Raw genomic sequence first — 72,089 nt, forward strand, 5'->3', positions numbered from 1 at the left:
ACCTGTGTTCTACCTACCATTCCGTCCTCTCAGAAAGGAATCCCATTGCCTTCTGGACTTTGTCTCTTATAGCAGTGAGCCCCCTGGCTTCCTACACCTCTGATAACATAGTCATTTCAGTGAGCCAAATCCCAGTGGAGTAACCCAGACTATGATCCCCCCAAAAATTATGGGCTACTTAAGCCAGAGAGACCAAGCCAGTGTCCGAGACACCACTCTCAAGCCAGCAAAGTCTGAAGAAAAGACTGTACGGCCCCACTATAAATGTGCCTTTCCCCTTAATTAAAAATCTATTAGCAAATTTCCTGATAGGCTGATGGTATTTACAAATATAAACTAATAGCTGTTTATTTGGGTGTTTATACTAAGGCTCAAAACGAGTTTTTCCTTGTAGTGTGATAATTGTTCAGATGGCTTCCTGCTGATTTAATTACTTCAATTAATGAGGATTCCGCAAGAGTTTCTCTTGGCCTTGGTTCTTCTGTGCTGTTATCACTGGGGTCTCATTGATTGTAGCTTGAGGGCCAAGCTGTATCAGTACCGCTCACTCTCAAACACCAGCACTGGGAGAGAGCAGTCAATGGAGAGAGAAGAACACAGAAACCAAGCTGTAAAGTATATCCACCAGTTCTGCAGCTTGCCTCCCTTCAAGATAGCATCAAATTGTTCTCTCTCCCTCCCTCTCCCTGAGCCGTATGTGTGGTGTGTGTGTGTGTGTGTGTGTGTGTGTGTGTGTGTATTGTATGTGTGTTGTATGTGTGCATGTGTGTGTGTGTGTATTGTGTGTGTGTGTTGTGTGTGTGTATGTGTGTATTGTGTGTGTGTATGTGTGTGTATTGTGTGTGTGTTGTGTGTGTATTGTGTGTGTATGTGTGTGTATTATGTGTGTTGTGTGTGTATGTGTGTGTGTATCGTGTGTGTATTGTGTGTGTATGTGTGTGTGTATTGTGTGTATGTGTGTGTATATGTGTGTATTATATGTGTGTTGTGTGTGTGTTGTGTGTGTTGTGTGTGTGTGTTGTATGTGTGTTACATGAACTTAGCTTCAATGTTGTGAGAAGCTCTATAGCCAAGCCCATGTGACGAAGAACCAAGGGCTCCTCCTTCTTACCTTAGAGGTAAGCCCTTTGGATGCCATCTTCCAGGTCTAGTCAAACTCTCCAATGGTAGAGGCAGGTCAGAACTTTTACTGCAGCCCCACGAGAAAGCCAAAAAGTGAACTACTCTCTTTCCATCAGCAAACCATAGCTAAGCTCTGGACACGCCCTAGAGTCATCATCTGTCCCGGGGGCCTTACAGTAACAACTCTCCCTTCACAGTAGAAGCATCGTCATACCAGAGATCAAGAAACAATGAAACCAAAGGAACCGTTTCAGAGAGTGCTAGCAATGTATGAAATTAAAAAAAAATCACACGAGGCAATAGGAGAAATTATACCAGGAGAACAGCAGAAGCTTCCTTGAGATGGAACATTCGAACTGAGATTTAAAGATACATGATACCTGGCAAAGAGAACTCTGGCTAGAGAGAAAAGCAAGAGCCAACTGTACAAGTTAGGAAATGGCCTGGTAGTTTTATATGCTGAGCAAGGAGATGCCACTGTGTAAAGTATGAGAAGGTGTTAGAGAGACTGAGGCATGCAAGGCCTCAAAGCCACCAGCTCTTATGAGGGGGGGGTGGTGGGGGTAAGGGGGGATTTCTGTAGGGGTGGCCATCTGTTGAATATCTCTAAACTGTTCAGTCAGGAGCTGCCACAGGTGAGCACCACAGGGGGAGCAAGAGGGAACCCCTGCAGTGGGCCTCGGCCAGCTGAGGGTAGGAGTAGGGAGAGCCTCCCTCAAGCTAAATTTGGAGTGTAAAATGGATAGTATCACTGAGGGATTACATGGAGGCAAAGAAAACAAGGAACCAAGGAGTGCTCTGATCCAGGTAATAAACAACCAGGAAGATGGTAGGGCTTGCAGCTTGAGGTATTAAAGATTGTGTCAGAGCAAGTGTGAGTCCTACCTGTGAGACTCGGGCCTTAGCAGGAGAAAGTGTCAGAGCAAACAAAACCAGGCTTAGTAGCATCCCCATGGACCAAAGACAACTGATTCGTCCTATATAAGATAGGCTGTGTGATTTGCACAGAGTGACTGAACGTATGTCACTTCTTTGAAACCCACAACAATTTGGGGTTAATCTGGAGAAGGTGTGTGTCTTCCTTTTACAGATAAGGAAAGCTGAGGCTCAGAGAAAAGCTATGGTCTGTGTGTCACCAGCCAGGAAGAAGCCACTCGGGTGCGTGGACACAAAGGGCATTCCCTAATGCCACACATACACAGGATGGTCATTTGTGTTGAGTTATTCCCTGCATGTTCAGCATCCTTCAGCCTTGCCCATCAACGCACTCCAGCGCTGTGACAGCCAGATGATTTCCAACCCCACCCCCCGACCATGTGAGTCAGCTTCCCATCGCTGTAATGAAATGTCCAAGATTGTTAACATAAGAGAAAAGCTTTGTCCTGGCTCAGGTTTGAAGGCAGCTCGTGATCCATTGGCCCTGTTGCTACTGGCTTGCAGTAAAGCAGCACGACCTGGCAGAAGCCCATAAGAGAGCAAAACTGATGACCTCATCAACCAGAGACCAAACGGAAAGAGGGAGAGGCTGTGGTTCCACAGTTCATTCATGAACAAACCCCAGGGACCTAAAGGCATATCCCTAAGGCCCATCTCCTATGTCCCAGTAACGCCACCCTATGGGTCAAGCCATTAACACATGAGCCTTTAGGGGACATCATATATCCTGACTACAGTATCCTTGGAGGGACACACACATTACACACACACTATACCACAAACACTACCCCATATCATGCCACAGACATGCATCACACACACCACACTCATACACAGCCCATCCCACACCATACACACACCACACACACTCACACCCATACACAGCCCATCCCACACCATACACACACCACACACACTCACACACATACCACTCCACACCATACCACACACAGACACACAAGCACACCCACTACACACACACATATCCCACCCCATAGCATGCCACATATATGCAAAACACACACACACGAGTTCATGTGTTTATGGAGTATTTCTTTCCATCAAACACTTACTGGAGGCTGAAGAAATGGAAAAGGATCAGACCTAGTATCTAATCTTGAAGACTTCTCAATAGGTAAGACAACTGATCACTACAACAGCCAGAAAGATTTCGTAGAAAGGCTCTTAGCTCGGGTACAGGAAATCCCACTGACAAGAAACAAACAGGGGTCTGATCCACAAACAGACCGTGCAGAAGAGGATTGTGGAACTTCGGGCAAGATATTAAAATATTCTCATGGGCTGGCCAAATTCTAAGCATTAGAGTTGATGAATGGCTTTATTGAATTTTGTGAATAAATATTTAAAGCTTTCCAGGGTCTGTGTAAAGCACACCTAGTAGATGCACTTGCTGACAGTGCCATCTCCTGGTAACTTCTAGTGTTGTTCTAGTGTTGTACAGAGAAATTAAAAGGCCTGGTAGATAGAGGCAGGGCATTGCAGGATGGTCCCAGAACATGAAACCTGATGCAGACTGACATGAAGGCACCAATAATCAGAAGCTTCAGGGCATCTGAGAGGGAAAAAAAACTCTAAAACAGCATAAGGTGAATGAGCAGAGGAAGGAGGTTGTAAAGAAGATGTAACAATTTCTTCTCAGAATAAATTTGGAAACATGGCATCCTCCAGAGGCCGAACAACACTCCCCTTGCTCCAGAAGGAATTCCCATGGGCCAGGATGCTGGTAAGAACGTTCATAATCTCACAGTCTCAGGATGCATTGTTCCACTGGTTGGAACACCTGAACCATGACACTTGGCACATAAAGGGCACTGCATGGCTCTTTAAAAATTATGTTGGGGGCAAATATCCTGTGGTATCTGTTTTATATGGTCCCTGGTCTCGAACTGTTAAATGTGTGTACCTGGTTTGGGAGTGAATGGGGAAGACAGACAAAGGGGAGAAGGTAGAGGGGGGAGGGAGGGACAGAGTAACTGTTTAAGGGAGACAAGTATAAAAAATTATAGAACTAAACAGAAGGCAGAATCCTACCAGGGAAAGGGGCAACAGAGACAAGGAGCAGGGAGATAAGGGAGGAGAGAATTAGGGGAGAAAGTTGACCAAAATGAAATATATATGAAATCCCATACGGAACCTGTTGTTTGTAAGTTAATTTATATGATACAAATATAAAAATAAAATGTTTTTAGAAGGAAGGAAAATGTGCCAACTCTCTACCCAAAAGAATTATATAGGAGAAGGATATTTAAAGGCATAAAAAGGGTTCAGATTTTACATTGTAAAATTTCAAAGCAAAGTGTGTGATGGGGGGCCTGGGGGAAAGAACAGACATTACGATATCTGCAGTGGAGAGAATATTTGACTATTTCTGTAGTTCTGCTTCTAGATGTTTCCAAGTTCTCACTAATGAGTATAAACCACTTTTACTGAGAAGAAAAAAGATACTACTCCAAGAGTGAACACCTCTGTCCTTCTACCAGCTGTCTGGCAGGTCACTTCCTGGGGTTGTACTGTCAAAGCAGAGAAGACATGGTCACACTCACAACAATGGCTACAGCAGCAGTTCACAGGAGATCCCTTTCCGCTGAACATAGTGTAGGTAAAGTCCCCAATCCTGTGTCTGGCACACAGTAAAAGTTGAGTTCATATGAACTATTATTATTCATAATATTATTACTACTATGGTTAACCTTTCCCAACATACACAGAACACTGCCTCACAGCCCAAGTAAAAAAGACAGAAACAATAAATAGAAAATATCTAATCGCACTGGGGAGTTAGTGGTAAAGTCAGACAGAAGTGATACCCCGCAGGCTCCAATGCCAAGCTTCTCTGGCTACAAAGGAAAGAGATCCATCCACTCGCTCTAACTCAACCAAGGGATGTCCTCAGAGGGGTTTCACGGAGCCTAGAGATAAGAACAAAAGACATGAGGGTTCCCCAGAAATCTGAACAAGGTAACCAGGAAGAATCAAGAGTCCTCTTCTTCTCTGCCCCACAATCCCTCTCTTCTCCCTCTTTCAATACATCTACCACAGCTTCTTACATGGACTGATGAGTGACATTCTCACACTGACTTCCCTGTGCATGGCAGCTGGCCAGCTCAGCTCCAATCTCCCCAGTCCAGGCTCCCAAGTGGAGAATGAGATCTAACTCCTCATGTTTCCATACCAGATCACCTATCCCTTGGCCTCCCATGAGGTTGATTACCTTGGAGCAGACCCTCTGGTACAACTGAGCTGGCAAAAGGACCTGGGTCATGTTGTATAAAACATGCCACCTCCGGCATTCACACAGGACTATGGTTAGGTATATGCACAGAAGAAGACATTGACCTTTTAGGATGTAACTTTCTAGAACAGAACTTACTGCTTTCTGTTTGCCTTGCAAGGTTTCTTATTCTTCCTCATAGACCTACCCTGTGCTTTATTAGTGTTTGGTGCTTGACTGTGCCGGAGGAAAGTCTTTTTTTCCCATAGGTTTGGTTTCTCAGGAAGCAGATTAACATCCTTAATTGTTCATCTGTTCTAGTGAAGATCCCACATCTGGTGTAGTAGCGGCTGCGTGGTTAAGATTAGAGAACTTCATTGTCATCTGCCAGAATCCATCTGAGTTTGCAGAGGCCTGAGTTCTACATTCATCAAAAATGAGCCACCAGCTCAGCATACTTTGCTTCTGCCAACTGGCACTCTCTTCCATTTCCTTAGCTGACTCTATACCACGATGAAGATGTGGGAGGCAGTAGTGGGGGAGGGGCTGCTTTCACCCGCATTTCCCCACTGTGACAATTCCGACACACAAGACAAGTAACACGCCAAGCTAGCCACGAAGACTGTCCACCCCATTACACACTTAAGAACATCAGACATGCCAGCCATGGTAAAGCATTTATTCTTAGCCAGCCTGATCTACATAGTGATCAGGTGAGGTCCGGGACAGTCCAAGCTACATAATGAGATCCTGTCTCAGAAGAAAACAGAAGAAGGAAGGAAGAAAGGAAGGAAGGAAAGAAGGAAGGAAAGAAGGAAGAAAGGAAGGAAGGAAGGAAGGAAGGAAGGAAGGAAGGAAGGAGAGGAGAGAGGAAGAAAGATGACAGAAGGGGGGAAAGGAAGGAAGGAAAGAAGGAAGGAAGGAAGGAAAGAAGGAAGGAAGGAAGGGCATCAGATATGACTACTGGATGGGTCCACACATCATGAAACCACTATAAGTTCTACTGTAATACGGTAGCCAGGACTTCTTACCTGGCTCCCTCCCATTACCAGAGGGTCATAAAGATCCTTTGTCCACCAGTCACTGGACTACTGGGGTACTCTCTCACCACTCAGCTCAGATCTACTCCTGGAGCTGGCTGTGTCTCCTTGAGATTTGCAAATGAAGCCTGGAGGAATCACTACTGGTGTGTTTGTTTTGATGCTACAAAGACATTCCTTCCCTAGAACTACATAAAACCATCTCTCACTTTCTATTTGAAAATTTGCTCACCTCTGGGAGAAAAAAAGTGGGCAAGGAATTGTCCCTGTCTGTGGTAGTCTGTGTGTAGTGGTAGACTGATGGCCATCAATCTCCCGATCATCTTATCTCCTTTAACATCTCTTGATTTCAAGACTGGGCAGTCTGCTAGTTGTCTTCTGCTTGGAAATTGTCGTTTTCATAGTCACTTCGACAATTCTCTTAGGTAAGCCTGTTCTGTCATGATGCCACCTGAACTTGGCCCTGGCCTGGCAAGAAGCCACACTGACCATACTTAGAGTGATACCCCCGTCTCTCTCACCAGCAAATACTCTTCCTTACTCCTCCCACATCTTGGCACAAAGTCACCTAATGCTGATTCTGGCCTCACTCTGAGTCTTTTTATCCTCTTCCCACCATTTCCACATAAGTTCCACCATTACCACCATTTGTAGGAGGAGCTAAGGTGGGAGGAGTAAGGAGAGGAAGAGGAAGAGCTATGGGAGAGAGCATGAGAGAGAGGGGGGAACATGGAAGCAGACATGTGCATGTCTCTAGCAGTCAAAGGTAGTTGATTTATCTAGGTTGGGTATTGGGTTACACCTCTGATTGTGTGGGCATCTTGTTATTGAGCATTACCAAATATATAAAAGCCGTTGGATAATCTAAGCATTAGAGTCTCATTCCTACCAGGCCCATGTGGATGATGGGATGTTCTGGGCTCAGCCAAGCATTGCGGAGACATCATGGTAGATTGGCAGAGCCATCTCCCATGCCAGCGTCTCATGGGTGGCAGGGCTGGTGTCTCTGACCACCTGAGCGGACAGCCCGAGCTGAGCAGCCGCTCCTGGCTGCAGGCCTAGGCTAGTAGGGCACATGGCGGCTGATTAAGAAAAGCCAGATTGAATGGCGCCATTTTAAATATCTCCTGCAACAACCATTTACTATGGGATTTCTTTTTCTATGCTTCTAAAAAGTCACTGTAGCAACTGGACCACACCGTCTCCTGGGTCACTCCGTCTTCATGTCTTCATCCTCCTCTCTTCCTCACCTCTTCCTCACCTCTTAGCTTCTCAACACCACTATCATCTGTGTAGCTTTTTTTTTTTTTTTTTTTTTTTTTGCATTAAAATTCCTTCATTTTAAACAGAGGTGTTTCTGTTTTCCTGGTTAGTTTTAAATGATTCTCCATTCAAATCTCCAGATTAAACCTCCCTGAGGGAGGGAGCCATCTGTTCTCCATCTTTGAGGCGTATAACTAAGCACCTGACATTTAACAAATGCTCAGTAGAAGTTTGATTAATTTACCGGACAATGTTTACATAGAGGATAATTTCTCTCCTTCCACATGTCTGCCATGTGTTTCATGAAAGGCAGCTCTTAACACAAACATAGTGACATACCATCCTATGAGAAAAGAACTAGGAATCTCCCTATCTGCAGGAGAGAGCCTCTAAATGACTCTTGAAGACATCGAGCTGGCCAATCTTCTTCCATTAGAACTGTGTTTGGAAGTCAGCTTTGGTCATTAGTGATTCTTAGACCGCTTCCCAGACCAAACCCCTGTCCAAAGTCAAGCCACACTCTCCACAGCTCCCTCTTTCTCTTCATCCCTGTGGCTGGTTTATGATGCTTCCTTTCTGTCATTTAATCTTGAGCTGCAGAAGATGCAAACCATTTCCTAACCTAAGAGGGGAAAACAGAAAGAATGCAAAGATGTCATTTGCCCCAAATCACAAAGTAGGTAATGGTGAAGCCGGGACAGAAAATTCGCTTTCTTGATTTCTCCCTGGTCTTCTTTTCTTCTGCCCTCCTTTCTGGAGTCACCCAAAAGCAACTGCAGGTCTTTCTCTTCTACACGTAAGGAAATGGAAGCTTTGAGAAATAGCTTCGGTCTGGGCAATATATACTTATTGAGCACTTAGTAATCAGACCTTCTTCTGGTCTCTGGATGCAGGGTGATTAACAGGAAAGGGAGAGAATGGAACTTATAAAGCAGAGGTAGGTTGGGTAGGGCTGAGGAATACAGGAGGGAAAGGAAGGAAAAGAGGAAATGCACAGCCTCTGCTCTCCTACACTTCCAAATTAGAGCTGTGTCTTCCAAAGTATTTTGAAAGTTCTATACATAAAATATAACAAAAAATAAAAAACTAAAAATAAAAATAAATGAAATAAAACATAACACTAGGGCCAGAAAAAAAGAAATCAGTTTAATTCAGGGCACAACAGTATATGACCCATGGACTAGTTCTAACTCTCACCCTGTAAGAAGAGAGAGAGAGAGAGAGAGAGAGAGAGAGAGAGAGTCCTGTATCTATTAGACGCTTCAGAAAGCCTGAGAGAAAATAACATAGACCCATGTGGCCTCCAAAGTCTGGAAATGCTTGCTCTTGTCCATAACAGAAAAGCATGCTGGGAGTAAAAGTTATTCTCTTTAATGCTACAACCAAAGTACCTGAGAGATCAGCTTAAGGGAAGGAGGACTGTGGTGCTCACAGTTTCAGGGGGTTCAGTGAGCATCATCACAGAGGTGAAGAGTATGTGCTGGAGGCTGGCCTTTAATTCTGGGCAGACAGGAAGTATAGAGTAAGACAGTGAAGAGACAGAGAGAAAGTATTTCCAAGCATCCCCACTGAGACCCATCCTATACTTCCAGATCCCTTCAAATAGCATTTTGCCAGCCGGGGACCAAACATCCACTGTGTTAGCCTTTTGGGGAGCCCTTCATTTCCATAGTATAACAGTGATTTCTAGTCTAACCTTGAAGAATCTGTGACTGGGTGGTGGTCTACACTTACAGTCTCAGTGTTTGGAAAGCTAAGGCAAGAAAAGTGAAGTTTAAGCCAGTCTAAGCTACAGTGTCACTCCAGGCTAGCATGGACAACCTGGTGAGACCCTATCTCAAAGAAAAAAAATGTGACAAAATAATTTATGAGTATTTGAAGACTGCATTCCCTGGATGCTTTTCCCTCCCATAGGCTCAGAAACATCTTTTGTGTGGAGCTGGCCTCTAACAAAAAAAAACCTGAATTGTACTTACATTCATCCCACTTCATCCCTTCAGGAATGGTTCAGAGCATGATTTGATCTGGCCACTGTGCTTTAGGAATCTGCAGAACGAGGGATGCTCTTCCTCTTTGGAGCTGGGATGTAAGGATGTAAGCCCAACAGCACCGGGCTCCATGATAAGAAAACGCATGCTAAAGAGAAAAGCAGACTTAGGTAACATGGTCTTCATTCCCAGACTCCCAGCCTAAAGCATCCCTACAAGCCAGATGAGAGCACTGTCAGGGTTAATCATGTAAATGATCTGAAAGAAATATTCAGGACAGCTACCTAAACCATATGTTGTTCTGGAAACTGCTAAATAAGCCACAGGCTAATACTACTAGAGTCATTCATGTCTAACTAAAATCCTGCACTGTTTGGTCAACAGCTCCCCAGCCATCCTTCCTACAGAGACTCCTGTACCCACCATCTTACACTCAGTTCCTATGACTACATTAGACTCCATACATAAGTACAACCATGTGCTCCTCTGTCTGTGACTAGCTGACCACTTAGAATGTCCTCCACGCTCATCCACCATATTGAACGGGCTTTTAATGGCTGAGTACTGTTTTATCCTATATATCTCGCACTTTCTTTAGCCATTAATGTGCCAGTGACCATATAAGTTGCTGTCCTGTGGTCATTATGACAAATGCTATAGGTGAAAGTGTGGCTCTCTTCCCCCACACTCTGATTTGGGTTCCTTTAAAAATGTACTTGGCAGTGCAATTACTGGCTCATATAATAATTATGCTTTTAATTTTAAGAACCTATTAGATTGTGCATACAGATAGAAGTTAACAAAATACAAAACATACACAAGTAGAGAAAACAAAGACAGAAACTGATTCTAGGAGAAACTATATTATTATTATTATTATTATTATTATTATTATTATTATCAATTTGCAAGATGAAGCTCCAAGAAAAGGCATAAATAATGTCAGAAATTTTAAATGAGTCATTACTACAGATCCTACATTGAAAAAATCATAAAAGGTCATTATGAATAATTTTATGCCAATAAATTTAAAATAAATTCAATTAAAATGAACAAATTCAAACAAAATCTAACATCTGAAGAGATATGATAGAAGGCTGGATAGTCTTAAGCATTTATTTCCAGGTGATCTACAGATGGAGCCTTTAGCTCAAACTGTAAAGTGAAGGTGAATGAGTAGATTCTGAGTAATTGCTGATACAGATGTTTTTTAATGTATTTATTTTATGCATATGAGTATACTGTAGCTGTCTTCCAACACACTAGACAAAGGCATTGGGTCCCATTAATAAATATGACCACTAAAAATATTTGTTCTAGGGCTGGAGAGATGGCTCAGTGGTTAAGAACACTGGCTACTCTTTCAGAGATCCTGAGTTCAATTCCCAGCAACCATGTGTTGAACTCAGGATCTCTGGAAGAGCAGTCAGTGTTCTTAACCACTGAGCCATCTCTCCAGCCCTGGTACACATATTTTTAGTGGTCATATTTATTAATCCCAAATGCCTTTATCTGAACATATATCCCATTATTTACCACATACCTACTGGTTCACTATTTAAATTCCCTTTACAGACCCTTAATGTATTTGTGTTTATAACCCATAAACAAATTAAAAAGCATTCAGAATGTCCTAATTCAAAGGGTAGCACTAAAAAGTGGTATATATATCTAATGCTATTTTTCTAAACATATCAAATTGGATCACTCTATAAGTACCTCCAAGGGAAATGTTTCGTCTTGGAGTTTTAAGGTCTGCTGTCGCTGCAGTGCATAATCAGACACATCTGCTTGTCTATAGGCCCCTCTCAGTTACAGTGCAAAAGTAGCCAAATTGCTCTGACTTGAAATAATAGACCTGCAGAATTTCCTTCACTTCTGACATCAGCTACAAATTTGTGGAGATTCTCAACTCTACTCATTTCAATAATTCTCCCAAAGGACATGCAGCAGTCACTGAAAATATTATTATGGCCTTGATTACAGAAGAAGAAGGCGGAGGGGGAGGAGGAGGAGGAGGAAGAGGAGGAGGAGAAGATGAAGACGAAGACGAAGAAGAAGAAGAAGAAGAAGAAGAAGAAGAAGAAGAAGAAGAAGAAGAAGAAGAAGAAGAAGAAGAAGAAGAAGAAGCAACAACTCAGCCTAAAGGAAGAGATGCATAGAGCAAAGACTCCAAGAGTACAAAGTTTCCATTGTACCCTGCTCTGGAATCAAAAGGATTGCTACCCCAGCCTCAGAGTTTTCATTGCGGCCTTATTACATAAGCATGACAGATTGACTGACTGGTTGCCCAAGTGGTTAAACTCAGCCTCGTGTCAACTGATACCACATGACCCAAACTTAGGCTATAAAATCAATCATGGGTGACCTTTCTGATGTGTCTATTGAGTATTCGTGACCCCAGTCTAAGATTCAACATGGCCGGCATCCACTTAAAACAAAGACACTTCTATCTGGGTTAACACAAATTACCTTCCAGAAAGAAAGCAAAGACAGGCATCTCTTTGGTCAAGGTCAAATTCTTTACTACCACCCAGTACTGACATGTGAACCGTCATCACATATTTCAGGTTCTCTGGCATTGGTTCTGTTTGTCCGTTTATATGTAGAAAAGAACATACGCCAAGGGACTTAATTCAACAAGGGACTGTAAAAACCAGCAACCAAAAACACAGCAATGCCATCCCCGTGTTCTACAGACTTGGTCAAGACTGTACCCCTGGACAGGCTCACTTGAAACCTCGGCTCAATTGCTGATGTAATTTCAGGGAAATAAAAAGGTTAAGGCACACAGAGTGCTCACCCTGCCTCTCCCTATTAAATACAGCCCTGCACCGCTTTCTTTACCCCAGCAATCTATGCTGAGACCTGAAGAAATTTTTTGGCTGTGCAATAAGCAGCCTGATGCCTTTGTTTTGTAGCTCACACTTTTCAGAGGGGAAAAAAAAAAACCAATAATTTCACATGTCTCTTCTATTTAAGTTGCTTGACAACCAGACCGTCCAACCACAAAGAGATCGTGGGTGTCATAGAAACAAGCCTTAGGATTTTCATAGTATGAGCCACACAATATTCTTCAGTAAAGTGACCATTCACCTTATAAACGGCCAACTTAAAAAAAAAAAATCCATAATTGTCAATGGTTACATATGCTCTGAAAATGCTATTATAAGACTCTTTGAACAGCAAACTCACTTTGTGGATTTAAAATATAATTTATTTGTAGGGCTTCTGGAGCATAGCACAATACAGAGAAAGATACACTTTGCTGATTCCCTTAACAGGTAGATTTAGTTTTCCTTTTTTTTTATATAAATGAAACAATAGTAACAATAGTAATCCAGACTGCTTTGGAGTTACCACAGACTGGGGTTAATTGTATCCAGGTTTGCCAGAGAATCTTATATACAGAGGAGGCTAGATAAATAATTGTTTATTGAATCGGATTTGTGCATGCTTCCCTATACATCATGTTTAGGCTCTGAGAACTGTAGATAAGAGACTAATGTGCATGAGGAGCTTAAAATGAGTTCAGCTGTTCAATATCTAGGAATCTACATGCAAGAATACGGATCCCTGCCATGTGCTCTGTTGAGGGGAAGCACATTTGATCAGCACCGATAACACAATGGAACGAGTCGCAGAGTCCCTGTCACTTTTTTTCCAAATCCATGGTTACATATATATTCATCTTGTCAGATGGCTGTATAAATAGATGAGGTAAAACAACATGGCATTTGTTGTACTTCAATTACTTTCTTGTATAATGTCAAGAAGTAAAAGCTAACAAACCATAACTTTCCTTGACATTTCCTCCCTCAAGTGACCAATGATGGATTTGCCTTTAAAAAGCATTCATCATTTTAAAGAAAGCTAGAGACAGTAGATTTCTTTGTGTTATTTTTTTTCTCATTTTTTTTTAAAGCCAGTGGTTAAATTGAAAAGCCCAGCTCTCCTGCAGATAGAAAGCAAACCTGGTTGATAAGATTACATGTTTCTAATCCTGGGGGAATGTTTGAAGTCATCCAAGTAGAGAGGGCATTTGCTGTCATAAATGGTCCAGAGATGGAACTGAATTCCCAAAGAGGCGAGAGGCCACCCTCACCATCATGCCTACCCCCACTTCCCCTGTCTCCAACCTCCATTCCCATTAAACAGCATACACTTTGCTTAGCAAATCTTTTTATGTGGCCAGATCTGACATCCCTGCACAACCGTTAACCGAGTTGGCGTCTGCGTCTGAGGGGCATCGTTTCAAATATCATCTCGGCCGTTTATCAGCTCTGTGACCTTGCTCAAATTACTTAAGTTCTGTAAATCTGTTACTTTGTCTGTAAAATAGTAACAATAAAATCTAATCCTTGGCATTGCTGCAAATGATAAAATTAAACAGCTTGGTAACAGGGCTCAGTGTGGAAACTGCTAGAAAAATAATGATCATGTTATCAAGTATAGTGGAAGCCCGTAAAGACCAGGTCACCGCCAGACATTGTCACTACTTGAAGTCTTCAAACCAAGCATAGAATTTGCCCTCTAGACTTCCACTATTTGGAGAATGAATTAGTGTACAAATACTGTTAATCTAACTTAATTATCGTCTGTCTTAGATACTAGGGATCGGTGTATTAAAATAACAATTTTTGACACCACTTATTGAGCTAAGTTATAAGTGACAAGGATGAAGCACCTCCAGTCCCCTAATCATCTACAAGTACTCTAGGATAGGCTTGTTGTCATCGTCATTTCATAAATGAAGAAACTGAGGCATAGAGAGCTTAACATGTCACAGCTTACACAGAGTAGGGCGTTACAGTGTATTGCCCAAGAAAGAAATTATCCAAATAATAACAATAAGGCATTCATATTATATAATTAATCAAGACATTTATAAAGATGCTCTTTACAATGGTTTTCCTTTATCTGGCAGCTGCAACAGCCCTAAGAGAAACACAGTCACCCCCACTTTCCAGAGAGAATTCGAAGCATGAGTAAGTTAAAACAAATTCTCCAACGTGTACATTGTTAGAAAGTGGTCAGCTAGGATTCAAACTCTGGATTCAAACTGCCTGACTCTAAAGTTATGTGTTTGTTTCCATTTGGATTTTTGAGACGGGGTTTCTCTGTGTAGCTCTGGCTACACTGGAACTCATCTGTAGTCCAGGCTGGCCTTGAAACAGAGATCTGCCTGTCTCTGACTCCCAAGTGCTAGAATTAAAGACATGTGCTGCCACACCCAGCAAAAGTCCTGGTTTTTAAGCTCTATGTGTTCTAACATAGTAGGATCGTTTGAGGATAGAATTTGCATTTGCCCACGTTTATTGTTCTCAGTGTGGTAGGGTTGACACATGTACACCAATGCGCTACCCTTCACCCTGGGCACTCCATCAAGGCCACATCTCCCATAGAAGCTGACTACCATCTCAGGATTGAGTTCCAGCCAATGCTTAGAAAACAAAATGTTTTTGCTTCCAGTTCTAGCCCATAGACATTGTCCACAGCCATCTCTTCATGTTCCGTTTATTTCTCGGAATAAGAAGAGCATGATCAGTCTTTAAGACACGTAGATCACACACCAGGGACTAAATCCAGCCTCCGCTTCTCTTTGTAAATAATGCTTTATTTGAACATAGCCACGCTTATGATCAACAGGGCTTTGCTGTTTTCACAGTGTAATGCCAACATCAAGTACATGTGACAGTCAATATAATTCACAAAAAAAAAAAAATTATTGATTATCAACTATAACTCTACTCCCAATTATAATCCTTGCTCTAGGGAATGTTGAGAGCCACAAGATTGAAGGAGCCTGGGTTCCTGGAAGAATCGGTTATGGACAGCTTCCCTGTCAATATGAACACCCGCCCTAGGTAATTACTGAACAAAAAAAAATAAAAATAAAAAATAAAACCCCAATGTTGTGCTATTATGTTCCATGGTACATTTGTTAAAGCTGCTAACCTGGTATAACTTATTCATAAGACCCTCAGGGAAAAATTCTTCCACGCCCACTAAAAATTACCTCTTTTTGCATCCCAGAATTAATTCTGGTTTCACCTCATTGCTTCTCCGTATCACACAGCCTTAGGTCTTACCTCCAGTCTTTAAGAAGAAGCTACTTCCTCCCTTCCTTGAGAACACGGTGTCCTTGGTGCTGGATCTTCCCTGAGATCCCTAATTATTAGCAGTGTTTTGAAGGTTTTGTTAAGTTTGAGGTTTCAAAACAAAACAAAAACAAAAACAAAAAAAAAAAAAAAGAATTACAGTACTTATCCAATAATTCTGACTGTGCTGAGAAGTAAGATTTTGCCAAGCACAAGGGGGAAAATGTATTTTGATTCGTACGTCCATATCTGGAATGCAATAAAGCACAGACCTTTCAGAAGGGAAGAAAAAAAATCCTTAGTAAAGGGAAAGAAGAGCCAAGAGCAGATTACTAACTGCTGCAGGGTTCAGTGTTGTAAAGCCCTTTTTTTCTTTCCCTATGCCACATTTTTAATGTCTCCGTGAGCTCAGTGTGCTGTGACTATCAATCACAAAATAAAAAAAAAAAAAAAAAAAAAACCACTGACATTGTAAAACTGCTTTTTAAGATATACAGAGTTTTCAAAGCCAAAGTTGTCTGAAGAATAAAAATCTTCAAAGATTGTATATTTTCAAAAGTATCTATTTGATACACCAAGCTGAGTGATGGCCAACTGTCCCTGTTCTGTAACTGCTTGACAGAATACATGAATGCCATTCCATGGAAGACATTAAATACAGGAAACAAAAGCATTTTATGAGAATTGCCCGCTTTGCTGTGCTGTGACCTCAATGACTGTGTGCTCTAAAAACTCATGTGCTGAAGTCTTAATACCCAGTATGATAGATAGATAGATAGATAGATAGATAGATAGATAGATAGATAGATGATAGATAGATAGATAGATAGATAGATAGATTAAGAGGAGGAGCTTTTAGGGAGTGCAGAGTACACATGACTACAACACCTGCCCACATGAGAGAACCTCCCTCCCAACCCCCCCAAAAAATACACTTGCCACATGGAGACATAGACAAAAGTTAGGCACGTGTGATCCAGAAGATTCGAGCATGCCAACACCCTGACTGCAAAATTCCAGCCTCTGAAAACATAGAAATAGATTTCTCTTACTTAAAAGTCTCTTCGTCTATAGTAATTTGCTATAGTATTACAAATGGATCAAGACAGACTCATTTGTGGGAAGGAAAGTTCATGTTATTGCTGAGGTGCTAAGAGTGGAAAGATTAGAATCAGATTGGTTTAAGAGTAGATGGTCCTTCAAGCTGCCTAGCAGTCAGGAAAAGTTGATGTTTAAAGACACATTTGTGTGTGTGTGTGTGTGTGTGTGTGTGTGTGTGTGTGTGTGTGTGTGTTATACGACTTCACATATAGTTATATGAATGTGAAGCCAATTCTGCTGGTATGATCTAGAACTTTTGGGAATTTGCAACGCCTTCTAAGTGGTTGAAGAAAACCACCACAAAGACTGACATCTCTAACAATCATTTGGTGACCACCAAAGACTGACATCTCTAACAATCATTCTTTGTAGCAATGGGAGAAGACAGGCTCCCTCACAGAGATCCACCTGCCTCTGCCTTCCTGAGTGCTGGAGTTTAAAGAGTGTGCACCACATCTTGCCTCAGACAATCATTCCAATATTCAACAAATATGGACTTAGTATATGTCAGGGTAATCACCATCCTGTACACTGAGAACACACGAGAGACATAAACAAAGTGATATCTTTATAAGGATCACATTCTGATAAAAAAAAAAAAAAAACATAGACAATAAGCAAACCAATGCATTACAGACATTGACACAGTGATAGTACACAGATCACAGTCTTGTGACAACATAATAAAACTAGAATCCAACCCAAGTAAGGTGGCAAACAGCTAAAATCCTAGCACTCAGGGACCAAGGCAGGAGAATCACAAGTTCAAAGCCAGCCTGGGCTACATAGCTAGACCTGTTTCAAAAAACAATAAAATTCAATAAGGAGCTACATGGAAATCCTGGGAGATATAGTAGCTAGAAAGAGAACTCGGTCAGTAAAATGCTTCCATGCAAATATGAGGGCTGGCATTCAGTCCCTAGAACCTACATAAGAATGCCAGACACCATGGTACATCCTTGCAATCTCAGTAGCAAGGGGTGTAAGTTAGTGGATCCCTGGGGCTTGCAAGCCAGCCTGACCCTGTGTCAAAAAAAACAAGGTCTGTGTAGTTCAGTGGAAATATGATTGCCTAGAAGGGCAGATTTCAAGGCTGGAGATATAACATTGAAATGTATATATAGAGAGACAGAGATAATTATAGATGTATAGATATAGATGATAGATAGATAGATAGATAGATAGATACATACATACATACATACATACATACATACATCTAGATGGATGTGTGTCTGTGTGTCTGTGTGTCTGTGTGTCTGTGTGTCTGTGTGCCTGTGTCTCTGTGTACGTGTGTATATGTACAAGTGTATGTATCTGTATATATTCTAGAATGACACTCAGCCTCCAGAGATGCCCACCCTCTCTTTAAAACACTTGCAGGAAGCTGAAGAAGAGCAGCCAGCGCTAAGACAGAGAGCTTGCTGAGTGGTGTGGGCACTGGCCTAATCGCTCCCCTTGTTTTGCCTGTTTTAATCCTCAGAAGACTTCTGTGTGGTTGGTATCCCATTTTCCAAATTTAGAAGCTGTCTGCAGCACTGCAATAATCATCAAGAACAGCGAAAGAAGAGAGCTCTCGGCTCACTTCCTAGGATTAGTGTAGTTGATACGAGCAGCAAAACACGGCAAACAAGGGGCTACACGCCAGGGCCACTTACAAGGATCCTAAACCGGGTATTAGTAACCCAAATCCAGGAATAAACAAAATAGTTAGTGCTATACCAAATAAGGCTTATCCCAGGAATGCAAGGTTACTTTGTTGAAAACCTACCAGCATAATTCACTGTATTAACAAACCCAACTGAATGAGCATGTTGCTAAATGCAGGGGAGAAAGAACTCTTAATAACTTGGAATAGAAAGAAAGTTCCCTGTCAAAAGTCTATAATAAACATCACATATAGGGCAAAGATATTACCTACATATGAAGGAGTTTCATACATGCAAAGCCATTACATATACGTGAAGGCATTGCACATAAGGATGATATCACATAGGTGTGAAGGCCTTATGTACATGTGGCATTACATACATGTGAAGGTGTCACATGCATGTGAAGGCATCACATACATATTAAGGCATTACATACATATGAAGGTGTTACATATATATGAAGACATTACATGCATATGCCAATGTTAAGGGGGAAAGATGTCTGTCACTCATTCTTCACACGTCACTGCAAGCTCTGCTAGTACAGTATGAAAGCAAAACTTTAATATATCATACAGGAAAGATTTAGAAGCAAGCCACAAAGTGGGAGAAAATATTTATAAAATATGTATCTGCCGCTGAAGTACTAACCAGGCCTATCCATGTTTAGCTTCTGAGACCAGACAAGTTTGGGAGTACAGTGTGACCATAGCCAGTGAGATAGATGATAAAAGGCTATTCTCCAAAGAAAAGGGAGAAGGGGAAGAGGTTACTTCGGTTATTATATGACACTAGAGCACCAAAAACTAAACAATGAGATACTACTGCACACTTCTTAAAATGTTCCAACTCCAAAATACTATCACCACCAAACACTGGCAAAGTGGTATAAGAGAAGTGCTCCATCATTACTGATTATAATGAAAACTGCCTCATCCGCTTTAGAGGAAGAACTTGGTCACTTCTTAAACAAACAAACAAACAAACAAACCAAAACAAATATTCCTACCATATGATCCAGCTATCAATGGACTGTCAACTTACTTCCACACTGAGACCTGCACATGCAGGTTTGTCGTGCCTGTGTTTTTTACTGCTCAAACGCAGAAGCAACCAGCATGGACCTCAGTGGATGGATGTCCAGACTGATGGATAAGCTGTAGTGCTTCTAGACAAAGGAACACTGTCAGGACTGAAAAGAAATGGGCTACTAAACCACAAAAAGGCATAGAGGAGCCATGGATGCATGCCAGCAAGAGAGAACGAGGCCAATCTGAAGACTAGTCAGTGTATAATCTCAGCCAGGCCACACTCAGCAAAAGATAGAACTGGAAACAGTAGAAAGATCTATGCTGAGGGTGCAGAAGGGGGGTAGGCAAAGCACAGAGGACTTTGAGGACAGTAAATCTACTCTGTAAGGCTCTACTTGGTGTTACATGTCACTACAGATTTGGCCAAACCAAAGGAACATACAAAGTGCACCATAATACAAGTATAGACTTTGTGTGGTAAAATATCAACGTGTCAGAAGCTATGCATGCAATGTAGAAGCAGGAGGTATGCAAACTCAATTATTGTAATGAATAAAATCAACTTGAACATAGCTATGACAAAACAGACTTAATCATGATATGATTATCAATGTAGGAAATCCAAGATAATTCACAACTTATTTTTGAAAACTATTAAGAAAATTTAATGATGATACTTAATACAGGGCCAATGAGATGGCTCAGTGGGTAATGGCACTTGCCACCAAGACTGACCATCAGAACTTGACTTGAATGGACTCAAGTGGTAGAAGGAGAAAACCAGTCCTATAAGTCATCCTCTGACCACCACACAGGCACTATAGCAACACACACACACACACACACACACACACACACACACATACACACACACACTAAATGTAATTTTGAAATTTTAGACAGAGATACTAAAAGCAATAGTTCTCTTAAGACTTCATGAACACACCAAAATGAAACGCAGTCATTTTCATGCTAATTTTGTTTGAACAGAAATCTTTTTGTGATTAATATCATGAACATGTCTCAATGGTGATAAATCATTCAGAAGAAACTCGATTGGAAAATAGCCAAAATGTGTGGGTAGGCAGATCAGAAAGAAATGAAAGTGAACAGGTCTCATTAATAATCAGACAAATTAATATCAAAGCAAAAACTGAATATTTCCATATTTTGGATGCTCAGCATCCAAACTGAAAAAGTCAAGTCCTGGCAGGATGTAGAGTAGGGAATGGAAAATAAATCAGCATATTTTTGTAGAGTAACAACAAATTAAGATCAGAAGAAATTCCACATCTAGCTGTTTATCTTAAAGAAACTCTTATGCAAATTGGAGTTCTGTGCAAGAGTCTTCGCTCTGCTGACATGAAGGCTACCTGTCACAACAGGGTCATGCTCAAGAGGTCATCAGAACTCATCCTGCCTCCCAGGATAGGAGGCCCTGTGTCCCCAACTGTGATTAGTGACATTCTCTTAGAAGATCAAGCAAGTCTGTAAAGCATATCCAGATTCTCCTGTGTCCCCTCCTCCAACGGCCTGCTCTCCTTCACAGTGGGATTAGTCTCGGAATTATCTAAAACAAAGAACCAACATTGTGATGTTACTAGAAAGGGTTTTTTGTTTTTTTTTTTTTTTTTCAGAATAACAGAAGCTGTCTTTAAAGAAAATGGGTTTAGAACCCAACTGGAAAGACTGTGGAGTTGCTCAGTGGATCAAGACGCTTGCAACCAAACCTCAGAACCTGAGTTTGACCCCTGGGGCCCAATTATAAAAGCTCATGCCCTCCTTTACACAAAATAAATTAAATGCAATAGAACCCAACTGGTTCATTCTGACTTGAGACAGAATCTCACTCTGTATAGTCCAGGCTAGCCTTGAACTCTCAGCAATCCTCCTGCCTCAAGTTCCCAAGCACTGGAATTACCCAAATTGTTTTTTGTTGTTCTCTGTCCATTTTGTTTGTTTGTTTTTTTTTTAACTGATATGGATGTCCAATTCCCATTATAATGATTTAATAAGGTTGATCCTGCTGAGATGCTCAGGAGCACGGTGTTCTGGGAAGTGGGTGGTTTTTTTCTGCAGTGCTGGGACTCAAGCCTAGAGCTTTTCACATGCTAAACAAGAATTCTACTAATGAGCTATGCCTGCAGCCCCATAAAAGGTACTCAATTACTTCAATAAAGGATCTTACAAAATCAGCTTGGGGATATTAAAACAATGCAAAGAACCTCGCAAGATGGCTGGGGCAAAGCAATTGCCACTCAAAAGCCTGATAATCAGAGTTCAATCCTCAGATCAAGTATAAAAATGGAGGAAGAGAAAAGACCCCATAAAGTTGTCCTCTGACCTCACATGCTCTCTTGTGATTCATAGGAACCTGCACTCACACCACACACACCACACACACACATACACCACACACAGAGACACACCACACACACACCACACACACACATACCACACACACACATACCACACACACCACACACACCACACACCACACACCACACACCACACACCACACACCACACACACACACCACACACCACACACCACACACCACACACACACACCACACACACCACACACCACACACACCACACACCACACACACACATACCACACACACACATACCACACCACACATACACACATACCATACACACAAACACCACACACACACATACCACACACACACATACCATACACACCACACACACCACACATACACACATACCATACACACAAACACCACACACACACATACCACACACACATACACCACACACACAAACACACCACACACACTAATAAATAAAAGTTTCTTTAATTTTAAAAATCAATGAGAGGTTATTAGCCACAAATGCTAATCTAGGATGCTTTGATTCTCCTGAATGTAGGAAACCCATAGCACTCAGGGTAATACAGACAACTGACAAGAACCAAGCACAGTTGTGTTTCTGGGAGTGGTGCCTGCTCCGGAAGCCACTGCTACTAAGGAATGAGAAGGCAATTACACGTTAACAATGACACAGGTGGCTGCTTATTGAGATAGAAAGAATTTAGTAAAACCCTCAGTGAGAAAAACCATAGCATAACTGTGTATACGATAAGATCTCGTTTTTAAGAATATTTATATTGATCGATGTTTAGATATTCATAAAATTTTAACAGAAATTCCCTGACAAAGGTAAATAAGGAATATCATTGTTTCATTTTTCCTCCTCCAATGAACAAACCTGGATCGAATACTCAAATATATTGTAACTATCATACTTTCCTATAGAAACAAAAACAAGTGTATGTTCAAAAGTTACTTCATTCATAATAGAAAAGGTAGATTTTATACCCAGAAAAAAAAAAGGCTTAACTTGTTTTGCTTTGCTTTGAGACAGGGTCATACATAGCTCTTTCTGTCCTAGAACTCACTCACTCTGTAGAACAGGCTGGCCTCAAACTCACAGAGATCCACCTGTCTCTGCCTCCCAAGTGCTGGAACTAAAACTGTGAGCCACTATGCCTGGCCATAATTGGGGTCTTTTAAGATTTGTTTTTAACTGTCTGTCTCTGTGTGTATGTGTGTGTGTGTGTGTGTGTGTGTGTGTGTGTGTGTGTGTTCACATGCATGCTCACATGCAGGTGACCTTACAGACCAGAAAACAGCATCAAATCCCTGGAGGATATTACAGGTCACTGTGAGTCACCAGATTAAGTTCTGGGAACTGAACTCAGGTTGTCTACAGGAGCAATAGGGGTCCTAAACTTCTGTGCCATCTCTCCAGCCTCATATAATTTTTTTTTAAAAACAGTGAAAATCTTGCTCTTGTTATGCAGAAGAATGCATATTGTACTGTGCTAATTAAAAATTAGACTAAATATTCCCAACAGGGGTAGGGGTATCTCACTACCTGCTTTTGTATCATTGAGACTAAATAAGACTTTCCTAAAGAATTGAACAACATTTCATTCTATAAAACAGAGTAAATGTTCTTCCTAGACTAGAACTTTGATCATTTCTTAGCAGGTGTGCTGGCTTGAGGATACTTGGCCCATAGAAAGTGGTACTGTTAGGAGGAAGTGTGTTACTGTCAGGAAGGCTTTGGAGGTCACCTTCTATGTTCAGGCTCCACCCACTGCGGAGGAGAGCTTCCTCCTAGTTGCCTGAGGATGCCAGTCTCTCCTGGTTGCCTTAGGAACAAGATATAGAACTCTCAGCTTCTTCAATGCCATGCCTACCTGGATGCTGCCATGTTTCCACCTTGATGATAGTAGACCGAACCTCTGAACCTGTAAGCCAGCCCCAATTAAATGTCCCATATAAGAATTGCCTTGGAAAGGGTTTGCAACCCCCTGGGAAGAAAAAACAATATCAACCAACCAGAGCCCCCAGAACTCCGAGGGACTAAACCACCAACCAAAGAGTTGGGACCCATGGCTCCAGCGGCATGTGTTGCAGAGGATGGCCTTATCTGGCATCAATGAGAGGCGTGGCCCTTGGTCCTGTGGAGGCTCAATGCCTCAGTGCAGAGGAATGCTAGGGTGATGAGGCAGGAGTGGGTGGGGGAGTAGGGAAGCACCCTCATAGAAGTGGGGGGGGGGGATGGGCTAGAAGGTTTGCGAAGGGGAAACTGAGAAGGGGAAAAAAAAGAGTTGCCTTAGTCATGGTGTCTTCATAGCAATGAAGACCCTAACTAAGACAACAGGTAAATAAAATGTCCTATTGCTTTAAAATTCAGGCTATGTCCTTTACCTCTATCAACACAAGCATTGTCAAATCCTAGAGTGGTGCTCTCCTCTGACTGGCTTAAATTTCTTCCTCTGTGTTGGTAGGTAGACCAGTCTTGCAGGGGCAGATCTGGATTCAGTTAACAGCCAGGCTTCCTAAAAATTCCTCTTTCTAAAGCTGGAGTAGCCTCACTTTTCTGAGCATCTAATAGACCACTCTGTTCTGAAGCCAGTTCTCAGTGCATGCAATAAATTAATACCTATTGGGCTATGGCCAGGGGATGGCCCAACATGATCCTTTCACATATCACTGAAAAAAAAAAAAAATTCAGAGGCCTTACATGTTAGCATCTTGTCTGGGCTCCACCCCACGGTTACCTGGCAACAGCCACGTGTACCTGATTCACTATAAAAGGGCTGCTTGCCCCCTCCTCACTCTCTTGCCTTCCTGCTCTAGCTCTGTCCTCCCCCTCCTGCTTCTCCTCTCTCCACGAGCTCATGGCCAGCCTGTACTCCCTCTCTCTCTCTCTCTCTCTCTCTCTCTCTCTCTCTCTCTCTCTCTCTCTCTCTCTCTCCCTTTTTTCTGTCTCTACTACCTCTCAACTCCCCTCCCCATGCCCTGAATAAATTCTAGTCTATACATAGTGTGGCTGGTATCTCAGGGGGAAGGGATGCCTCAGCATGGTCCCCACAGAGGCACCTTCTTCCCCCACACCTGACTGCACATCCACAAAAAAAAAAAAAATTCCCACAATGCAAACCTCAAGCCTTTAGCTCAGGACTTAGAAGAGGGAGCTGGGAAAACACCTTTTTTTTTCTTCTACTATGCCTGGGTTCAGTCATTATCTTGAACATTGTCTCAAACACAGGGTTTTGTTTTGCTTGTGTCTTTTCTTCAAAATATTCTTCCCTTTTTATGGGAAGACCCTGGAGCCCAGAATTATCAAAACAGTTCATCTGTATGTGTATCTTATGATCTCTTGTTTTGACAGTAGAAACCCCCACTAATTCCTCAAAAGAAAACAAAAGAAAATAAGGTTTCATCGGTTAGATTTTGTTTCTGGTAAAATGGCAGGCTGGAGAATATGGAGACCAACAAACAGCTTCCTGTTTTATCTGCCTATTCCACATTCCATTCAGAACACCCTCACTTACTCCAAACAGACCCAGGTCCTATTATATTCATTGTTCATTTGTACCCCTAAAACCCCAGCCCTGGGAAAACCTAACAGCCCGAGTTCAAATCCCTGGAACCCACACGAAGTAAGAAGGAGAGAACTTACTCCACAAAATTGTCCTTTGACCTTCACACACATACTGCAAACAATAATAATAATAAATAAATATTTATAAAGCCACCAATTTTTTTAAAGGAGCTGCAGAAAGCAGAAACCTACAAAGAATCCAGCAAGTGCACCCAGCCACATCAAGTAGATGGCACTGCGCTGGGGCCCCACCCCGGAAGTGAACTTGAAGAACTTGAAACAGCTTTGCAATGAGAATCACAGAGAGATGGCGAACTGCAGAAAGCAAATCAGAAGCTGAACTGGCTGGCCAGAAAGGAACGCGAACCACAGCAAACCATAGACACACCATAAGGATATGGGGATCAGAAATCCAGAGGTCTTCGACCAATACGGCCACCGCCCTGCAGCCCTGCAGGCACGCACGCACGCGCACTACACCAACCAGAGGTGTAAGCATCTCATGAACATAGCTCCAGAGAGGGAGTGCGGGTGCCTAAGGTTAATCAATCTGCAGCACTTCCCACCACCACACCATGCACATCTACTATTGCCCCCGTGTAGCAATGAATGGATGGGAACCCAGGAAGAATGTGATAGAAGATGCCATGTGGTACAGCATCTGGCTGGGAGCAGCAGACCCCAAGCAGCACAGACTCTGAAGACAGCAGCACAAGAATGGGAAGAAAGACTAAGTCTGAGACATCCCCATCCGCCATAACAGAGAGGAACTATGTGGACCAGAAGGAAAGTGAGGAAGAACATGGCGAATCCAGACTACAGAGCTAAATCAACAGAGGGCGGGCATCTCTCCCCAACCAAAAGGCAGCCTCTCTGAACATAACACCTTCTGTTCATTTGGGGGGAGGGGAGGAGGGCTCATTTGTATTTGTATTATTTTGATCTTCAATTTTCTATTTTATCTATTTTTTGTGTGGTCATCTCTGAAATTTCAATGACCAATTGTGTTGCAACTCATATTTCATTAGAAATGGGGGAAGGGGTGCCCTTCCTTATCTAAAACTCTCAGCCTTAATCAGAGAATCCTCTCTTCACAGTGAAGTTTGACTGCTGAGACCAATAGCTGTTCAAGGTGCTGAGAATAAGTGACAGTTGGATGCCCTCAGTCTACACAGGGAGTACCATTGCCCATAAGGTTTGGAGAACATCGAAGATGAGAGGGCAAAAAGAATGTAAGAGCCAGAGACAGTGAGCTGGGTTGTGAAATACCTCGCTTTACGAAAGCTAATGCAGTCAATCCAAAGATGAACTGAGCAGCTGGGGGGAGGGGGTCATTTGCACTGGATCTGCAGCAGATTGGCCCTGTCAGCTGTCAGTCATGGATGAGGGTGGGACTCTCTGAGGACCCACTGACTACTGATAGGTGCTGGGAAGAAGGTGTCATTGTCTCCAGTTTGTCAGCCTACCAGCCTCCATTGGATAGTACCAAACCTGCAGTCACACAGATGCCCCTGGCTGAACTCGGTGGATCAGGAAACAAAACAAAGAGGTGGACATGAGAAAGGGGTTTGTAGGGAGTTCAGAGGGGCGTGACTGGTAAGAGGAGGCCTGTGACAGGGTAGGAGGGAGCTGAGAGAGTGGGAATGGAAAGTCATAAGAATGCACTATACACATGCATGAAATTGACAAAAACACATGAAGAAAGAAGGAAGGAAGGCAGGCAGGCAGGCAGGCAAGCAAGCAAGCAAGCAAGCAAGCAAGCAAGCAAGAAAGAAAGAAAGAAAGAAAGAAAGAGAGGGAGGGAGGGAGGGAGGAAGAAAATGTGGGACATTGATGTCTTCACAAGGGAATCTTACTGAGCTGTAAAAAACAATTACCAAGTGGTTACCCTCAAAAAACATACACACACAAGCAACACTAGACAGACCCAGTAGGTTGTGTTTATACATTGGCGTTTGTGAGTAAATGTAATAATAATAAAGAAAAAGGAAACAGAAGTAATGCATGAAAGTGGAAAGGGGGCTGGGGGAGAGGAAGGGGCACTAGTGGGAGAGAAGCAGGGTGTGATAACAGAGGATTAAAGGCTATCAACTGTATTATATACACATGTACATTATACATATATATTCATACATATACACACACATATGTATGTATATGAGATGTAATAATGAAACTCACTATTATGTACAATTAATAAATGCTAATCAACATGGAGAAAGAATGAAATCCTAACATTCCCACGGAAATGGACCAAACTAGAGATTCTTTTTAAGCAAACTAAGCTAGACTCAGAATAAAGATCACATTTTCTCCTATGTTTAAATTTACACTCCAAATACATATTATGTATGTGGTGTGTGTGTGTGTGTGTGTGTGTGTGTGTGTGTGTGTGTGTGTGTGGTGTAGTGGTTTGAATAGGAATGGCTCCCATAGACTCATGTGTTTCAATGATTAGCCCATAGGGAGTGTGACCTTGTTAGAGTAGATGTGGCCTTGGAGGAAGTGTGGTGTCACTGTGGAGCTGGGCTTTCAGGTCTATTATGCTCAAGGTACACCCAGTGCTGTAAACAGTCTCCTTTTGCTGCTTTCAGGTCAAGATGTAGAACTCTCATCTCCTTCAGTACCACGTCAGCCTGAAGCCTGCCATGCTTTCCGACATGATGATAATGGACTAACCACTGAAACTCTAAGGTGGCCCCGATTAAATGTTTTTTCTTTATAAGAGTTGCTGTGATCATAGTGTCTCTTTGAAAAGTATAGAAAATTGAAAAGTATAAAAAATTCTTTAAAAGGTATGGAAAGTTTTCTCTATGTCTTCTACAGCCGAGCCAAGAATGTAGGCCAGCTGGTTCCAGGAACTAGCTGACCACAAAGAAAGATGCATGTCATCTGGGTGGTTCCAGGAACTAGCTGACCATAAGGTGAATAGTTGAGCAAGATTACATTCTTGAGAAAAATGTGTGTACAGGATGCTTTCCACATGACTGACTGAATTATAGGTTGGGACTTACCACTATTTTTATGATATGTTCCTTTGGTTACCCCCTCACCCCCCTGGTTTGTGGTTTTACCCTTTAAAAGTCCTCCTCTCTCCAGGTCGCAGGGTCAATTCCTCTGCTCCTGTGTGAGTTATGAGTTGACCATCAGCTGGCTGATTCCCAGATTAAAGCCTCTTGCTGTTTGCATCTAGATCGGTGTCTTGTGAGTTATTGGGTGGCCATGACATCCCGAGACTTGAGTGAGGGTCTCCCCTCTCGATGGTCTTTCATTTTCATAGCAATGAAAGCCCTAAGAGGAGCCAGGTGTGGTAGCACAGAGGACAGCAAATCTCTGTGAATTTGAGGCCAGCCTGGTCTTCATAGTGAGTCCCAGTATGGCCACAGCTATGTAGTGAGACACTGTCTCAAAAAAAAAAAAAAAAAGTTGAATGGGGTTTGTGCAGACAAGGATCTAAAGTGAGGGGAGGATGGGTTAGTGGAGTATGTAGACTATGTCATGAAAGAAGAAGGGGGACTGACTTGGAGGGAGCCAATAAGAGCAAGAGGGTGGAGCCAGGAAACCAATAAGAGGGAGAAGGTGGAGTCCAGGGAACCAATAAGAGGGAGAGGGTAGAGCCAGGTAAACAAGAAGAGGGAGAGGGTGGAGCCAGGGGTGGGCAGTAAGGGACATAAGAACCAAATATAATGAGAAGATATGAAAATGTCACTGTGAGACTGATCTGTGCACAAATCAAAGTATAAACCCAAAAGAAGAACGTTCAGACTTAACGGGGTGGTGTGTGCCTTCACCCACAGCACTTGGAAAGCTGACACAGGACAGAGCCCTCTTTCTCCTGCCTCTCCCCATCCCCATCTGCCTCACCCCTCCGTCTCCTCCTCTTCATTCTCCCCCTCCTCCCTTTTTTTCTCTGTCTCTCTTATTCCTCCTCCAGATTCGTGCTCTGTAACTCAGGCTAGCATCACCATACACAAAAAGTTCCTCAAAATGGATCAAGAATTTAAACAGAAGACTTAAAGCTACAGCATGCTTAGAAGGAAACGTCGGATAAAAGCTTCTTAACTATGGCTTTGGAATGAATTTCTTAGCTTTGACACCCAAACTAGAGGAAATATACGAAAAAGTGAGTTGGATTTCATTGAAATTAAAAGCTTTGTGTAGCAAAGGGGATTATCAACCTCACGCAAAGGAAGCTCACAGAGTATCTGGAAATATTTGAGGATTATGTTTCTGACAAGAGATTCGTATCCAAAATATGTAAAGAACTCTTAGAGTTTTAAAAAAAAATGCAATAACTCAATTTAAAAACAAAGTAGCGAGGTACGGTATCCCATCCCTGTAAGACCAGCATTTGGGAGGCAGAGACAGGAGGGTCGAATTTAAGGTTGTCCTGGCTACATAGCAAGGCTATGGGCAAAGGAGTTGAGCGGAATTGCTGTGTGGCCACTCCCACCCATCATTTACATATGGATCGCTGAACTCTGGTCCCTGTGCCTGCATGGCAAGCACTTCATCCACCTAGCCATCTCCCTAGCCCCTGATACGTTGTACTTTACGTCTGGATAGCTGACCTAGTTATCACCACATAATTTTTAATGCCTGTATTGATTTGGGGTAGGCACTAGATTAATTGTTATCTAAGAAAGAATAAAAGCCAATTTCATCTTCACAAGAGGCTTCCAGGGTGAAGGCAAATAGTGCCATGCAAACTGTGGGGAAGCTGTTTCTAGTACAGTCTGAATCTTCAGGGACCCCAACATTGTATGCAATCTGAGTCATCACTCAGCCCACGCAAAATGAATGACTTCTGACCTTTAAAGCAAGGGGACCTCACACTATGGACAAAAGTCACTCTATAAGGGACAACTGGTCTCCACAAAACTGTTTTACTTTGCCTTCAATTGACATAATCAAGAGCAAGTCTTTAAATTTTGTATTTCTAATTTACTTTTAAGATATGTTTGTATAGTAAAAAGATAGATAGAAGCAAGTCCTTGTCCAACTTCTATCGTGAGGCATCTGTCTGTCTCTGTCATTGATCACTCTCTTGATAAGGATGGAAGGACAGTGGACAGAGTCTGACCTGACGTTCTAAACACTGGAGACTAAAATGTCTCCTGCCTCCTGCAAAGGAGTGAACAATAGGCAAGAGGAGAAGGTTGGGTAGGAGTAGACAGAGTAGAGCGTCACTCCCACTGGACTCAAGCCCGGTCTGCTTTGGCCCCTCCTCCAATCCAAGCTAAGTGTGAGCAATTCCCCACCTCCCCTAAGAAATGAAGACTCAGGGGGCAGCTGGACTAACCTGAGCTGTGGGGAAGAGAGCCATGAATCCTCTTCCACTCATGGAGGCCTTTAGTTTCCCTGGGGGACTTTCTGGAAACATAAGATTGAAGTCAGGTGTGTCTGAAATAGAGGCAGAGCTAGGGTGTAGAATCAGGGTACAGACACCCCACCCCACCTTGGTCACTGTATCTTAGGGGGCCTTATAACAAGGGCTCACTGCGGCTTCCTTTTTCAATAGGTAAATTCATTTTGGTTTTTATATGAGCAAATTCTATAAAATTAAGGAGTAAGTAGAACATTTCATATTTGTACTGGTTTACACTTAAGCAGGTAATAATAGAACAACCATTTCAGGGTTTTTTTTTTTTTTTCCCAGATGACTAGAATGGGCTATATGAAGATTTTATAATTTCAGAAGAATTAGTGTGCAGTTAGGAATTCTATACAGTAGCTATAATTGTATCATTAGATTTTAAACTCCTTTAAATTTGAGAAGTCTGGATTTAACTGGCAAGGAAACATGTGAGAAGCGATGGAAATGGATTGTAAATGTCAGCGTCATGTTTGATCATACCAAGGTGACCTTAAAATGCCATCTTATGCACTTTAATTTAACAAGGCTGATTTCCTAAAATATCAAATATTTGATATAACCGAGAATTTATATTGAACTACTGGAACAAATAGCTAGAAGATATTTCAGTTGTCCCACTCGGAAAAAAAGACAAAAAAAACCAAGCTGTAGGCAAACTGTTCAACATGGCCGGAGGCAGGAGGGAGGAGGTGGGGGGATGGGCCTCCTTGTACAGCTCCATCTTCCCTCTTCATTGAAAACTGAGAAAACCAGCTTCACCCGAATGTGAAGACTGTGTTCCTTTGTCAGATTTAATCTCAGGGCCCCTGTCCCCTCCAAATGCTAGCACTCCATCAGCGACCCATCTGCAAGCCGTTCCTTATGTCAGACACCACAGCTCTTCCTTTTAAGGCTGCAATTTCCCTGGGAAGAACCAACACATTAAGTTTCTAAAATCTTAATGGGAGAGTATTGACTGGGTTGCTTTCTTCTCTGAAATGATAGACTGGACACATAAAAAATGGAAAGAAGGAGCTAAAAATATCATTTTAAAGTGTGGGAACACACACACACATGAGCTTGGAGCTTATGCCTAACAAGTAATGTCTGCAACTCTTCAATGACAGCTAACTGGTTCATCTTACAGTGAGGAAACTGAAGCAGAGAATTAAAGTAACTCACCCAGTTACACAGACACTAGAAGAGGAGTTAGGATTTGAACTAATATCTGAACACAATCCAGTTTACTTCTCCACCCCCAGCACCAGCTGTTGCTCACAGGTAGACAAATGGAGTCCAACTGGCCACTAACACAAAAGATAGATTTCTCCTGTGTTGGCACTATTTTTGTGATACTTTATTCAGTTCTTATAAGGGGTCATAGACCTCTTTGGGCTACTTACTGCTGATTAGAGGCATCAGGTTCCTTGGGACAAGTCCAATCAGCAGTTCAACAAATGAGTAATCCAACAACAAACGCAGCAACAGGAACCAGCAGGAACCAGCAGAGACTAGCAGAGAGCAGCAGCACCAGCAGCACAGGCAGCAGCAGGGGCAGCAGCTGAGGCAGGGGGAGCAGCCACCTGCCACAGGCCATCTTGGGGGGTCTCCCATTTATACCTCCTCCAGAGTCCCCAGAATTAACCTATCTGTAGCTGGCAAAGATCACACCCCTGCTAGTGCACGAGGCATATCACAATCACCTGTTATGAAGCAGCCTCTTATCCCGCATCTGGGATTAAAACAAAAACACACTCACATAACATAACTGGGTTTTTATAGAAATCAAAATTCTCACTACAGTCCTGTCACAATTTTACTCAGAAGGAATCTCCAGTTGCAAAGCTGACCCTGATCAACTAACTCACCCTTTCTGAAAATTTTGTTTGAATGAGGTTCTACCAACCGAGTAGAAGTAATTCAACTCTGTTCCCTGAGCACTGGTCACATAAACACACATCTGAAAAGGAAGGTTAATGACACGAGCAACAGATACTATTTGGTAGCTGGCCTTGGAGCCACAATGATTACCCACAGCCCCCTCTACCCCAACCCCCTCAACAACACACTCAACCTCAACAACTGTCTGTGCAGGTCTCTGTGGTCATTTGCTGGCAAGACACTGGCCCTTATGCTGAGAATTCTGTATTTCAGGTCACTGTGCCTGTCTCATATCAGGAGCACTTCACTTGCCCATATAGCATCAGAGCTGATCAAGGACAGACCAAGTGACATGTAAGTGGGACACTGCCAACTGTGACCCTATTTCTTCCTGCCTGTTGTATAAAAGCAGCCCTGTCTCTTATCAAATGCCCAGGTCAATTGTTCCTGCCACGTGACTCCTTCATTTGTCTTATACTGAATCACAGGAGCCTGGAGTGTTCCAGCTGCAGCTGTACCTATGGCTCAATGTGACTTTTCCCCCAACCACTGATAGGGATTCCCTGGTTGTACAGTCATAGCGCTGCCTATACCACAGCCTGGACTGGCTGTAGAACCCTGTCCTGTACTGTGCGCCACTCAGAGCTGACAGCCTTGTATGACACAACCTGTTATGTAGACACCAGGTATGGCAGGATTCTAACGATAGCATGATTTCCAAGTGCGAGGAGAAAGCTTCCTCCAGAACCCAAAGGAGACAGTCTGCCTAGTGTTGCCTTCCTCCTTCATGGCAGAATGGAATCATATGAAAGACATGGAAATGCATATTTCAAAAGGTTGGAAAGATGGCTCCGTGGTTGGGAGCTAGTATTACTTTAACTATAACTTTAACATAGTGGTTCTCAACCTCCCTAATGCTATGACCCTTTAATACAGTTCCTCATGTTGTGGTGACATTTAACCATAAAATTATTTTTTGCTACTTCATAACTATAATTTTGCTACTGTTATAAATTATCATGTAAATAGCTGTGTTTTCCGATAGTGTTAAAATATTTCTGTGAAAGGTTGATTCAACCCTCAAAGGGATTGCAACTCACGTGTTGAGAACCACTGCTCTAACAGAACCTGCACACCGTGGGTCCTGCACACCCGTAGTGTGCATACACACAAAGACAAAGACGCAAAGCACTCATACACATAAAATGAAAACTAAACCTTTTCAAGGATAAGGAGCCCAGGTATCAAGCAACAAGAATTTTGGTTATATATCTGGGGACCAGGAAAAAAACCTGATGCCAGGGGAAACCAGAAGAAGGCATGGGATCCCCTGGAACTAGAGTTACAAATGGTTGTGAGCCACCATGTGGGTGCTGGGAACCAAACCCAGGTCTTCTGCTAGGGCAGTAAGCTTTCCTCTGCTGAGCCATCTCTCCAGTCCTGGAAGATGTTCCCTACTGAGTGCCTCAGCCATCTTCCGGTCCTCCACTCATGATTTCTTTTAGGTCTACAAACTGGGTACTTGTGCTGGCCGTACTTCTATTCTGTCCCTAGGAATTCTACCCCAACCCTTCATTCACTATAATTACAGCCACCCGACTACATTCTTACCATCCCTTATGCCCTGCAAACACTAGTGCAGCACCAGGCAATGCATTCCCTTCCTTCCATCTCATCCCAATTCATCAGTCACAAGAGTTTCAACTACATGACTACCACCTTGTGTTATGCTGTTTGCCCTCCACCAGCCACCAGTAAGTAATAAAGTCCTTATTGCTAGCCGGATGGTGAGTGATTCCACCTATATGTCCTATCTTTGCTTGTTTTACAGGACCTCTCCCAGTTTCAACTGTCTCAGGCAGGATTCTGAGGAAGTACATGTTTGAACCGTTGGGTTCTTTCTTTCTTCCTGAATCTGCCATGAATGGATAGGTTTGGTCTGTCACACCCTCCTACTGAGATCTATTACCTTACCACAGTCCCAAAGACAACCGGGTTGATCAACCATGGACGAGAGCTCCAAAAGTATAGCAAAATCAAGCTGCCCTGTGTTTTAAGTTGATTAGCTTAGGTATTTTGTTACAGCATCAGAAAGCTAACACACAAGTGCAGAGTCATACACAGACCTGAAATCAAAGGAAGGAGTAACTGTAAATAATAATCTTTGGAAGAAAGGGGGGATGGTTGAGGTCCTGAGGGTGGCTGGGATCATCCAAGGAGATATGATGCAAGAAGATAGAACCTAAAAGAAGCATCAAGGTCTAAAGAGGTCCATCGAGTGGCCCAACCAAAGGAGGTAGAAATGGTATACACCCAAGTCTGGTGTCAGTGACTTCCATGACTAGCCAGAAAGGAAAAACAAGTAATTGAACATAAATAAATGAAAGAAAGATCACCAACAGTTAGGCAGCCTGGAAGGTCCTTTTGCTTTGGTTACAAGCCCCTGGCCAGCTGCTGCCTCTCACTTAGGATTTGACGATCAGTCTCTTTAAACTGACCTGTGTCCTCACTCTCTGTGACGACATGCTTTGTTTCCTGTGACAATAGACTAACACAAACTTGCCAGTTTAAACTGCCAGAAAGTTAGCCTCACGCAGCTGGAGAAGAGGCAGACATCTGAAATCACTGTTGGCTGAAATCAAAGAACAGAGCTTTCCCCAAAGGCTCTAGGGAGAATCCATTTCCTGTCTCTTCCAACATCTTCCTGTCTCACATAAGGCCAGCATCTCCAAACCTCTCTTTGCTTCATTTTCACACTGTCATGTATCAAATCCTTCTTTAGCCCATGTCTAAGGACATTTATGAGTGCATTTAGGACCCACACAGGTAACCCAGGGTAATCTCTTGCCTATGTAAATCAGTCTCCTGCCACAGTGACAAAACACCTGAGAGAATTCATTCCTAAATGAAATATAGGCTGAGGAGAAGGGTCAACAGATGAAACACTTGTTGCCTATGTGGTGAGGGCCTGAGTTTGGATCCCCAGAATCCATATAAGAGCCAAATAGACATGATGGCCACCTATGATCCCAGTATTCAGAAAAACAGTTAGGGGATCCCAGAACCAGTCAAAACCACAAGTGTTGGTTCAATGAGAGACCTTGCCTAGATACTTAAGATAGAGATCAAAAAGTCGCCCACCAGCAACCTTGTGCTTCCACACAAACAGACGCATATGCACACAAACCACACACACATACATACATACATATACAAAAAGAGGAGGGTGGAGAGGTTTGGGTCCAGGAATAGCTAGGCAACACATCACAGTGAGAGCAAATGGCAGCAAAGCAAAATTGCTTTTATCCTTAGGATAGAAGCAAAGATAGAAGCAACTAGGCTCCACAGCGTTCCCTTCACAAACATACACACAGTGTCCTACAAGCGCAACCAACTGCCAAGAGTCCCATAGACTGGGGAACAAGCTTTGATTATTTGTTGTGTGTGTGTGTGTGTGTGTGTGTGTGTGTGTGTGTGTGTGTGATGCTGGAGACGGGTCCCCAAGGCTTTGTTCACAGTAGGTAAGCTCCCTACCACAGAATAGTGACCCCTGCCTTTAACCACCCACTTTAAGGAAATACACTCAACAAACTATCAAGAATAATCTCCCCCAAATTTCTCCCTCTCTCCCCTTTCCTAGTGCTGTCCATCTCTCCCTCTCTTGCCCACATCTCTCCCTCCCTCCCCACTTTCTCTCCTCCCTCCTCTATCCAGCTCCCAAATGCTGGGGCTTTGTTCCCACCTATCTACTTTATCCTTAAACAACGATTTTTCTACCTATTTTTCAATTATTACAACAAAAGCTTACAAGTTAAGGGAAACAATGCTGTGTTCTTCCCAGAGCCAGCTGTTCCCTGACACAAAGTAACAGTGATTCTCAACACTGCTAGCGATTGTTATGAAAATGCATCTCTCTGTATCCTGTTGTCATGGCAGCTAAAGATCAAGACATGCCTGCTAGGCACAGCAATTTATACTGATTTGAAAGACTGTTTGGTAGGGGGGGTAGGGAGGGTGAGGAGGGGGGTGCATTAAAATGCATAACCGAATGCATGTGAAACCTTAGCCCAGCAAAGTACAATGTCAGTTACTCAAATAACATTTATAAAGCAAAGTACATTTATAAAGTACATCATTGACTTCCATCAATGTTATGTTCATTATTCATGCTCAGGGAATCCGTTTATTGTTTTTCTCAGCGTTTGGAATTTCCCCATTACCTTTGTTGTCCAGGCACTGTCTGACCTGAACACAGATACCAACCAACAACCACATTGTAACGCTCACAGCTGCTGTGGCCCTTCCCCCCCCCCCTTTCTTTTGTTTCCCTCTTAGGTGAGTTTCTTCCCTGGACCAACACTGCCTGAAATTTCACAGCATGGTCAGTTCTCTCTGCCTCCAGACGCAAGACACGGCCACCACACTGACATCATAGCTTTGGTCCTTCTTAAGGAGCAGGGGAAAAACCCAGGAAGACAGACAAGGGGTTTAGGATGCCAAGCAAAAATATAAAAGGTTCAGATGCAAATAATTGACTACAAAATACCACATTTATTAGCAATTTGGATGGCGGTTGGGCCCCTAATCCTTCCTGTTTGTTACCCCTCAGAATCACCCAGAGAAACCAAAGGTATTTGGGAGGGAGGGGAATGGAGACATGGGAGGATTAAGGACTGCAGTGGCTAGGCTAGTTTGAGAACTTAGAATTCTGACATTCCTAACTCATTGTTTCAACTGGGTGTGCTGGACAAGGGCCTAAGGAATCTTACTAAGATTCCTGAAGCTTAACTGAGCGCAGCCCCTCCAAGGATAATTGGTTACACTAATTTCCCACGGCTGTGTAATCACCGACACTTGGGCCTTGCCTTTTTGGAGATGTTCTGAGGCTATCCATTTTTGTTTGGTTGGTTTTTCTTTTTTTGATTTTTTTTCCTTTTATTGAAAATAGATTATTTTTTCCTAGCATAATGTATCCTGATTAAGGCTTCTCCCTCCCGCCACCCCTCTAAGCTCCTCCCCATTTCCTCTCCCATCCAACTTTACCTTCTTCTGTCTCTCATTAAAAAACAAGTATAAGGGTCCGAGAACCACTAAAAGAAGACCCCAGACTCACAAAGACAAAGAGTGTTTATTCTGCAGAAACAGCCAGCACGCAGAAGTCAATCATCCAAGCGGAGACCATGAAGGAAGCTTGCGACCCCTTTCAAAGCCCTTTAGGGGTTTTCCAGGTGTGGTTGGGTCATCTTCCATCAGGATTGGTTGAGCTATGGTATTTGTACACTGCTGATTGGTTCATACCTCAGAGAACCTTATAGTGACTTTTTACGTTTCTAGCCAGATGTTGAGGTAGTTGCTGATTGGCTGCCTTTTTTTTCTGTTTTTTTTTTCAGTGGGACTTCTGGGAAATTGAAGCTTAAGGCCTAAGATGGCTGCCTGTTCTAAGATGGAGTGAGTCAGGTCTATCACAAACAGGCTTCTAATAAATTCTAATAAAATATAATATAATGTAATATAATAAGATTTTTTAAAAACCTAACACACTGAAATAGGACAAAATAAACAAACCAAAGGAGAAGGGTCCAAGAGGAGGCACAAGAAACAGAGACCCACTTGTTTATACACCTGGAAATTCCAGAAAAACACTAAACTCAAAGCCATAATATATTCACAGAAGACCTGTAGGGTAAAAAGGGAGAAGAAAAATATGTAAATAAAATAATAATAATATAAAATTTAAAAAAAAAAAAAAAAACAGGAAGAGCACCGACCGGACACTATGAGGCAAGGAACCGCCATGGACACGGAGTTTACTTTCTGTTGGCAGTCTACTGATGGGTGTGCAGCCTACCACTAGGAATAGTTTGTTTCCCCAGGAGACTCCTTTGGAGAAAATTGGATTTTCATTTGCAAGTGGTTATCAATTGCAGATTGCTTCTGGGTTAGGGATGGGGCATATGTCCCCTTCTCCTTTCAGGCTCTAGGACCCCAACTGGTACAGCTCAGGCCCTGTCAATGCTGCCTCAGTCTCTGTGAGTTTACATGCGTGTCAATCATGCTGATTTAGAAGGCTTTGTTTCTTTGGTGTCTTTCATCCCCTCTGGCTCAGACACTCTTCACACCTTCTCTTCTATAGGGTTCCCTGAGCTGTGAGGGGAAGGATTTGATGGAAACATTCCATTTAAGGCTGAGTGTTCCAAGCTCTCTCTCATTCTCTGCATAATGTCGGGCTATGACTCTGTAGTTGTTTCTATCGGCTGCAGGAAGAAGCTTCTCTGATAATGGCTGAGCAAGGCACTGCTCTCTGAGTATAGCCAAATGTCATTAGGAGTCGTCATTTCACTGTTACTTTTTTTTTTAAAAGAAAAGTAGTATTTGATTTTACCCTAGGTCCATGGGCTATCTAGTCTCGGGTTCCCAGTCACCCTTGGAGTGTCCGTATGGGTTCCATCTCCTGGAGTAGGTCTTAAATCAAATCGAGTATTGGTTGGTCACTCCCACAAGCTCTGTGCCACCAATGCACTAGCTTATCTTGCAGGCAGGATGCCTGCCTTGAAGATCAAAGGGTTTGTGGCTGGGTTGGTGCTTACATCTTTCCTTTGGAAGCATTCAGAGTACCATCCTGTACCAAAGACGTTAGCAGGTAGGAATAAAGACTCTATGTGGGCATCAGCTTGATTTCTTCATACTCAGTGAATTGTGTAGCTGCTGTCTTCTGATGGAGCCTTGCCATCAGTTGTCTTGGCAACAACCTGGGTTGTCTGGAGATTCCATGGGATCCCTCTAACCAAAATCTCAATTCCGTGTAACCCAATCCCAGTACTGGAAGCTTCATTTGGTAAAAAAGAGATGGCTAGTTGGAGCTCGGTCTCGCCCATTATTGATAATTTCATTTAGATCACTCTCATATGAATATATATTTTAGGATGCTTCTACTGTATTTTTCCATACTATCTCTCAAATGTTCCTTACTTAGCTGTCTCTCCTGATATTTCCTCGCTCGCCCTCTCTTCCCTCTCTCTTTCCACTTGATCCTCCTGTTCCTATCCCTGCCGTCCATCTATAACCATCTATTCTATTTTCCTTTCCTATACAGATCAATCTGTCTGGCCCTGGTCCTTTCCTTTACACCTATAACCTCCGTGGTTCTGTGGATTGCAGCTTGGTTATCATTGACTTAATAGCAAACTAGCACATATAAGCAAATACATACCATGTTTGTTCATTTAGATAAGGGTTTGTCAATCTTACTGATTTTCTCAAAGAAACTATTTCATTGATTCTTTGTATTGTTCTTCTTGTTTTTATTTTATTCATTTCAGCCTTGAGTTTGACCATTTCCTACAGTTTACTCTTTGGAGGTGTGATTTCTTCTTTTTGTGATTTCTCCTAGAGAATATGATGTGCTATTAAGTTACTAGTATGAGATCGCTCTAGTTTTTTTTATGTAAGAGCTTAGTGCTATGAACTTACCTCTTAGACTCACCTTCGTTGTGCCCCATAAGTTTGGATATATTGTATATTCATTTTCATTCAGTTCTAGAAAATTCTACGACTTCTTAATTTCTGTCAACACATTTTTCATTCAGTAGTTAGTTGCTCAGTTTCCATGAGTTTGGAAGCTTTGGGTTGTTTCTATTGTCAGTGATACCCAGCTTTAAGCTGGGGGGGGGGGGCAAGTGTGGGGACTTAAAATACCCCCAAACAAGGTCAGAGAAGGAGAAATTCTGTTAACGAACGGAGTCCCCCATTACATGCCAAGCCCCAGAAGGCTATTGGGTCAATGGTAGAGTCTGATCTTAATTAGCAGAGTTTTCACACATCTGAGTATGTGGTCAATTTTGGAGAAAGTTCCATAAGGTACTGAGAAGAAGGTATATTTCTCTGTGTTTGGGTGAAGTGTTCTGTAATACTTGTTAGATCCATTTGGTTTATAATGTCAGTTAGCTCTGACCATTCCTCTGTTTACTTTTTGTCTGGGTGACCTCTTGCTTGGCAAGATGGCAAGAGTGGTGTATAGACATCTCCCACTATCACTGTGTGAGGATCAATGTATGATTTAAACTGTAGTAGTGTTTCTCTTATGAACCTGGGTGTTCTGTGTTTGGTGCATAGACTTTGGATTAAAGTCAGTTTTGTCAGATATTAAATGACCAGCTTGCTTCTTAGGTCCATTTCCTTGAAGTATCTTTTTCTACATTTTGACCCTGAGGTAATGTCTATCCTTGATGTGTTAGGATGTGTTTCTTGGATGCAGCAGAAGGATGGATCTTGTTTTCACATCCGTTCTGTTAGTCTTTTTATTGTGAGATTGAGACCATTGATATTGAGAGATATCAATGAGCAGTGTTTGTTGGTTCCTATTATTTTGCTGTTGTGGTGTGTGCCTCTGTGTGTGTGTGTGTGTGTGTGTGTGTGTGTGTGTGTGTGTGTAGGTAAATTTCTGTTTCCCCTCTTTCGACTTGCTGGTCTAGAATTATTTATTACTTGTGTTTTCTTCATTATGGCTAACCTCTTTAAGTTGGAGTTTTCCTTCTGGTCCCTTGTAAGGGGATAAATTTGTAGACAGATATTGCTTACATTTTATTTTATCATGGAATGTCTTATTTTCTCCATCTATTGTGATTGAAAATTGTAGTGGGTATAGTAGTCTGGGCTGGCATCTGTGGTCTCTTAGAGTCTGCAGCACTTCTATCCAGGCCCTTCTGGCTTTGACTCTTCATTAAAAGTCAGGTATTATTCTAACAGTTCTGCCTTTATGTTACTTGATCTTTTTCCCTTGAAGATTGTAATACTTCTTTAAGTGCCTAGGGGACTGTTTTTTTCTGGTTCAGTCTATTTGGTGTTCTGTGTGCTTCTTGTACCTTGATAGCCATCTCCTTCTTTAGGCTAGAGAAATAATCTTCTATGATTTTGTTGAAAATATTTTCTATTAACCTGGGTTTCTTTTCCTTCCTTTACTCCTACAATTCTTGGGAAATTGATCTTTTCATAGTAGCCAAGATTTTCTGGATGGTTTTTGTTGTTTTATTTTATTTTATTTTTATGTGCATTGGTGTTGTCTGTGTGAGGGTGTCAGATCTTAGGGTTATGGACAGTTATGAGCTACCATATGGGTGTTGGGATTTGAACCCAGGTCCTCTTAACCACTGAGCCATCTCTTCAGCTTTTTTGTTTGTTTGTTTTGTTTCATTTGGTTTTGGGGGGACATGGTTTCTCTGTGTAGCGAGGGCTGTTATAGACCAGGTGGGCCTTGAATTCAGAGATCCACCTGCCTCTGCCTCCCAAGTGCTGGGATTAAAGGAGTGAGACACCACCACCAAGATTTCCTGGATGTTTTATGCCAAGATTTTTTTTCTTAGATTTAACATTTTCTTTGACCAAGGAATCCATTTTTCTATCAAATCCTCCAGTCTTTCTTATATTCTGTTGCTGAGGCTTGCCTCTGACGTTCCTGTTCGAGTTTCTAAATTTTTCATTTCCAGATTTCCCTCAGTTTGGGTTTTCATTCTCTATTGTATTTCTACTTTCAGATCTTGAACTGTTTTATTCATTTCTTTTCACTCTTTGTGAGTTTTGTTTTTGCTTTGTTTTATTTTGGTTTTTCAAGACATGGTTTCTGTATGTAGCCCTGGCTGTCTTGGAACTTGCTCTGTAGACCAGGCTGGTCTAGAACTCAGAGATCTACCTGCCTCTGCCTCCGAAGTGCTGGGATTAAAGCTATTTGCCTTGTGCTTCAGCTGAGTTGTGATATTTAGGGCCTACTGTGGTTGTGTTACTGGGCTCTAGTGGAGACATATTATTCTGGATGTCATTGATTCTGTCTTTGCACTGGCATCTAGGCATCTGAGATTGAGAAGACTGTAATTCTAGGTGCCTGATATCTGGTCTTCTTTGTTGGGTAGATGTTTTGTTCCTTGACCTCTGTTGCCCTTTGTGGTTCTTAGGAGAGTGTGGTAGCTGGTAGGATATTTTTCTGGGATCCCGATAGGTATAGCCCCTGGGTGTTTCAGGTAAAATGTGTTTTGGGAGCTGACAGTTAGGAATGGGGATGGGCAAGGAGTGAGGGCTAGGGGATCCATAGGCTAGAAAGCAAGGATCTGATAAGTCTCCTAGGAATGGGAGCAGGAAGTAGGGAGAGGCCACAACAGGGAGTTTGCTACAGCTGAGGAGGAGAGTGGAGGGTTGGGTGTGGAGGAGAGGAGGGAGGGTGATGATCTGAAGCTCACCTACCTGCTTCACTGGCCTGCTTGATTCTCTGTTGTCAGACTTGGCTGCCACATTCCAAGAGAACGCCTGCTGGAGTGAGGAGCTGAGAAAACAGGACGAGTAGGGAGGAAGGTTGAACAAGATCTGCTGTGTGATCTTCTGTGTGACCTGCTGTGGGATCTGCTATGTGACCTGCTGTGTGATCTTCTGTGTGACCTGTTGTGTGACCTGCTGTGGGATCTGCTATGTGACCTGCTGTGTGATCTTCTGTGTGACCTGTTGTGGGACCTGCTGTGTGATCTGCTGTGTGATCTGCTGTGGGACCTGCTGTGGGATCTTCTCTGTGACCTGTTGTGGGATCTGCTGTGGGACCTGCTGTGTGATCTGCTGTGTGATCTGCTGTGGGACCTGCTGTGTGATCTGCTGTGGGACCTGCTGTGTGAATGAAAGAGTTAAAAATCTTTTAACAAAATAAGTAAGATAAGAGTTCAGAGCTGGGAGTTTAGGTCAGTGTGACCGAGTGCTATGGATACCAGGAGGGTTTGAGTTGGGAGGCCCATGCACCCTGGATACCAGGAGAGTTTGAGTTGTGCACCCTGGATACTAGGAGAGTTTGAGTTGGGAGTTCCCAGTGTGCCCATACATCCTGGATACCAGGAACTTGGCTGATTACGTATAGGCTCTTAGAGAATAGCCTGTTCCTTGTTCCCTGTCACAAACTGAATAATAGGCTGGGACTTTCCACAGGTGCTCTCCAATAGCCCTCTCTTACTCCCCCAAGGTTGTGGGTCCCCCCCCCCCCTGAGTTGTGGTTTTGGGCTTTAAATTCTCTCTGTCTCCAAAGCCCCGGGGGTCAGACCCCATTGCCCCTGCATGGGTTACAGGTCTTGACCTCAGTATACTGATTAAAATATGCCTCTTGCTAATTACATCAAGTTTGGTGTCTTGCAGTTAATGGTTGGCCGCGAATTCCGGAGGCTTGGGTGAGGTCCTCCATTCGTGGGGGCCTTACATGATCTGCTGTGTGACCTGCTGTGTGACCTGCTGTGTGACCTGCTGTGTGACCTGCTGTGTGATCTGCTGTGTGATCTGCTGTGTGATCTGCTGTGGGACCTGCTGTGGGACCTGCTGTGGGATCTGCTGTGGGATCTGCTGTGGGACCTGCTGTGGGACCTGCTGTGGGATCTGCTGTGGGATCCACTGTGTGACCTGCTGTGTGACTGTAGAGTGAAAAATTATAAAGGCCATTTTATGAAATATGTGTAGATTTTTCGCCTTACAGAACGTGGAACTGAAAATAAGATTTCAGGCCTTCACATTCCAGGTGAAGGACACTTGCTGGATTACATTCCTCAAGCCTCGCCCAAGGCAGGAAGACACATTCCTGACCACAGATAAAAGATGCTGCCACCTAGGTGGGGCTATAGCAGGAAGAAGCAAAGATAGTTAATCTGAAATGGTTGGTAAATGGCAGGATAGGACACAATAGCATGGTAAAAACCACATTTTTGAGAAGAATGAGTGTGCAGAGTGATTTTACATGACTCTAGATCATTTGGGCTAGATTCCTCTGAAATGTTCCACTGTTCTTGGTTACCCCTCCCTTGGTCTTCCCAGTGCTATGTTCAAAATTTGTAAGACAACCAATCATGTGTAAGCGCACGAAAATGCAACCATTCATGTGTAAGTGCGAGAAAATGCCTTCCTTCCCCCACCCCATGCTATAAAAGACCCTTTAACCCACCACTCTGGGCCAAAACCTTGCTCTTGGAGCTAAAGAGCTTGTGGTTTTGACCGCCGGCTTACTTCCCTAATAAAGCCTCTGCTGATTGCATCCAGGTATGGTTTCTTGTGATCTTTGGGTGGTTGAGATTTCCGGAGGCTTGAGGAAGGGTCTCCCGAGTATGGGGGTCTTCATGACCTGCTGTGTGATCTTCTGTGTGACCTGCTGTGTGATCTGCTGTGTGATCTGCTGTAGGACCTGCTGTGTGACCTGCTGTGTGATCTGCTGTGTGATCTGCTGTAGGACCTGCTGTGGGACCTACTTTGGGCTCTGCTGGAGTTGGGGCAGAAAGGAGAAGGAGGCCACAGCAGGTGCTCTGCTCCAGAGCTGGGAAAGACGAGACTGGGTGGACTTGGAGGAACGGAGTGGAAGGTGAAGCTCCGCCGCTAGCCTACCTACTTCCCTGGCTTGCCGGGCCTGCAGGCTTCTCTGGGAATGCCTGCCGGAGTTGGTGTCTGGGATAAAGCAGTAAGTTGAGCCCATCCTCTTAAATCCTGTCTCTTCAAAATTGTCATTTGTTCTCCCTAAAGTTCATGTTTCTCTCTTACATTGGGCACCAAAGTTAAATGTTTACATCCACACTTGGCATGGAATAATGGCTCCCTTCTCACACCTTCCCAAGACTCACAAGATCTGATGAACCCGAATCCTTTGAATTAAAAAGGCAGCATATTAGTCCGAGTTCTCCAGAGAAACAGAACTAGCAGGGTGATCTGATTTAATAAATTCAGAAACATATGAATTCATATATAAGGGAGCTTGTGCTGAAATGGTAACAACAGTTGCCTCATACCTGAAAGGGTAAGAACCCAGTAGTTGCTCAATCCACCAGAGTAGGTATCTCAGTAGTCCTCATCTGACTCCTAAAATCTGGAAGGTTCCTGGAGAGCTGCTGGTCCTAAGTCAACAGTGGAAAGAAATGCTGGCTCTGCTGGCAGCAAAGGAATCAGCAGCAGCAGCACCAGTGTATATCAGCTCTGGGTCAGAGCGAGGCCAAGCGAGCAGAAGCTGCATACTCTTCTTTCTGACACACCGCTCACTCTGTGCCTCTGTGCCTGTGTCCCCCCTCTTGGGGGGCGGGGAAGAGGGGTACTTACCTGTTTTAGGTTCTATGATTTGTGTGAACTTGTCCCCTGGGGAAAAATACTCTTTGATCAGTAGATACTATCTATCATATGATTTATGGGGGGGTTGGGTATCGATTTCACGGCTGGTGGCTTTATATGATAATCACCAGTCCCTGGGGACTTGGAATAATTTCACCATCAAAATTTTCCATTAGAGTGGCAATATAGCTCTGTTTCAACAAGCTTGCTCAAGTAACTTTCCCACTGCAAATTCACATGATAATAGCATTATAAATGGCATCTCCAAAGACTTCAATTAAAATTGATTTGTCATTATAATCTTAGCTAATAATGGTATGGTAATGGCATTATAATGAGGAGATCAAAGACTCACATTGAAATTATTTTGGCATTGTTATCCTAGATTCTAAATGGCTTTGAATAGGCTGATCTATACATAGATTTGAAAGTGTTGTGTCATAGTGCTATTAAAAGCTAAGAGAATCAGTAATGGAGTCACCCGTTCCTTTCCTCCCCGGGGCCCAGCGTGGAATTTCTTTTACTCTTTTCATCTTCCCTAAAGGTGGAGTTCAAACAGGAGAATCTTTAATTCTCCTGCCTTAGCAGGAAAGGAGAGAGAGACTGAGACTGTGACCATGAGTGCATGAAAAGGCTGCTCAAGCCTCCCAGCAGAAGCAGGGGACAGCCCCACTCAGCTTCCATCAGCAGAAGCTTCTCTTTGAATGGAGCTGCATCGGGCTGACAGGAGGCTAACCTAGGGGTCCTGTTGGTGACCACGGCACTACTGATCCTCCACAGTAGTCACACCTAGAATTGGGAGGCCACAGCTCTCCTTCTCTGTGGCTCTGGCAATTGTGACACGTGGGTGTGTTGAGTCAAGATGTGTGCTCTACCCCCAGCCTTGAGCAGGCCTGAAAGACCTTGTTTACCACAATAGACCAAATAATAGGACCTAGATGGAGTTACCCACCTTGGCTGCACATACAATCTGCTACAGGAACTTAAAAGAACAGACTGCCCACTGAACTTGCCTGGAGACATCTCCAGCAGTGACTAAAGATGGGTTTCCCCACTCATCTCCAGCTGAAACAAGAATGGGTTCGGTGGGGCTTTTCCTTTACATTAGAAGAGCTGAATATTAAACTTCAAGCCTTGGTCAGTAACTTTGTCTTGGCTTCATGCTTTTCTCTCCTCTCCATCCCCTCTTTTTCATTTCCAGCCCGCCTTTCAGGTGAACCCAGTTGGTCCATGAACTAAACTCAGATCTTCTGAAAGGGCCATCAGATCTCTTCTATGCTAAGCCATAGCCTAATCCCTAGGGCCCTGTTTTACATATGTGTGGGTTTGATGTTATTTTGCATGAGACAAGCTGCAGACACTCCCACTGAACTGACAGCTAACATCACCCTACTCCAACTCCTGCCTGAAGGAGGTACATCTGGTCGACCTATTTTCTCCCTGTGTTAAGTCACAGTATTATGGTACATAGCACAGTAGAGAGACTTTCAGCACTAGGCCTAGGGCCATTTAAACAACAAAACAGGCAAAAATGTCCAAGTGTGTGGAATTAATCAAGCCATTAAAACAGCACACACATTTACAGTTTGTTCTACTTCTCCCATAGCATACCCTGTACAATCTGCCTTTTCACTCCTCACCCAGTATCCACGCCTGACCACAAAATCTCCACAGGTAGTAACTCTGAGGTTACAGATAAATTTCAGTGAGTAGATAAGTTCAAAAAACAAAAACACAGGTCATGTAACAAAATGAAAAAAAAAAAATCTTTAAATCATTAGCTGGGCATGGCGTCACATACCTATAATCCAGCACTAGAGAAATAGAGACAGGAGGATCAGGATGAAGAGTTCAAAGTCATCCTCAGCTATGTAGCGACTTCAAGATGCAAAGAATGGGGTTGGAGGGGGGATGTGGGGAGATGACTAAGTGGCTAAAAGCACTTGCTGCTCTTACACAGGACCCAGGTTCAGTTCCCAGTATCCACAAGGCAGCTCAGTTCTATAATTTCAGTTCTGGGGGATCTGATTCCTTCTTCTGGCCTCTATAAGCACCTGGAATACATGTGGACACATAAATGCAGGCATACAGGCAATTCTCCTGTACACATTTAAAGTTTTTAAATTTTATTTATTTTATGTATATGAGTACACTGTAGCTGCCTTCAGACGCACCAGAAGAGGGCATCAGATTCCATTACAGATGGTTATGAGCCACCATGTGGTTGCTGGGATTTGAACTCAGGACCTCTGGAAGAACAGTCAGTTCCATTAACCTCTGAGCCATCTCCCCAGCCCCAAAACTTTAAAAAAGAAAGCACAAAAAATAAATTGGTAAGTTATTCGAGAAAACCAACAAGTTAAAATAGGATGCATGACTCGTTCCCTGTGGGTTAAAACAGAAGGAAATATCAAACATATATCCACACTTACCTGAAGAAAACTGTAAAACTGAGTTCATTTTTCTTGGCTTGGAGAACAAGATGGGGTCATCCTACATAGCCCAGCCTAGTCTCAGACTTGCAGAAATCCTGCCATCTCTGATTCCCACATGTGTCGAGTGCCATGCTCGGCTTCCTATTTGGTTTTGTTTGTTGTTAGATTAAAACAGGGTCTTGGAGCCTAGGTTGACCTCAAATTCAGGATCCTCCTGCCTCAGCCTTCTGGGTCCTAGTATCTCAGGTGTATGCAATTAAATCTATTCACCGGGCAGTGGTGGCCCATGTCTTTAATCCCAGCACTTGGGAGGCAGAGGCAGGCGGATTTCTGAGTTCAAGGCCAGCCTGGTCTACAGAGTGAGTTCCAGGACAACCAGGGCTATACAAAGAAACCATGTCTGGGGTGGGTGGGGGAAGGGGGAAGCAATTACATCTATTCTTGTCTTGTTATTAAGGAATGGGTAGTGACTGGGGGTCAAGATATTTTGCTATAGGTCAAAATTCTGTTCCTGCGTGGACGAGCAGTTTTGACCTTGGCTAGCCAACTTTCTCCCTAATAAACCTCTACTAATTGCATCCAGGTACGGTGTCTTGTGAGTTTATGGGTGGTCATGACTTCCCGAGACTTGAGAGAGGGTCTCCCTATTTTGGGGGTCTTCATTTGGGGGCTCGTCCTTGATTTTGTGGCCACCCTAATCCAAGAACCCACTGGAGGTAAGGGAACACCGCAGTTTTCTGTCTTTCTGTCTGGTTGTTGTGTGACCTTTTGTCTAAGCTGCCTGGTTTCTGGTTTTTCATGTGCTGGGTTGTCTAAATCATCTGATTTCTCGTGTGCTGTTTTGTCTAGGTTTGTCTAAGTTGTTTGGCTTCTAAGTTGTTTGTGCCCATCTGTCTGAATTATTTGGTTTCTGAAAAGTGCACTTTCGGTTTGGATTGGCAGCTGTTTCTGTCTCGTGAGGGGCAGTAAACCGTTTCTGTCTCAAGAGGAGATAAACGAGTGACTAGCAGATGTGCTGTGAGGTCACTAGCTGCTGTACCCCCAGAGATGTCTGGGGGTTCATCTAGGTGCTGGAGAGAATGTGGAATCCCTCTTGGCTGGCACTAGTGGTTGAGATGGGTTTTTGTTAGTCTCTTTGTGTGTTAACAATGGGGCAGAGAGGAAAGGTCAGAAATGGCCACCACAGCCTAGGGCAGCGGTTGTTGTGCTGTCATGGCAGTGTGTCTCTTTTTGGGTTGTTCATTGCTGACATGTTAGAAATCTGTTAGACTTGGTCCAGCATAGGCTGGCCAAGTCGTCTGAATCTGTTAAATCTGAATCTGTGAAGACTGACCGCGTTGTCTGGTTATTGGAGTCTTACTTGGGAGGCAGAGGCAGGCAGATTTCTGGCTGTCCTTTCTATGCCCTTATTGTGTAACTTGGTCTCTGCCCCCGTGGCAGGGGCAGGAACTGTCTGTATCACCTGGTTTATGTTGTTCGTGTGTGTGTGTGTGTGTGTGTGTGTGTGTGTGTGTGTGTGTATTTTCTTGGCAAATTGTCTGTGTTAACCATTAATCTGTGTTAAACATCCTGAGTTAAAAAGAGATAACAAGATCGCCAGCAGAGAAAGAGATGAAGCCGCTGGTACAAGAGTGCTGCTGCAGAGTAGAGAGGCGGGCAGGTCCTTTAGTAAGGGGCACCAACCGCGGTTCAGGTTTGGACAGTCCACCTACCACATGTAGGGTGCTCTCTAGATAACACCACATGGAGGGCGCCCTCACCCAGCCCACACTTGGTGGGAGAGAGCTCGTAGTTCCCCAGCACAGCCCCCTTGAACCACCCAGCCATGCAAGTTGGCCGCCACCTAATTTGGTTTGTGTGACTGTACTGGGGACCTCGGGGTCGCTGCTGTAATGAATCGGTGGCTTTCTACCTGCCACCTATGAAGATAGATAGGGCCCAGGTAATTAAAAACCTGGCAGTGGAGCCAGGGCAGCTGGACAAACAGTCCCAGCAAGATTATTCACCTGAGAGTTATAATTATATATTTTTATTAACAGTATAGTGAGTGAATAGCGCTGAGATTTTGAAAAAAGGGAAAAGTAAATAAGTAGCGCTGAGACAAGTCACATGATGTGACTCCAGCTTAGAAACTCTGAACCAACAAAACTGCCTGCAGACAGGTCAGACAGGTCAGGCAGGTTGCCTACTACAAGAAGTTACAGGCTGTCCTGAGTCAGGGAGCCAAAAGAATAGGCCTTCATTTTGGTACAGATACAAATTTATAGTAAAAAGTAAGTTAGTAATCAAAGCAATAGATAGGCCAGGATCCCTCAGACACCTAGATCTAGTGCCCAATATAGTCACCTAGATAAATCTAGTAGAAGAATACCCTTTCCCCCTCCCCCCCCCCCATAAAAGCCTTTCTTCCGAAAGACCCTTGTAGGTTCTGGTCTTCAGGAGTGAAGAACAAGAGAAGATACCAGGAAAAGATTGTTCCCTCAGACATGGGGACCCCATCAATTGATCAGGCCGTGGTCAACAGCGGGTTACAGAAGATGGGAGCAGTTTTCTCCATGCTGGTCAGAGACAAGCCAATGCTACTGTGGTGGACACAAATGTCATCTGGGCTGACTCCCCACCCCTGGGATCGTTGGTGCAGAGAGCAACCTTGGAACCTAGGGCCAACAAGCAGGTATGCTTTTGCCACAGCCCATGTCCACAAGGCTATATACCAAGAGAGGAAACCCTGATGAAGCCAGCAGCTGTAAATATTCGTTGCCCAGGACACCAAAAGGGAGGAGACTCAGTGGCCTGAGGCAATAACCGGACAGATCAAGTGGCTTGATACAGGAGCCCTTCCCAGTTTTGGGCCTAAGAGATGGCCTCACTTAAAACACAGAGTAAGAGAAAGAACTCAGATTGCTAGCCATCCTGTCAGCTACTATCTAGAGGAAAAGAGGCAATGGTGCACACAAGAAGGGAGAACTATACTCCCCAGAAAACAAAAGACTTACCAGGCTAAATGCACAGATGGACTCTTAAGATATGAGTGCAACCAAACAGCCAAGAGATTTAAAGCGTATAATGGACCTCAGGTTTGGGGCCAGAGAAATGATAAGACAATGTAAGATATGCCAGCAAGCAAACACTTATGAGACTTAGAATAAATAAGAAAATACCTAGGAGAAAACAGCCTAGAATAGGGACCTTCCCGAGGTTTCAAGTGTCCTAGGTAATCAGATCAGATAGCAGTTTTAAGGTAAGTCAGGAATTGTCAGAGATATTAGAAACTAATTAGAGGCTCCACTGTTTATACTGTCTCCAAAGCTCAGGACGGGTAGAGAGAATATACAGAACCCTAAAACTAAATTGCCCTCAGGAACTGGTGCTGGCTAGAGTGTCCCTTGTCCTTGTTCCACACCCAGAATGTCCCTTTTGTGTGAGAAATGATTTTTCAGGCTACTAAGAGACTGTTCCTGGTGCTGGTGACCATCCGACTTCCTTGAAGTCCACCAACACCTGTGCCTGATGCCAACTGGAGAACATCCAGAACAACCCCCTGCTGTTTAGCTCAAGGTCTTCTGCTATTCTACAAGGCCAAAGAGCAGCAGGCCTTGCAGCCTTAGAGGGTGGGGCTTAGGGTGTGTATACCCAAGATTAAATGACAGCTTGGTTCCAAGATTGAAATCGAAATGTGAATCTAGAGTTATATAGATTTGTTCCTTTTACAATTTCTCTTTATTATATATGTGATTTCATGTATATGTAAACAACTATATGTTAAAGGTCAGAGGACAACTTTGAAAGTGTGTTTGAAAGAAATAGAAACTTTTTGAGACCCCCTAGCCAATAAAATAGAGCCTGAGGACCCCTGCTAACAGATACTTAGTGCCTAAGATTGATAAATGGTGAGCTTACAGTTCAAGATTAACCCTTTATATATCTACTTCTGTCTTAGATGAGGCCAAAGATTATTATACACTTGTCCAGCTAGTTCCCCGGGTTTACTACCACCCTACAGGTACTCTTGAACTGAGTTTGAGATACACTCTAGATGCTTCCGCAGAGAGCCTATTTTCCTTGACTCTAGCTGTTACATTGAGACTAGGAGTGGCCACAGGTGTAGAGACAGGTGCTGCTAAGAGGACTAGACTTGCTGTTTCTTAAAGAAGGGACCTGTGTGCTACTCTAAGAGAAGAATGTTGCTTCTATGTAGACCATTCAGGAGTGATTAGAGACCCTATGAGTAAACTCAGAGAAAGGTTAGACCAGAGACAGAAAGATAGAGAGGCGCAACAAAGTTGGTTCGAGAGTTAAATTCAATAGGTCCCCTGGGATGTCGACCCTGTTATCCTCCCTGGTTAGACCCCTTATAATTTTACTTTTGCTTTTGACCATAGGTCCTTACATTTTAAAAAAATTAGTAACTTTCATTAGAAAAAAGATAAGTGCTGTTCAGCTTTTGTGTTGCGCCATCAATATCAAGCTTTAGGTCAAGAAAATAAAAATTATGATGATACTGAAGTCTAAGTTTTTATGATTAAAAAAACTTTCATTAGAGGAAATGGGGGAATGTAGAGTGAAAAATTATAAAGACCATTTTATGAATTATATACAGGTTCCTCTGAATTATATACAGTTCCTCTGAAATGTTCCACTGTTCTTGGTTACCGCCCACCCTCCCACCCCCCCACCTCCCTACCCCCGTCTTTCCAGTGTTACAGCCTGCTGGTGTTCAAAATTTGTAAAGCAACCAATCATGTGTAACCGCTCGAAAACACAACCAATCATGTGTAACTGTGTGAAAATTTCTCCCTTTCCCTACCCCATGCTATAAAAAACCCCTCAGCTTGCTGGCCTTTTGTCAAAATTCTGTTCCTGCATGGACGAGCAGTTTTGACCTTGGCTAGCCAACTTTTTCCCTAATGAACCTCTGCTAATTGCATCAAAAAAAAAAAAAGATATTTTGCTATATAGTTTTTTACATGTTTTTGTCTTGAATTGTATGAATGAATTCAAAACTTCAGCTTAAAACACATATATATTATATATATTTATATACATTAAATATATATATCATGTAAGTCATAATGATTCTTTTTTTTTTTTTTTTTTTTTTTTTATTTTTCGAGACAGGGTTTCTCTGTGTAGTCACACAGTATCTGAGACACAGTGACCCACATGGAGACACACCATCAGCATGAAATGCACACTAGGTACTGAAGCAAAAAATGTAAACTATCACAAACAATTTATATATGGATTGCTTGTTGAGCTGGAAATATATTGATATAAGTTACAAGAAAAATCATCACAATTAATTTTACCAATTTCTTCTGTTTTTTTTAAGTACCTGTTAGAATATTTTATTTTATGTGTATGGGTGTTTTGCCTGTACCATGGGCATGCCTGGTACCCAAGGAGGCAAGAAGTGGTTGTTGGATCCCCTGTAACTGCAATTATAGACGTTAGTGAGCTGCCATGTGGGTCTGCAAATTAAACCCAGTTCCTCTGCAAGAGTACCCAGTGCTCTTAACCACCAAGCCCTCTCTCCAAGTTCCTTATCACAATATTTTAAATGGGAATTTGGCATAGTACTACACACCTGTAATCCCAGCATTTCAGGAGGAGAGACAGTGAGTTTCAGTCTAGCCTGGGCTATAAAGTAAAATCATTCTAAAACAAACAAACAAACAAAACTAAGTAAATAAATGGCCTCGGGGTTCACATTTGTGACTCATGCTGGATTTGTAACAATTAATGCTGCTATCTGGCACTAAATACAGGGAGACCCTTCATGTGTGTCTGTCAGAATAAATCAGTAACGATCTTGGGGCGTGTACTGTGATGAGAATATCGACAAGAATAGAGGCGTTGTTCAGATATTTTTTTTCCTTTTTGGTGATCTGTGAAAGCAAAGCAGACTCTCCCCTTGTCATCCCTAGTAACAAATTAAAATGTTCTCTCAATTATCATCAGCAATTACCCAGTGGGAAGATTATGTGTTTGTTTGGAGTCGCTCAAGCGCAGCTGCCTGTAGCAAATGCTCTCCTTCCTCCAGAGGGCTGGGGAGTAGATCGCACTTGCGTAGTCAAGAACTGCACTTCAGTTCTGAAATCCGGGACTTCCGGTATGGTTCAAGAGCAAAAAGCTTACCTCTTCTGAGCAAGGTAGTGTATTCCATCCCCAGTAACACACACGTGCATGCGTACTCACGTGCGCAAGCACACACAAATATACACACTCGCAGACATGTATGCACGCACATGCACACTCACACGCACACACCCTGGAAAAGAGAATAAATAGGAGCCAGTGAAACAGCTCAACAGGTAAAGGCACTTAACACCAAGCCTGACACATGATGGAAGGAGAGGACTCCTGCAAGTTGTCCTCTGCTCTCCATACATGTGTACAACCCAGATACACACACACCTAAATAAACAGATAGACAGACAGACCGACAGACAGACCGACAGACAGACAGACAGATATGTAAAAAGAAAAATTCAATTCCTGAATTTTAAAAATGAATAAAGAACACATTAATACACTGTGTCACTAAGACAAGAAAAAAAAAAAAAAAAACCTCCAGCTTTGGGGTCAGACAAACCTGAGGACAGACTGAGGTTTGCATGATGTTGCTAGGGTTGTGTTCAGTGGAGAACCCCAGCTCTTCGTGGTGTATCTTCAAACTGCCTTTCTCTACACATGTCTGTCCTCACTTCTCCCTTTCTTTAATGATACCCATAACCAAGACCTTGGTTTCTTCCTGCCTTTCCATTCATTGTTGTTGTTGTGTGCTGGTTGTTGTTGTTGTTCTGTGGTGGTGGTGCTGGTGGTGCTGGTGGTTGGGAGATTTTTGTTGTTGGTGGTGGTTGATTGTTTTCTGTTTTTCCAGTTCTGGCTTGCCTTGTAGGTCCCAAATGGCTGTCAACTTGCTCTTTCATTCACAATAAAAAGAAGAAAACAGTCTTCTCCCAGAAGCCCCTGAAAGGTCAAGAGGTTCATTTTGATTGGCTGGCCCAAGGTCATGTGCTCACTTCACTAATCACTATAGCCAGAAAGCTGAAATGCACTGGTTGGTTTGCAGGATCCTGTACGATGCCCCTGCATTAGTCAGCTTTCCTTCACCATGGCAAATTACCTGAAAGAGTACATTTTAAAGAAGAAGAAATACTTATCTGGGTTCACAGCCTCAGACTTTTCCATCCACAGTGACTTGGTCCTGTGGCAAAGCAAAACATGATGGCCCAAACATGTTGTAGATGAAACTGCGGACCTCAAGACATTCAGGAGGCAAAGACAAAGGAAAGGTTACCCTCCCCCCAAAAATCTTTTCAGGGGCACACGCCCAGTGAGCAAACTGCCATCAGACTCTACCTCCTAAAGGGCCTACCCTGCTCAGTAGCGTGATCAGCTGAGGACCATCCTTCAAGTCTTTGGAGGACATTTAATATCAAAACCATTACAGGGATGGAGAGATGACTCCGTAAGTATGAGCACTAGCTGTTCTTACAGAGGATCTGAAATTGATTCCCAGCACCCACAAGGCAGCTCACAAGGATCTGTAACTTCAGTTCCATGGGACCCTACTTCCCTCTTCTGGCCTCTATGGGTACTGCATACAGAAGGTCCACAGACATACATGCAGGCAAAACTCTCTTACACAAAATAATTTTTTAAAGTTTCAAACCACTGTAGAGAAACGAGAGGTATGCTCAAAGCATGTTAAGGTCTTCATGAAATAGCTTTAAATGATTCAAAAAATAAGTAACAAAATAAAATCATATAGACCATAATGTTGTGGAATCTAGAAAGGTTAGTGTTTGGAAAGATTTGGTCTCAGGTAAAATTTAGTTAGGAAAGGGGAGAAAAGGACTCTAAAAAGGTGCCCAGCATGTACCTGCCATGAAGCCTCTTCCTCTACCCTTCTTATCCCAGCTGCTTAACTTAGCAGTAAGTCTGGACCATTCAGAGCATGCTAGTCCAGCCTCTAATTGGCTAAATGATACTGGATTTTACCATCTAGATATCTGCTCACTGAGCACACCAATCTTCCACTTACTGTTTTATGATTCAAATTAGGATGACTCTTTCAATGGCTTGACTCTCTCCACTGAACAGGCCTGTCTGTTATGTAGAAATATGGAGTCATGGGAACTTACTCAAAACACAACATTTTCTCATTACAATGAGACATGATTATTAATGGCCCATCAGAAATAAAAGTAATCTTTCATTTTGTTCAAAATAAATGTGCTCAAAAAGGTATAGAGATGGCAAAATTAATTTGAGAGTAATCAATTCCTGCATTTTAAATGAACATAATTAAGTAATCGTTAAATTATTTAATGGGCTTCATTAAGCTTATTTCTGGCTTGGGTGTCACATTTTTTATCCCAATTAGCTCAAGTGTTGAAATTAATTTTTTATTACTGGTAAGAGTACTAATACAAGTCAGAATGAAATAGCTGGAGTCTGCCCAGCCTTACCCAGAGACTAAGATGGGCTATGATTTTTTAACAATGAGATTAGCTATGTCATTGCAAATTTAGCCAGTCAAGATCCACTGAAAGGCAAAGCAGGCCTACTGTAAATGTCTAACCTGCTTCCAGACAGATTAGACCCTGTCAGATTCAACCAGGAGTGTAGCGTGTAGTTTCTACCACCCTACTTTAAGCTCCGAGAAGACCCCACTACCAGCTCCCACCCAGGTTCCCTTGGGTCTGTGGATGAAACTCACACACACACACACACACTAGCTCATTTTTAACCTGCCTTATGGCTCAGTGGCTGTGTTCTTCTGAACCTCCCTCGTTTAATATGCCCCTCTCTTAATTCCTTGCTCAACACCTCTGAATCTGCCCTCAGCTTAGTTGTGTTTCTAATCTCGCACCTGCTACCCCAGGTCCAAGTGGAGAAGCCACCATTGCCCACCCCACTTGAGCTCTCACATAGCTGATGGTACTCTCTCTTTCCTCCTCCTGCCTCTCATTCCTAGTCAGCCTGCAGGAACCTGGAAGTCCTGCCTCTTCCACCTAACCATTGGCTGCTGGTATCTTTATTGATCGATCAAGAACCAACTGGAGAACAGGACCTTCAGTGTTTATAGGCAGATTCCCAATCAAAGCATCAGAACCAATCCCTATACAGGAGTACCACAGAAAACCTCCCAATAGAAATATTTCTAGAGGAAACCTTCATTGGAGTTGTGCCAGCTAAGGTGTCACCAAGAATGGCCATGATAGGGACTGAAGAGATGGTTCAGTGGTTAAAAGCACTGGCTGCTCTTTCAGAGGACCTGAATTTGATTCCCAGCAGCCAATATGGCAACTCACAACCATCTGTAACTCTAGTTCCAGGTCCTCTTCTGGTCTCTGTAGGTACTACAGGCACATAGACATTGTGATGGCTCCCATAGGTTCATAGGGAGTGGCACTATCAGGAAGTGTGGCCTTGTTTGAGGAAGTGTCACTGTGGTGGTGGTGGGGGGGAGCTTTGGAGTCTCAGATATTCAAGGCAGGTCCAGTGAGATTGTCACTTCCTAATGCTTATGGATCTGGATACAGAGCTCTCAGCTACCTCTCCAGCCCCACGTCTGCCTATATGTCACCATGCTTCCCACCAGGATGATAATAGACTAAACATCTGAACTGTGAGCCAGCCCCAGTTAAATGTTTTTCTTTATAGAAGTTTCCATGGTCATGATATCTCTTCATAGCAGCAGAAACCCTGACTAAGACAAATACACATGCAGACAAAACACTCATACATATAAAATAATTTTTAAAAATGAGTCTGGGCATCATTTAGAACTGGAGAAATTTGAGCATTTCACAGACCTATGTTCAAATTCCCCTTTGTATGAAGCAATTTATGTAATTATTTTAGTCTCAATCAGCATAGTTATTATTCTTTTTATCTTTCTAAATTTCCTAAAGATTTATTTAGTGTTAACTTACAGATGTTCATGTTTTTGCCTGCGTGTGTATGTGTTTGTGTGTGCGCATGTGCGTGTGTGCGTGTGTGTGTGTGTGTGTGTGTGTGTGTGTGTTTATGTATGTGTTTGTGTATATGTGTTTATGTGTGTGTGTGTGCATGTGTGCATGTGTGTGTGTGTGTGTGTGTGTGTGTGTGTGTGTGTGTGTGTATGCAGCACATGCTTGCTGATTCCTGAGGATATCAGGTGATGGGAACTGAAGTTAAGGGTGGTTGTGAGCCACTATGTGGGTGCTGGGAACTGAACTTGAGTTGTCTACAGGAGCAGTAAGTGCTCATCACAGCTGAGGCACCTCTAACCCCCATAGTTACCATTCTTCCTCTCACAAGCAGATAGCCACAGATTACTATGTGGACTGAGTTTTCTAATACAATCACTAATACTATATTCTGAGTAGTAATGCTGCAAATAACATATCCCCCAAAATCAGGCTTTTAACATCAGTAGATGATGAAGATGTTTATAATGCCAAAAAGAAAGAGTTAGTACAGCTTGGGAGGTTTTGGTTGGTTGGTTGGTTGGTTGGTTGGTTGATTTTTCTGAGATAGGATTTCTCTGTGCAACCCTGGCTGCCCTGGGACTAGCTCTGTAAACCAAGCTGCTCTCAAACTCATAGAGATCTACCTGCCTCTGTTTCCCTAGCACTAGGATTAATTTTGCTTTTTAATAAATTTTAAATGACTTATCTATTTTTATTTATGTGCACTGGTGTTTTGCCTGTATGAATATCCGGGTGAGGGTCTCAGATCTCCTGGAGCCAGAGCTACAGACAGTTGTGAGCTGCCAGGTGGGTGCTGAAAACTAAACCTATACATACATAGAAATCCAAAAGCTGGGCTTGGTGGCTCACACCTATAATCCTCAAGAGGATGGGGCAGAAGGATTGCTGCAAGTTCAGGACCAGCCTGAACTACAGATTAAATTCCAGACCAGCTTGGATTACAGAATAAGACTGTCTCAAGAAATAGGAGAGAGAGGGAGGGAGGAGGAAGAGAGGGGGAGAAAAACAGAAGCTAAGACATAGCAAACACACAATACCTATTTTCTGTTACAATTTTTCTATATAGGAATAATGTACAGAAATATGGATACCATATCCATTCACTTGAAAAAAGTTTACAATCAGACAAAAATTGGATTTGATCTATTAACTTAAACCTGAGAACAAATTTTGTTCACTCGTTTATACATATACTATATGTAGTAACAAAGTCACTATGTGTCAGAAACTGAATCTATGTGGTAACATGGTAGACTATTAGAGCACATAGGCCTTTGTTGCCAACCAAGTTACAGCTTACTTCTATCCTAAGACCTTCTCAGAAGGCAGGGGCAGGAAAAAGCTGTGGGGGACACCATTTGCCTGTTCAGAACCAGACTAGCTGTAAATTCAAATGAGGAGCTTGAGGCAATGTGTCCTGTTTGGGACTGTGACAAGGTCACACTAGGGAACAAGTGTCTCTGTAGGCCAGAACAAGTTCTTCATTTGTCCTGACCTAGGACGGATACCACCACGGATGTCTGACACTGAAGGAGTCATCAGAATTAACTTGCCCATGGATGTCTAAAGCACAATCATCAACTCTGCTATCTTTCTCTCTCTTTTTTTTTTTCTTTTTAGCTCTTACCTTTTCTTTCTTATTGTTTTTGTTTAAATGTTTTAAGGGCCAGAACTACTTGTAACTCAAATGAGTTTCCCTGAATAAAACCAGGGACAATCTGGCCCAGGTTCATGCTTGGGAAAAGAGAGGCTATGTAGGGGAAGATGGCCTTGTCAGGCATAAGTGGGAGAAGAAGTCCTTGGTCCCATGAAGGCTGGATGCCCCAGTGTGGGAGAATTTGAGGGCGGGGAGGTGGGAGTGGGTGGGTGAGTGGGGGCACATCCTCATAGAAGCAGGAAGAGGGGGATGAGATAGGGGGCTTCTGGGTGGGGGAAAATGGGAAAAGGGGATAACATCTGAAAGGTAAATAAAATATCCAATAATAATAGATTAGCATAGCCTCATCACATGCGTCTCCACAATGACTCCTCTACATCCCCTGACTTAGTCAAAGAAAAGCTAAAGTTCTAGCCTGTTGAGCTACACTGCCAACAGTCAAGGCTTCCAACATCAATTAAATAAAAGTTAGCCAAATAGGCACTGGACATTTTGCAGCTTGCCCATATCATGTTCAAAAACCTAGAGCTGGATTCTGCCCCTGCTGCTAGAATCATTTGACAAAGAAACCTAAACTGATGCCTGGACCCAGCATTGACCGATGATCTAGTTCTAGGTCAACCACCACAGCTAAAGATGCTAGGAACAAGGCTTGCTGGGTTAAAGATGAAGGAGGATGTCTTGTCCGCATGGCGGAAACTCACTTTGAACATTCTCCAAACTCATTTACAGACACTAAATTCACCAGTAGAAATGCCACTTTTGATACAAGTGTGCTGGTTAGCAAATCTTCTGCAAATAGTCTAGAATGAATGGCTGAAAGGTTTGCAGTAACCACCTCTGACTGAAGTCTGGGGTTCATGTGATGGAATGGCAACTGTGCACCCCTAGACTGTGCCTGTGTCACTGGGTTACCAAGTGGCTTATGTTGACTTGTCCCCAATCCTAGTGTTTGTGTGTGTGCACATTAATGGTTGTGTGTGTGTGTGTGTGTGTGTGTGTGTGTGTGTGTGTGTGTGTGTGAAGGTCAGAGGACGATTTTTGAACAAGTCTGACCTTACCTTCAACCTTCAACCTTGTTGTTTCTTACCACTTCACTGTGTACTCCGGGATTTTTAAATTCAAGTTTTTCCTCCTGGCCCCAAGCTCCCAAAATAATGACTCTGAGACTCAAATATATTTACAAATACCTTGGCCATAAGCTTTGACATGTTCCCTCACTAGCTCATAAGTCAATATCCTGTTTATTCTAATCTAAATTCTGCCACATGGCTGGTTACTGTTGCTCAGACCATATATCTCCTGATATTTCCACTAGCCTAGCCACAAACACTGGCCCTACGTTGCATATTAAATTACAGAACATAGGTTGTTGGAAAGTAAATGTCTCGGGCCATTTGTGCTACTATAACAAAATACTACAGACTGGGTAACTGATAAGGAGTAGAAACGTATTTGCTTTTCCTGGATTCTGGAGACAGAGACATCTCAGAGGAAAGTATCAGGAGGTACAAAGGCCAGCAAGGGCCTAGGCCCCTGCATCCAAGATGGTGCCTGCTGTTGCATTCTCTGCAGGGGAGAAGCCCTGTGTCCTCACATGGGCTAGGCTAGAAGAGAGCCAACTTTTTCTCCACCTTTTTCCTGCTACCAGACCCTCACCTGTGGGCTCTGCCATGATGACACAATCAGTTCCCAAAGGCCCTATCTCTTAACACTACACATTGGCAGTTAAGTTTCAATATGTGGCTTTGGGTTGACACATTTAGATCAGGTCACATCTGAACTTCAAGGCTTCTTTTAACTCATCTTCCTGTTTCTATGTAAACGTTCTGTCTTATTTTAACCCTGTTTTTAGGTCTACGCCTTTTGTTTTCCTTCAGGAAAAAAAAATCTCTCTTCAGGAAGATAGCATATTTGATCACTTTAAAAGCTATATTGTCACTCTTTAAGGAATGAAAGTCAATTCCAGATGGCACTAAACATCTCACTTAACTGTTAACGAAAGTGTAATGATGCTATTAATAACAACTCCAGCAGAGAGGACAAAAATGTAAAGTAAGAGAAAATTTTGGAAGATGCTTTTGGAAAATGCATCAAGAGGCTCTGCAGAATGTTCCAATCTCCTGGTTCAGTAACTGACACCTTTGACTTACCTAAAGAGGTTTTTCTACAAACAGGTCCTCAGCACCTTATTGATAATTATGACCAATTAGAAACATTGAAGATATCCAACATAGGAAAGTGGTGAGGAAATCACAATATATCTAAACAAGGTCTTACATAATCATTAAAATCATGTTTTTAAAATCATATTAAAGACAAAGAATGTTTATGGAATAATACATGAAAAAAACTAAACATGTAAGATTCAAAATATACCACATTCCCTATCTTGAACTAAGACTTTTTCATACATGGTTTGAATGACAGTTTTAACATTTTCTTTTTGTATTTTAAAACAGGGTCTTGCTGTGTAGCTCTGGATGACCTAAAACTATGTATGCAAAGCTGACTGTGAACTTACAGTAGTCCCCCAAGTGCTGAGATTATAGGCATGCACTACAAATACAGCAGTAGTACTTAAATACAGGGCAGAACAAACAGTGGTTGCACGGGCCTTTAATCCTAGAACTTGGGAGGCAGAGGGAGGTAGATCTCTATGTTTGTAACCAGCCTATTTAATGTAGCAAGGTCCAAGCCACCTGGGGCTGTATAGTAAGACTCTGTATAAATAAAAATATATAAAGATATAAAGGATAGATAGATAGATAGATAGATAGATAGATAGATAGATAGACTGGATGGATGGATGGATGGATGGATGGATGGATGGATGGATGGATGGTTAGGTGATGGATGGATGGGTGGATGGATGGATGGATGGATGGATAGATGGATGGGTGGGTGGGTGGATGGGTGGGTGGGTGGATGGGTGGGTGGGTGGATGGGTGGATGGATGGATGGATGGATGGATGGATGGATGGATGGATGGATGGTTGGGTGGATGGATGGATGGATGGGTGGATGGATGGATGGATGGGTGGATGGATGGGTGGATAGATGGATGGATGGGAAATCCTAAAATGTGAATAATGAGCAATCAGGGATTATATATCATCTTCATTTTCTTCCAGTATTACTGTTTCCATTACTGTTCATTTTATCATTTAAAACATAACCTTATCTTAGTATTACAGAGGCATGGTCCCAAGAGCCCTGAAGCATACCGACTTGAGGGTGCTTACATTAAATAATTCTGGCATTTACATCTAATCTATGAACAACCTTTTACTTACCTCAGATCATCTCTAGATTATTTATAATATCCAATACTAGGCAAATGCTTGTGGCGTTATCTGACACCACTTAGAGAGTAATGAGAAGGAGAAAAATCCATACATGATAAGTGTGATCTCTTTTTTTATTTTCAGCTAGTTTTGATCCACAGTTGGTTGAATCATAACTGTAGGACTGTCTGATATAGAGGGCGAATGCTGATGACATGTGTTTGTAAATGGATGTGTGGGGACATGTTCTGCTATGTGTGAATGTTTATCCCTTCGATGAACAAATTCTAGGTCTAACGAGTATCTTTAAAGACTAGGATATACACTCAAACCTCGTGCTTTCCGAGGTCAGAGACAGTGCTACAAACAAAGGGTACTGTGCCGTGGGTACACTCCTTATCACTGGGCAGGAGGGAGAGCTGAGGGGGGGTTGGCTAATTAAAAATCCAGAAACCAGAGGAGTGACTTTTTCCTGAGTCTGCTGACTTTGCTGGAATGTAAACGAATTCTACACCTCAGACTCCCCTGCATCTCACAGATCAGTACTCCGGAGCTTTCAAACACCTTGGTTTGCCTTGTTTTCTTTCCTTAAAGATCCACCTGCCTCTGCCTCTGCCTCTGCCTCTGCCTCTGCCTCTGCCTCTGCCTCTGCCTCTGCCCCTCTGCCCCTCTCCCTCTCTGCCCCTCTCCCTCTCTGTCCCTCTCCCTCTCTGCCTCCTCTGCCTCCTCCGCCGCCTCCGCCTCCCAAGTGCTGAGATTAGAGGTGTGGGCCACCATGGCCAGCTCGAATACGTTTCAACCACAGAACCAATACATAAGACTCACAGCAGAACAGCTGCCCTGGTTGAAGTGGAGGCGGGTCTAAAACTGTGACTTATTTGATCTCTGCTCTAATGAGCCCAGAAGCACTGCAGAATACAACATGAGAATTCTTTAGGGCAGAAGATTTGTTAATACTTAGATGTATAAGAGGCTCTGGGCTTGTGTGTGAGGGTGAAGTGCAAGCTTCGTATGTGCCAGGCTCTTGGTTTGTGCCCCAAGAACCACAATAGGAAAGAATTTACTAGGCCAAGCATGAATTCCACAAGTCTACTCTTGGCTACTTTGAAAGCTGAAGGCAGGACAATTGTTTGGGCCCAGAAGTTCAAGGCCAGTCAGGAAACATACCGGGATACTATCTCTAAATTAATTATTTTTTAAAAGGAAGAGAGTGGGGGGCTGGAGAGGTGGCTCAATGGTTAAGCACACTGACTGCTCTTCCAGAGGTCCTGAGTTCAATACCCAGCAACCACATGGTGGCTCACAACCATCTGTAATGGGATCTCATGCCCTCTCCTGGTGTGTCTGAAAACAGTGATTGTCGCGGCCCGAGCAAAATGTTGAGGCCCGGGCTGCCCCGCGTTTGGCGGCCACTGTATCCCGGCCCAAGCTGCCGATCCGGTCTACGGGTCGGGGTTCAGCAAGAAAGAGAGTGAGGATGGACTCGAAGAATGGAGACCAGACAGAGTGTGATTCAATCCCGATTATTCTTCAGTCTCTCTTCCTAGTTCAAGTCCCAAGTCTAGCTGTACTCTCTAAAGAGTCTCCCTAAAGAGTATATTTCTCTGCCATCTGCCTCTGTCTTTTATTTGTCTCACTTCTAAGCCATGCCTCTAAATTACACCTTCAATCATGCCCTTAGGTCTTGTCTCTAAATCTGATCTCTAGGTCACATTCTTAAGTCACACACCTTTAATCTCACACACCTTTAATCTCACACACCCAAGGAAAGTCCTGGTTATCCAAAGCAAGATGTTATCAGAGTGTGCTCAGCTGTTCTAGGCTATTGTAATCCAAGTCTCATGTCAGGGTATATGGCTCAAGATGGCTGCAAAGCTGATAGCCGCTTTCTGCTAAAAGTCGGCCCCCAACAAGCGATAGTGTACACATATAAATTAAATAAATCTTTAAAAAAAAAAAAAAGAAGAAGAGAATGAGGAAATAATGGGCAGCATGATGCCCTCTCCCTCGTGAGTGCACCCACATTTATGAACGTGCTACTATACAGACACTTCTAATTATGATGTCTTTTGTCTTTACAATGCTACGAAAGCAAGAGATGGTCAGAAGAAAGCACACTTTGCCTGCTGGGGTTTTAATCTATTCCCGGGCTAGCTGTGTTCAGTGGGATTTTCGGTTGTGATGCTGGGCAGGGGTCATGGGCTGCAGCTCCCATCACCACCTGATCAGCAGCAGGAACAACCTACATGCTTTACAGAGTACTCTGTTGCTTGCTTAGGAGTCTGCAACTCGAGAGGCTTCAGCTAGGGATTGTGGAGGTGTAGCACCAACCATCCTAAATCGAGGCACAACGGAAGCCTCATCAGGCAGCTCACAACCACCTCTAACTCCAGCTCCAGGAAATCCAACACACGCCTCTGGCCTCTGCAGGCACCCCCACACGGAATGCACAGAAAGAATAAAAGAGTCATTGCACACATGATCAAATCAAGAATCTTCTCCTTAATTCTATATTATTATGTGATCCATGTGGGCCTCAAACCTATGACCCTCCCAACACAGACTCCCGAAGTGCTGGAATGACAGGCACTGGACCATCATGCAGGGCTATGCCAAGGTTCTTGGAGAAATGAGCCTAGATTACCCAAGTGCATCCCATGTAATTGCAAAGACCTTTCTATGGGGAAAAGAAGGCAAGAGCGGCAGAGATATGATCAGAGAATCAGAAATCCAAATGTGTGAAAGAGAGCCAAGGAACAAGAACAGCATGTGGGAGCTGGAAAGGGTGCCAGCCACGAACTAAAGATCCCAGCATCCAGCTCTAATGAGCACATTGCAATGGATGGGTCACAGATAACCCAATTACAGCTGGCAGCCAAGTTTGGGGAAATCACTTTCCCTGGAACCAATCAGGACTTCTCTTTGGTGATAGAGGGGACAGCACATTAGTCTCTGTGGTCAGACTGGGCTTTCATGCATTTCCCAGAGCAATGGAAATCTGAAACGTTTCTGAAACGGAAAAACGGGGTATGGCCAGGTCGCCGAGTCGGAGCATGTAAAGGGTCTTTAGTGTCACATTTCATGAAGGACCCAGTTGTTTGTTCAAGCATACAAGTAGAAACTAACATCTGCCCATCTCTCACGTGTTCCCGCCCCTGCTTCCCTGCATGTTTCGGTGAGCATTACAACGTCTCATCATCACAGGTCTGTAGGAATGTGGGACAGAAAAATCCCCCATAAACTGAAATCTCATCACTTGTAATTAAACCTCACTTCCTATTCAAGATCCTTTTTGTCAGCTTAGGGGTGGGGGTGGGGTAGTACAAGTCACAGGAGTCACTGGGTCAAAATATCTAATGCACGGAGGAACTTAGAAATCTCTAAGTTGGAGATGTAGTCAGACCAACATTTGGGGAAAGCTTCATGACAAATCTGGTACAGTACCGAAAAAAAAAAAAAAAAAAAAAAAACATTTTTAGACAGGCAGATGGATGGATGAATAGATGAATGGACGGACAGACGGACAGACAGACAGACAAACGGAAGGAAGGAAGAAGGAAAGAAGAGAACGAGAAAATTTTATATATGGAAATTATTGGGTGTGATGGTGCATGCTGTTAATCCCAGCACTCTGAAGCAGGCAAATCTCTATGAATTCAAGGCTAGCCTTGTGTGATGGTTTGTATATGCTTGGCCCAGGGAGTGGCACTATTAGAAGGTGTGACCCTGTTACAGTAGGTGTGTCACTATGGAGATGGGCTATAAGACCCTCACTCTAGCTGCCTGGAAGTCAGTCTTCCACTGGCAGTCTTCAGATGAAGATGTAGAACTCTCAGCTCTGCCTGGATGCTGCCATGCTCCCACATTGATGATAATGGACTGAACCTCTAAACCTGTAAACCAGCCCCAAATATATGTTGTCATTTATAAGACTTGCTTTGGTCATGATGTCTGTTCACAGCAGTAAAACCCTAACTAAGCACCTTGTAAACATAGTCAGTTCCAGCCCAGCCAAGGTTATATGTGTTCCGGTCTCAAATAACAAACAAACAAACAAAAAACTGAAACATTAATTGGAGCATATGGCTTAGTGTAGTGTACTAGCCTGGTGTATGCAAGATCCTAGATCCTGCGATTCACAGCATCGCAAAAACTAATTTTTAACATACACACTTGGAAATTGAGTCACCAAAAAATAGGTGACATGCCCAAATTCTCATAGCTCCAGGAGGCAAGAGTGAAGCCAACACTGAAGACATATTACTCCAAAATAATTCTTTCACCCAAGCAGTTTGTCAAAAATAAACAAATAAATAAATAAATATCAAAATAAACACAATCTAGGCATCTTCCAATTCAGTCAAGCTGGTGGGATCAACCCACATGATACTCAGTGCTGTTAAACTGTTTGACAGTTCCTTGTTGGATGAATAATTCTTAAGACCTATACCTTTATTCCTGGCACTTGGGATGGAGAGACAGGACATCACAAGTTTGAGGCCAGTCTGAGCAACATAGCAAGATCCAAACACAAAGACAAAAATCAAAACAGAAAGTTTTGTAGGTAATGAAAGCTAGGGTTGTTAGAAGGGGAAGAAGGAAAAAAGGAAAGGAAAGGAAAGGAAAGGAAGGAAGGAAGGAAGGAAGGAAGGAAGGAAGGAAGGAAGGAAGGAAGGAGTGGAGGAGGAGAAAAAAACACAATAATAAGCCCAACTCAATATAAAGAGACAAGGTTCCAGTTGAGCATGCTGGTATAGGCATGTAATCCCAGCACTTGGGAAGTAGAGGCAGGAAAACCAAGAGTTCAAGGCCAGCCTGGACTTCATAAGAAGTTTAAGCCCCTCCTGGACACCAGGAAATCCTGTCTCAAAAACTAACAGACCAAAAAAAGGACCCAGCATGCTGACTCCCTCATCTGTAATGGTTCTACAGAGAAGGGGAAACTAGTTAATTTTTTTTTTCCTTTTGGTTTTTCATGACAGGGTTTCTCTGTGTAGCCCTGACTGTCCTGGAACTCACTCTTGTAGATCAGAAATCCACCTGCCTCTGCCTCCCAAGTGCTGGGATTAAAGGCGTGCGCCACCACCGACCAGCGAAACTAGTTAATTATAAAACTAGATTTCTGATTTAAACTCATGATATTCAAAGCATAGTGTTCCGCATTTGAAATCTCAGCATTTGGAAAGCAGAGGCCAGTGGATCAGGAAGTAAACTAAGTAAACCGTTTCAGGACAGCTCAAGCAACATGAAACTATCTCGAAAATTAAAAATAGAGGCTGGAGAGATGGCTCAGCAATTCAGAGTAATTGTTGCTCTTATAGATTTCCCAGGTTAGACTACAAAGGAACCCACTTGGTGGCTCACAAGCATCTGTCATTCTAGTTCTACGGGTGCTGATACCCTCTTCTGACTTTCAAGGTCACCAGACACGCATGTGGTAAACATATGTACATACAGAGAAACACTCATATGCATAAATAAGTAAGTCTAAAAAATCTAATTAAACAACGTAATACAAAATTCAATCACACTATGTCAGAATCGGGCAGGATTTTGAAAACTACACAACCCTTGGCTCTTGATTTACAAATAAGGAAATGAAGTCCTTCAGCCTTTAGAGAAATATTCTTGATGCTGCCTTGCTTCACCCGCACAGAAGGACCAAAACTGTTCTCTCACTGGATTATAAACTCAGGAATAAGAAGGCCACATCGTTAATGCTTGTCATGATGGAAAAAAAAAAAAAAAAAAAAAAAAAAAGGATGAATGGAGTGAGATCTCCCAAGCTTACAAAGCATGTTAACACCGGAATTGAGACTGAAATCTAAACCCCTCTCCTCCAGCCCACTTCTTTTCAGGGTCTCATCAGCCATCTTCATTCATGTTCAGAAACAGGGTTGTGGTCATACTGAGGCGCCCCTAACCAACTGGCTTAAAAGAACTACTAGTTAGTTCCAAAACATACATATATATATATATATATATATATATATATATATATATATATATATATATTTGAGTTTTCAAAACAAGTACATTTTTTTTATTCAATATGGCTTTCGGGCACCTATTAAGCAAACTGAATTGTTGGCACATGTCGTTGAGATATTACGATCATCAATATTTTTTTCTTTCTAGATGTTCTATAACAATACATTATGCTCACAAATTAAAACCTCTTCAAGAGAACATTCTTTTATTTTTATTTGTTTGGTTTTTGTCTTTGACCACAGGATCATGTAGCCCAGGCTAGCATGGAAGAATACAGCTGATGATGTCACTAAACTCTTGATCCCCCTGCCTCCACTTCCCAACCTTTTTTGTCTGTTTATATGTTTGTTTGGGTTTGAAATAGGGTCTCTCTATAAAACCGAGGGTAGCCTAGAAGTCACTAGATAACCTAGGCTAGCTTTGAACTTGAAGTGATCCTTCTGCCTCAGCCTTCTTGGTGCTGAAGTTATAGGCATTAACCCCCATACCTGGTTCTAAAAGAGCATGCTTTATGCTCCAGACTTGTTTTCAATCACAGTAATCCAGGTATTGTGGCACATGCTTATAGTTTCAGGTACCAGGAGCCTGAGAAAGGAGGATCACTCAAGCCCACATGTTCGAGTCCAGCCTGAGCAAGAACCAGAGACTGTCTCTCAACAACAAAAGTTTCAGAATAATAACAATAAATGTGGAGCATCAAAACTTCCAGTAACTGTTTCAGAAGACAACATACGACACCTGCCAAGACCTGTAATACTGCTTTGAGGGTAGAAAATGGACCTGGTGGTTTTAAACACAGGATGTTTGGAGTACACATTACAGCAGCCAAACCTGTTTTTCATTCTTGAGCACGCCCTTCCTAACACCACAGAAAGCACCACCATCACAAGGAGCCTGTTTGGAGCTAACTAAAGCAGTAGTTCTCAACCTAAGGGTCGAATGACCCTTTCACAGGAGTTGCCTGAGACCATTAGAAAACACTGATAGTTTAAGATTCATAACAGTAGCAAAATTACAGCTATGAAATAACAATAAAAATGATTTTATGGAGGGGAGGGTCGCTACAACACGAGGAACAGTACTAAAGGGCTACCACTTTAGCAAGGTTGAGAACCACTGACCAAACACAATGTACATCCTATGTCAATTACGTTGTGTTGTTTAAATATAGTAACAAGAAAAAAAAGAGAGAGAATGCTTTCTTTCGAATGTTTTCTGGACATGATTGGTTGGCTCTGCAGGTGTAGAGCCCAGATACAAAAGCCAAATTCATTTGTGACTGAAAATGCTGACTTCATAAATGCTCTTATAAAGGAATGAGCAGCAGCCAGGCATGGTGGTGTATGCATTGAACCCCAGCACTCTTAACACACATATGATAAATACATATATAACCATTATGGCAGAAGCAGGAGTGTATCTGTGAGTTTGAGGCCAGAGTGGTCCACATAGTGGTTTCCAGGACAGCCATGGCTACATAGAGAGACCCTCTCTCAAAACAAAAAACAAACAAAAACAAAACAAAAAAATCAGAAAGATCAACAACCACTTTATTATTCTTACTATTTTGGGGGAGGGGTATTATTGAGTCATATTTGACATGCCAAAATTTAACATATTCAGTGTTAAATGTAATGTTCTGATTTACAGATACCAAAATGATTACCATGACAAAGCTAAATATTATTATCTATCACTTGACATAGTTATCATGCGTACACTGAGAGTGCTTAAAATATCTTCTCTTAGCCATTTCCAGGGTTGGAATGTGTTCTTATTAATTACGGCTACCATGCGTTAGGCCCCCCAGAACCAGTCTCATAATCTCAAGCCTGTGCCCTTTGGCCAGTATCTCACCGTTTCCTTGGTAACTGCTTCCTACCTGCTGTTTCTATGAGTCTGAATTCTGCTGTTGATTTGACCTTTACTTTTTGCTTCATTTTGTTGTGTTTTTCTAAGAGAGGGTTTCATTATGTAGCCCTGGATGGCCTCTAGTACTCACTGTGTAATCCAGATTGGTCTGAAACTCTTAACAATCCTCCTGCCTCAGCCTCCCGAGTGCTGGAACTACAGGAGTGCACCCCAAGCCTGGCTGAAATTGACTTCTTTTTGTTTGTTCCGTTTCATTTGGTTTCAGTTTTGATTTTTCAAGACAGGGTTTCTCCAGGTAGCTGTGGCTTTCCTGGAATGCACTCTAGACCAGGCTAGCCTTGAACTCAGAGATCTGACTGCCTCTGCCTCCTGAGTGCTAGGATTAAAGGCGTGTGGCACCACTAACCAGCTTGAGTTTGTCTTGTTTAGAGTCTACTTTTTGTGGTGAGTTTGTGTAGTGTTTGTCCTGGCTTATTTCATTCAGCACGACAACCTCTATATTAATTCCTGAAGTGGAAACTTTAGGCTTCTTTGGAAAGTCAGTTGGATGGCGTTTTGCTGGGGCATACACTTGAAGGAGTGTTTTCTTTCAGTGCACACAGGTGAAAGACTAAGGCAAACTCCTGAAGGAAGATTTAGCTGAAGCAGACACAGGTGAAAGGATGTTCTGCTAAAGCAAGCGTGTGAAAAACGACATGATGAAGGATTCTTCACTAACAACACACACCTTACACATTTGTCAGGACAAAACATAGAGAGAAATGCATCAAAAAACTTCGGGTGGTGTGCTGCAGTTTCTTGACACTTCCACGGACTCTGGCTGATTGGCAGAGTGATATCAGCTAAGAGAGACACACATACCGAGACAAGACCCATAGAAGACACACATTGTTTAAAGGGATATAAATAGAACTGGCTTGCTGATAGACCTGACTGTACAATGCTGGTTGGTCTCACACTTTCTCTGATCTTCGCTTCGCTGAGAGAGGCACAGCTGAGAACTTTTCCTAGTGTCTTTGTTGGCCCTGGTCCCCTCCTGTTGACTTGTGTCACCGAGGCTGAGGCCTGACTGTCTCTGCTAAGTAGTACCACCACTACTGATTCGTGTTTGCTATCCCGACTCTACCAATCGACTA

Source organism: Arvicanthis niloticus, chromosome 18 (assembly GCF_011762505.2).
Source record: "Arvicanthis niloticus isolate mArvNil1 chromosome 18, mArvNil1.pat.X, whole genome shotgun sequence".
NCBI lineage: Eukaryota > Metazoa > Chordata > Mammalia > Rodentia > Muridae > Arvicanthis > Arvicanthis niloticus.